This window comes from Psittacula echo (genome assembly GCF_963264785.1).
Source record: "Psittacula echo genome assembly, chromosome: 3".
In the NCBI taxonomy this organism is placed as follows: Eukaryota; Metazoa; Chordata; class Aves; order Psittaciformes; family Psittacidae; genus Psittacula; species Psittacula echo.
The window spans coordinates 17,801,903-17,853,708 of record NC_137736.1 but is presented as its reverse complement, the minus strand read 5'-3'; the positions used below and the strand labels follow the sequence as shown (position 1 = coordinate 17,853,708).

The 51,806-nt window shown below is 42.8% G+C and overlaps 2 protein-coding genes across 2 annotated transcripts; one reads left to right on the top strand and one right to left on the bottom strand.

Annotated features, from left to right (window-relative positions):
- Positions 1-4,551: 4,551 nt before the first annotated feature.
- On the top strand, positions 4,552-32,329 carry LOC308218522 (cell surface glycoprotein CD200 receptor 2-like; the record flags this gene model as incomplete). Its single annotated transcript, XM_080612701.1, has 4 exons — positions 4,552-4,618; positions 5,422-5,730; positions 7,548-7,784; positions 31,980-32,329. The coding sequence occupies 4 exons, from the start codon at positions 4,552-4,554 to the stop codon at positions 32,327-32,329; spliced, it is 963 nt and encodes a 320-aa protein (XP_080468827.1).
- A 7,543-nt stretch (positions 32,330-39,872) lies between these two features.
- HTR1F (5-hydroxytryptamine receptor 1F) lies at positions 39,873-40,973 on the bottom strand (the record flags this gene model as incomplete). Its single annotated transcript, XM_080613834.1, has 1 exon — positions 39,873-40,973. One exon carries the CDS (start codon positions 40,971-40,973, stop codon positions 39,873-39,875), a length of 1,101 nt encoding a protein of 366 aa, XP_080469960.1.
- Positions 40,974-51,806: the final 10,833 nt, after the last annotated feature.

The following is a 51,806-nucleotide window of genomic DNA, read 5'->3' as shown; positions in this document are numbered from 1 at the left end:
GAGCTTGCCATGCTCAATAGGACAGGTAAAAGTGGAGGCTGATGTGGGGATGCTGAAAATATGGTATAACCTGCATCTCTCGCTTCAGAAAACGTGTTGGCTGCCTGCAGGCTTCTGGGTCAGTTGCTGTGTGGTTGGCAAGTATTCAGTGTAAGGGTTCCTGGTCTGCCTGAGATGACAGCAAACCCTGTGTGGGGTGCAAGGACTTGCACCTCCAGAGACCCTGCTTCCTTCTTGAGAGCTCAGTGGTAGAGGAGCGTAGTTTTGAGAAGAGAGGCCTTGCTGATGAGGTGGAAACATTGAATGCCTTGTAGTGGATGCTGCTTCTGCATGAAGGCTTTGGCCATTACAAGCGTGGGTTTGGATTTTAAATAATGTAGCCTTACTTTGCACGGTACTTACCTTATCCTTGTACAAGAAGTGGAAGAGTTGACACAGCCATGGGGAACTGCTTCCTCTTCTTGCAATCCCTTGCAGCCCTCCTCTGCTCAAAGACACCAGGTGTTACAGTGAACAGATTTTAAAGGCAGAGTCTTCTCTACCTTTTAAAATATGCTTCTACTACAAAGCAGAGTCATATTTTGCTGAGTTAATCACAGGAATGGCTATGTGACACATTGGTTATTCTTTAAAAAGTGGTGATGACTGATGCACTGATTGATACCTGGTTCTTCATGATCTGCTCCTTCAAGTCATGTTAATACATATTTTCGTTATGTTGGACTGTGCTTGTATTTATCTGATTTTAAAGTGGTGCTTTGTATAGCTCAAGGCTTGTAGTTTGCATTTGATGTGTAATAGGAGACAACTTCAGGTTGTGGTTTGTTCTTCATCTCAGAAAAGCAGTTTGTTTCCCTTATTTTAACTATGTCACATCCTCTTCAGGGGAGTGCGCAACGACATGGTTTGTTCTCACTTGGCTCTTTCAAGGGGGGTAGAAGCTGTGTCTGTCTTCACATCAAGATCTCAGAAGCATTAATGAAAAGAAATCAATGAAATGTACAGCTGAAAACAGGGACTATCTGGGATGGACCGTCCTGAACTGAGATAGTTCTTACTTCTTTGCAACTATACTCAGGCCCCTCCTGAGGACGCCAGGGGAGCTCTCTGCAGTTCCCTGGTACACAGGAGCTGCCTCATAAGCAGCCACCAGGACCAGCATCCACGTTGGAGCAGCTGCATGTGCTAACATCTCTCCACTCATCCCCAGAACAGCAAGTATCCGAAGACCAGAGCACACTGGCACTGCTGCTGTTCAACTCCCATGGCTGGAGGGCTCCTCTCCAGGCTGACAACCCGGTAACGTTCTTCCATCCCCAGTGTTCACTGGGATGAATCCAAGTGTGAGCAGTACCGTTCCCCAGCTGGAAGGCTGAGGCTAATGGAAGAGTGACGCACGAATTGCATGGTTTTGTGCCAGCCACTGCTGTAAAGGCTGAGTAAAAATTGTAATTTATTTTAATGTAGTTATTGAGGCATTTTAATTCCATCAAAGGAAATAACATGAGACAATCTACAAATATTCATTTGCTACTTTTAAATGGATTTGATTCAGCTGTGCTTCGTTTCTCCTTTACTTTGAGACTTCTTGCTTCCAGTCACAAGTATTCAAGGATTGTGAACCTTAAAAATTGCAGTTTAAATGCTGCATTTCATACATGAATATTTAAACAGAGTGATATACTCTGCTATTTCTGTAAGGCCCCATTTTTAATCGTTAATGCCTGTTCTTTTGAGCGAATAAACCCCATATATATGGGGCTTGTATGCATTTAAAAAAAAGAAGATAGCTCTCTGGGACAAGTTCCAATATGACAATGTTCTGTTTATGAATATTTATAGAGCCATCAAATTTGGTGAATACTGAATTTGCTGATAAATACTGTGGTTTTACTTTTCTTTTGAAAGAGACCAAAAAATTATCTGTAAATTGGGTCAAATTGAGTACAGAATTCTGGTCAAAAAGCATTTATTTCTTTTCGTTGGTTTAAAAAAAAAATCAAACCTTCAAACTTTTTGATTGAAAGCAACTTTTGTGTGCGTCATTCCGCCAAATGACAAAGAAAACCCCAAACCTTTCAACAGTATTGAATAACATAAAACAAAACATCTAATTTGTGGAAAAAAATTTACGTGGATAAAAATTAAACTTAGGAGTTTTTGAACGTTAAGAGCTACATTGCCTGTTGCAAATTAATAGCAGAACACTGATCAATGTGGTTGCTCTGGCATTGATTCAGGTTGTAGTGAAAGCTTTTCGTCCAGATGCATCAGTGTTTTGTTAGAACTGTGAAGAAAACCATCAGGCTGTTGTCTAATGTGCATACACATTGCGTTGTGTTTAAGAAGGTACTATTGCCTCTTGCACTCGGTTCGTGAATGTGGCAGCATTTGTTCTTTATGTACCACAAGTATTCCGGTTTGTCTTCTGTGCATCAGGTGTCCTCACTTGATGTATTTTGCATTTAAAATGAAATGTTTAATGCGGCATCATTGAAGCCTGTTACTTTTACAGCAATTGATAGCAGATCTGTGTGCACAGAACCCTGCCTGCCCTTTCTTCCTCCTTCTAGCACATGCTGAGAAGCATGCCTGTATTTAAACAGGGGTGCGAACAGTACATGATCTAAATAGCTCAGAAGCAAAGTCCTGTTGCAACACATATGATGTTTCTGAATCAATCATTGCACTAAGGTACTTGTTTGTCTGGTGTGTATTGGGTTTTGACTTGAGAATGAAAACAACATATCAGTATTTCCCATGGGATGGAAACACAATTTTCCAGTCATCTCTAACTGCATGTGACTGATTCAAAAAGTAAAAGAGGTACAAATGATGGTATAAAGGAGAGAACGACAAAACACCTACCAAGGAGACAATCTGAGGAAATGCAGAGGCAAGTGATGGAAAATGATACAGCTTTATGGACAGGCTACACAGAAGCTCGAGGCAAAAGCGCAGCCACTGGTTTTTGACAGTAGCATCAGAAACTGCAGTCAGGACATGGCTACTGTAGTGTTGTGGAAATAGGCAGATACTCTGAGACTTCAGCTTTATCCCCCAGCTGGCTGGGGACACAGTGGTGCACTGGTTGTGAACCCTTCTGTGACAGAACCAGCATGAGCATCTACTGCACTAGGGTGCTGGTCCCTGGTATCTGAGCAGAAAAGGCTGGAAGCTGACTGCAGGAATATATATATATATATACATATATATATATATATATAACAATGTATATTGTTCACTATAGTGTAGTGCAAGTTTGCCATGCCAAATTGGGTCATTTACATAGGATATCTGACTGTAGGAAAGTATCAGTGATGTTCTTAGCCAAAGCCATGTTCAAGCAACAGCTGAATGGGTTTACATCAAAATTCTACACTGAGAACCATATATATTTTGATTGGAAAGCTTTTGGTTGTCATGGAGCTCTGACTTTGTGTGAACCAGGAAAAAATGTGTTGGGGTGACAGCAGTGTCTCAATCTTATCAATGAACCCCTGCCGTTTTGCCGAAAAGGAGCTGGAAATTTGTGAGATATGGTTTGTTAAAGAAGTATATATAGTTGTAGAATAGCATAAGTTACCAGATGCCTCTTCAGTTCACTGTGTCTATGAAAGCATGAAACAAACTCACATGTTTTTGATCTCTTGCAATAGGACAGTTGCCCTTTTTTGTTCTGCTACAGAAGTAGTATCCTTCTACTACCCTTCAAGAAATTAAAAGCATGCAAGAGTTAGGAATAATTTCTTTTTCAAATAGTCGATGAAGTCTGGTGAAGTCTAAATCTTCCTATACATGTGGATTATTGATTATTCAGAAAGAGTTGCAGTGTGTGCATGTTTGCCTTAACAAAACCTTTTTTTCATCTTCTGCAGGTAAGACTATGAGGTGGCAGCAAGAGGTCTGTAGCTATCTTTGTGTTAGCCAACTGGGCATGAATAGTGAGCAGCTAGAGATGGCTGTAAATTCCTTCAGATCTCCTGTAGAGATGCCTCTAAAAGGAGGGGGCTGGTCTCTTCTCCCCAGTAACAAGTGATAGGACAAGAGGAAACAGCCTCAAGCTGCAAAAGGGGAGGTTTAGACTGGATATTAAGAAAAAATTCTTCATCAAAAGGGTACTCAGGCATTGGAACAGGCTGCCCAGGGCAGTGGTGAAGTCACTCTCCCTGGAAGTGCTTAAAACCCTTGTACATGAGGCCCTTGGTGACATGGTTTAGTAGTCAACTTGGCAGTCCTGGGGTAATGGTTGGACTTAAAGGTCTTTTCCAACCTAGTTGATTCTATGATTCTATGAAAATGGCATCAGAGATTCTAGATTTTAAAAACTTGCTTGTAAGCAGTAGTGTTTTCTTTTACTTTCAAAACCCTTTTTGTTTTACTTCAGTACAAAAATGGTACTTGACATGGGGTCTTATTTAGAACTTATGTTTTAAAAGGAAACTGAGGTTTTACTACATGTTCTCTTTGAAGGGTTTTGCACAACAATTTGTGACTACATGCCATTTTCTTTGCCTTCACTTTATGCAGTGCTGATTCCTTCTGCTAAAGATGGCTCAGACACAGGCAGTTCTGGCTGCATTACTTCTCTTGCTGATAAATCTGGTTAAAGGGCCAGGTAAGTACGAAAGAGCCAAAACTACGTGCAGAACACTTTGGTACTCAGTATTTCCAGCTTACCAGTACACTGAAACTTCAAAGTTCATCAGGGGGAATTTTTCTTACTGATTAATGTGAATGCAAAGAGTGATGTCACTTTAGCTAGCAAAATAACTGTGCGCCATGCATTGTGGCACAGGATGATATATCTGATAGGAATCTAGCACAGATCATCTGAAGACACATCTCCTGTTCAACTGGGACAATATCAGAGTTATGATTTCTAGTAAAAAAGGGATCTACATATGTCCCTTACTAAATTTGCCTTGTGAACTACTGCCCCAGGTGATCTTGGGTTTTAACCCTGTTACCGTTGTATGTTCCACTGCTATCCCCCTTTTTACTTGCACTTTAACCAAGGTGCCTAATTCGGTAAGACAATAATATTTTTAAAGTAGTTTCCCTTCCCTCAAGGCTGAATCTTGCCTTCCCAATCAGCTTTATGAAGCCCAAGTTAGTGATAGAAATCTGTTGCCTAAAAAAGAGATGGAGGACTTGCAGCTCATCAGCATGCATCACATACCTTCACAGTGTCCATAGTGAAGAGGCACCATCTCCACTGTGTTTCCAGATTTCAGAGTAACAGCTGGAAGCTGGACCTGGAATTTGAATACTACTTATATGTGTCTGCTCAAAGCAATGTGTCCCCAGGGCTGCCAGCACAGTATGGAAGTAGAAATTCCTAAGTGTGATGAAGCCAAGAGTTTCCTGTCTTTGACAATGGCTGTAGCATCATTTTTGATGTCTCTTCTTCTTATGCAGCTTACGACATGGTGAGTGTGGAGGCTGGTCATGAGGCTGTGTTGAGTTGCCCTTATGTCTCCAAAGCATCTTTGCTAATGGTGATATGGAAGATGAAATGCAGCACTTGCTGCTTGTTGGCCTATAGAAGTGATCACAATGAGACAAGGAAGTTAAACTGCAGTGAGAGGATGACGTGGAAATATTCACCTGACAGTGACCCTGATCTTCGTATTTACCCTGTGACCCTTGGAGATGAGGGGAATTACACCTGTGAAATCGTCAGCAGTGTGGGGAATTTCCTTTTTTTCTCCTTTCTGACTGTGATAGGTAAGAAACACCTTTGGGGTGATTTTGGGGGTTTTTTGTGTGTGTATGAAGATAAAAATGAATTTGATTTGGTGATAAAAGACCTAAATTAAAAATAAAAGATGTAAGCTGACTTTGGCTCTATGGAGAAGGGAAAAAAGCTTGAGGAATTACATCATAGGGGTTGGCTGTTCTAAGAAGAATTGATCTGGAGGTTTTGTGTTCCATTTTTTAACTTCTACCTCAGGAAAAGGGAAGGTTTTATAATGCACAAACCCGACAGTCTGCAGAGTTTCTGAGGGGGTTCTTTGGGTGTAACATGGGGTTTGAATGTTGCATGAATGTTCATACAACCAGGAGTATACTTTTGGTTAAGCTAATGCAAACAGAAGATATCAAATCAATACTGCTACAAAAGTTCGGCCCCTCAGTTCAAGAAGGACAGGGACCTGCTGGAGAGAGTCCAGTGCAGGGCAACTAAGATGATTAAGGGAGTGGAGCATCTCTCTTATGAGGAAAGGCTGAGGGAGCTGGGTCTCTATAGTTTGGAGAAGAGGAGACTGAGGAGTGACCTTATTAGTGTATATAAATATATAAAGGAGGAGTGTCACGAGGATGGAGCCAGGCTCTTCTCAGTGGCAAACAATGATAGGACAAGGGGTAATGGGTACAAACTGGAACACAAGAGGTTCCACTTAAACTTGAGAAGAAACTTCTTCTCAGTGAGGGTGACAGAACACTGGAACAGGCTGCCCAGGGAGGTTGTGGAGTCTCCTTCTCTGGAGACATTCAAAACCCGCCTGGACACATTCCTGTGTAACCTTATCTAGGTGTTCCTGCTCTGGCAGGGGGATTGGACTAGATGATCTTTTGAGGTCCCTTCCAATCTCTAACATACTGTGAAATACTGCTGCTATGCGCTGAGCAAGAGGATGCTGAACCAAGACTCTTGTCTGGGTAAGAGCTCAATAGAAAGGAAACAAAAGTTTCAGGACACTATCTGATAATATTTCAGTCTTCCAGAAATACTGAAAGCTGTCTATAAGAATTCATCACTAAAATAAAAATTGAATTAATCTATTTTCAACATAGGCAAGAAAAAAAGAATATTAGGAAACATAATAAATACATCAAATCATATTTTTCAGACAGGCAGGTAAACTGTCTAGGTTTCCATTAATTGAAAAACCCCAAAACAACCAAAACCAACATAGGAGAAGATTTTGTGTCTGGCCACATTAGTTAAGTCTTCTGAATGCAGCTAAGAAATCTGGGAAATCAATTCTGGTACTGTATAATTGCCATTATTAATTTTTTGTCACTTGATTTATGTATCTTTTTGCAGAGCCTTGCCCTTCTGATACTGTCTTAGGTATTGTCCAAGCCTTGTCCTGTTTTGTCAAATGCAGACTATGAGTTATTTGACCCCAGGCAGAACAATTTTGTTCAATTCCTCCTTTATTCCCCTACTATCAAATTCTTGATTCTACTACACAGTCTCCTAAATATCTCAGCTGGAGCTTCAGCAAGATGTGTTTTCTTCATTTAATCCACTTCTCTCTGTCATCCCCATCTTCTTCTGTTACTCCTGTAGTCACCTCTCAGACAACATGGAGAAGCAGTACTATCAGATGGCTAGTTTTGGAGATACCTTGGACTTTTTGCTGTATTTTTTCCCCTGAAGATTGTTGGTGCTAATATTCCAAATTATTTTAAAATCTCTTGAATTGGTCATGCAAAATAATAAGAAAACCCACCTATTTTTCATTTTCTCAGTGGGTGATTTTATACTGAACTAGAAAAAATGGTTGTGGCCTTTTTTTCTCTCTTCTGAATAGTCCCTCCCACAGTGACTCTGAGCTTTGACAAGAGCACAGGGGCAGTCTGTCAAGCATCTGCTGGAAAGCCAGCTGCTGACATCTCCTGGATTCCTCCAAATAACGCCAGCACCAGTGAAGTCCATCACCCCAATGGGACAGTGACGAGAGTGAGCTGGGTCAACACCACACTTTCCACTGTCACCTGCCTGGTTACCCACCCAGCTGCAAACCAGAGTCTGTTCCTAGACTTGCCATGTAAGTCACATTGTTCTGCACCATTATGCTCTTGGGCTTCATTGTGCTGTTCCATGCAGCTGTTCCCACTGAATGCCAGGGCTCTGCAGATTGTTTAGTGGGGTTATAAGCCAAATTCCTACTGCATGTTGACAGAGAAATCAATAGTTTTGAGTGAGTTTCTATCCTTTGCTTGCTTCTTTCCATCCTTGTTATACTTTACAAGAATTCCTTGTTCTGCTTTTGGTGGGTTGACCTTGGCTGGCTGCCTCGGTGAGCTTGGTGCTCACCAAGCTGCTCTATCACTCCCCGTGCTCAACAAGACAAGGGGAGAATAATAAGATGAAAAGCTCATGGGTCAAAATAAGGACACAGATTATTCACCAGTTACTGCCACGGGATAAACAGACTGGACTTAGGGCAATAATTTATTGCCAGTAAAATCAGAGTAGGATTGTGAGAAATAAAAGCAAATCTAAAAGCACCTTCCCCTCACCTCTCCCTTCTTTCTGGGCTCAGCTTCACTCCCAGCTTCTCTGCTCACTCCCCTTGAGTGGTGGTGTAGTTTAAGCCCAGATGGCAACTCAGAATCACGCAGCCGTTACTCACCCCCTTTCTCCCTCCCCCAGGTGGGATGGGGAAGAAAATCGGAAGAAAATTGAAAGAAAATCAATCAACAGGTTGAGATAAGAACAGTTTAATAACTAAAGTAAAATATACTACTACTACTACTACTACTACTAAGGGAAATAGCAACAGAGAGAATATAAAACTAAAAGGGGAAAGGAAAAAACAACAGTAAGCAGCAGTGATGCCCGATACAATTGCTCACCACCCACTGACCAATACCCAGTCCAACCCGAGCAATGATTGGTCCCTTCTGGGTAGCTCCCCCCAGTTTCTAAACTGGGCGTGATGTGCTGTGGTATGGAATACCCCTTTGGCTAGTTTGGGTCAGGTGTCCTGTCTCTGCTTCCTCCTGGCTTCTCGTGCCCCTCCTCACTGGTAGAGCATGAGACTGAAAAGTCCTTGATCAGAGTAAGCGCTACTTGGCAACAACTAAAAACATCGTTGTATTATCAGCACTGTTCCCAGACTGAAGCTAAAACACAGCACTGCACCAGCAACTAAGAAGAAAAATAACCATCTGAAAACAGGACAAGTGGCACATTTTTGCCTGGCTCAGCCTTAGCCAGCAGCAGTTCTGTCTTGGAGCCAGCTGACATTGGCTGTGTTGGACATGGGGGCAGCTTCTGGCGTTTTCTCACAGAAGCCACCCCTTCAGCCTCCCCGCTGCCAAACTCTTGCCTTGCAAATGCAACACATTGCTTTGGTAAACTTTTTAATAACCAATAGCAGAAAAACTGCTTTCAGCACCCACTGTGATACAGCTCACTAATTTTGGTGTGAAGCCTTACACCCTTGAAGTTGAATTTTGTTCAGCTTCCCACAGTGGTGATGGTCTGGAGAAAAATTCTTTGGACAATGTCTGTCTATGACTTTCAAATTATCTTTCCCAGGGCCAAAGGTAGCAAAGGGCAAAATTCTGGCTCCAGCTGGCAGTGCTGGAACTGTTAGAAATCTGTTCCAGTAGGATTTGTAAGAACAGCTAAATAAGTGCTCATATCACCAAAATATCTCAGTAGAGGCATGAAGGACAGAAGTCAGCATAGACCAGCCATTAATAACAGCATTTTGCAGGAGTGGCTTGTCATTTCTATTGTTGCAGGGCTAGTATCATTTGAAGAAAAGGAGACCATGCAGGCAGACGAGTTGAAAATGAAAGTGCGTTTGTTACACACTGGGTTTGTGAGGCAGCTTCTTATTGCTGGTTGGCATCCAGACATCTCATTGGTGTCTCTCAGATCATTTGAGCTGTGGGGGTAGAGGATTAGCTTTCTGCTCTGGGTAAGGAGCTAGTAAGATCATGTAGGCAGTCAATACTGACATTCAGCTTTGTAACTAGTTTTCTTATTTCTCAGATACTTCCCCCAGGCTTGCCTTTTTTCTGCTAGGAGGATTTGCATGTGTTGCTGTTGTCAGTGGTGTGACATTATGCTTGTTTTTTATCTGCAGAGGTAAGTCATTTGGTGACCCTGAAATGTATTACAATTCCTTTGCTGACTACATATGCAGGTACAAGCACATGTACTTCATTGCTGAGAGTGTGGTGGGAAGCGTGGATTGAGGAAAATGTCCACAGATGATGCATTGTCCTTTTGGAAATGTCTGATAAAATAAGGGGTGGAACTCTAAAATGAGTCTGGAGTTTTGTCAGAGTCATAGTTACTATGATGTTAATGCATTATATATATGGCAATGAGCCATCCAGGGTGAAGAAGGATTCTTTCTGAGAGTATGGTAGGTTTTGAGGTTTTAGAATTATTTTGATTGTTCTGCATTTACCGATAAAAAGTTCTATGCATAACAATGACAATTCACAAACTAGTCTAATGACTTGACACAAACAAGCTCTCTGTTTCCATCAGCAATCATAAGTTTTCCCTCGAGCAAGTGTAGTCATCCCTCTGGTACACTCGTGGTTTCTCGACCTATATGGATTTCACAGACACTGGGTCAGGCTCATACTGAGATCTCAGATTTTTTCTACTCTTGGAGTTGTGTAAGACAGCTGTGATGGGGTGTGAATGGAGTAAAAGTCCAAGTGGGGGTTTAAAATGGGAGGAAGTAAGAATAGCAGACTGAAGATGAGTTTTTTCAGAAGAGTAGCACATGGTACACTGGGAGAAGGCAATGTAGAGGTGGATAAACTGTAAATGGAGAATATGTTCTTGGGGCAGGTAAAGAAAGGAGAAGACATGGTCCGACTGGTTCCTTAGCCCAGTGTGTGCCTGCAGAACTGAGGAAAAAATGCACGTGTGTCAATTCAATCATATCTCCCAGGGTGACCAAAAGTTTCAGTGAAGGGAAAAATAAAACAAGAGTGGGACATAAACCAGGATGAGCTTAACTCACAAATGTAACTGTATTTTCCATTCCAAACCATTCTATGATTTTGAAGAAAGTCTTTCAGCAGCAAGAGGAGAGCTCTAAACATCACAGCTGTGCGCCTTGCCCCATGAAACCATTTAAATTTACTTATATCCTATTTTCAGCTCTCCGGTTACACAAATTGGCACACAGGTCGGCAGCACCAGTTGCAGTAAGTGGCCTTTTTTTGTATGTGTTTGTGCTTTGCGTTTTTTTGTGTATTCCTGTCATGGTTTAAGCCCAGGCCGTAAATCAGAACCACGCAGTCCACTTCCCCCCCCACCTTTCTTCCCTCCGCTTCTGGAGGGACGGGGAGGAGAATCAAAAGAATGCAGCTCCCACGGGTTGAGATAAGAACAGTTTAATAACTAAGGTATAACACAAATCACTACTGCTACCACTAATAGTAATAATGATAAAGGAAATAACAAGGAAGAGAATACAACCGCTCACCAACCAGTACCTCACCCCCACCCTGCCATGATCCACCCCTTCCGGGAACTCCCAGTTCTACCTCCTGCGCATGACGTGCTGTGGTATGGAATACCTCTTTGGCTAGTTTGGGTCAGGTGTCCTGTCCCTGCCTCCTCCTGGCTTCTCCTCCTCCCTGGCAGAGCATGAGACTCTCAAAGTCCTTGGTCAGTCTAAACATCGCTGTTATCAGCCCTGTTCCCAGGCGGAAAGTCAAAAACACAGCACTGCACCAGTAGAAAAAATGACTGCTACTGCTGAACCCAGGACAGTATCCACCCCTTATTCCATACCATTCACGTCATGCTCAGATCTCACATTTTCAATATACCCTCACTCTCATCTCAGTGCACTCTTATCATCATGCACAGACCAATCCCTATAAAGCGCTGCGTCCATTCGGTCCATGATGTTGGGCTCCATCTCTTGTAACAGTCTTTCAGAGTAGGAGAGGCCCATTGCAAAGTCCACCCCTCGATCATGAGTCCATCTCTATGTTGCATCTCTGCCCTGATGGCCTGAAGTGCCATGGGCCCATCAGGCTCAAAATAATTCACCTTCCCCTGCAGCAGTCTCTGCAACTTGTCATTAGGGACTCCACACAGCTGCCTTCCATCTCCGACGCTTCCAAAGCACTGGAGGGGCCCAGTGGATTAGATACTCGCCCATGCTGTCCCACACACCGTGACACTCAAGACTGTCCAGCCCTGGGGAAAACCTCTCGGTCCCCCTGTATTGTCTAAACCCAGACAAGACCCAAACCTGACTCTGCTTAACTCTCGGGATCAGACAAAATGGTCGTGGATAGAACACACTCTGTGTGTGTGCCAACATGGTGATCCCCATCACAATCAGCAGGCAGGTCCCAAGGGTACCCAAAGGCCATTCAAAACCTTCAAAACTCTCAAATGCTGCTGCTGTGCCTGAAGGCTCTCTCACCACCAGCTTTGCTTTTTCTGAGTCCAGATCTTCCTCCTCTGCCTTGCTGGAAAGTGCTGCGGGGTCTCTTGCGTCCTCCTGGGGCTCAGGCTCGCGGGGCTCGGCAGACGGCTGCTGGGGAATGCTCTCGGCTGCCGCGGGTCTGGGCTCGGCTGTGGGGCTCGGCTCCTCCGCCGCCTCCTCCTGCTGCTCGGCAGCCGCCTCCTTCCCGGCCTCCGGCCCCGCTCCCGCCGCCGCTTGGTCCCCGGGGCCCCCTCTCCCGGGCCGCTTCGGCCGCCGCCGGCTCCCGGAGCCGCTCCCCCTCAGCTCCCCGCAGCCTCACAAAGACGGACGCGAGGACGAGGGCCAGGACAGTGAAGAGCAGTGGGACGGCCAGGTACAAGTCCACAGCCACGTCCATCCCGCTCTGCTGCCGGAGCCCCCCCCGTATCGCAAGCCATTACCATAAAGTACAATGAAACAAGAACCTTAGCCCAAGGCCCACACTTGATAAACACTAACACAGCAAATACCGGCTCTAAGTAAGCAACGACATACAGAAACTGTGACATCAAAAAGAACAACTTTGAGAGCTCATAAATCAGCATTGTGCCTCAGTCAGATCTGTTGTTATCTCAACCCTTCCTGCCCCACGTTGGGCGCCAAAAAGAACTGTCGTGGTTTAAGCCCAGGCCGTAAATCAGAACCACGCAGTCCACTTCCCCCCCCACCTTTCTTCCCTCCGCTTCTGGAGGGACGGGGAGGAGAATCAAAAGAATGCAGCTCCCACGGGTTGAGATAAGAACAGTTTAATAACTAAGGTATAACACAAATCACTACTGCTACCACTAATAGTAATAATGATAAAGGAAATAACAAGGAAGAGAATACAACCGCTCACCAACCAGTACCTCACCCCCACCCTGCCATGATCCACCCCTTCCGGGAACTCCCAGTTCTACCTCCTGGGCATGATGTGCTGTGGTATGGAATACCTCTTTGGCTAGTTTGGGTCAGGTGTCCTGTCCCTGCCTCCTCCTGGCTTCTCCTCCTCCCTGGCAGAGCATGAGACTCTCAAAGTCCTTGGTCAGTCTAAACATCGCTGTTATCAGCCCTGTTCCCAGGCGGAAAGTCAAAAACACAGCACTGCACCAGTAGAAAAAATGACTGCTACTGCTGAACCCAGGACAATTCCTCACTAAAACATGTAATTTCATTGCAGTGCGTCTGCTCTGACAAAGCTCTCATTTATCTCTGTGTGTGCTTGGAGAGGGAAATGAGGAACAGCGTATCTTCGAGAGTGTCTATTGTTTGGATGGTCCTATTTTTATGTATATTCAGAGTATCCAAGTAGTTGTTTAAGCACTAGATCGAGAGTGGTATAGTGCATTTTCTACCTAAGAAGACTATAAATCACATTTACAATGCTGGTGTTAAAGCTGAATTTTAAGTCTCCCAGAAGTTAATGTTTTCACATTTCAGCTTCTCAAAGTAATCTAAATTCTGATGTTTTGCTGAAGAATGTGTATTGCTGCTGATGGCAAACATTTGCCTGGTTAAAGATCGGATGAAAACAGACATGCATTTTACAATGGTGTATTTCCTTATGCTGTATTAGAGACAAACACAGCTATGAGACTTTTACTTTTTAAGTTGCAGTTCAAACACTTAGAAGCTAGGAAACAGCAGCAGTGATGAATTTGCCACCTCAGCTTTTACTTCCTTTCTTTTTTGTTGTGATACATATTTAGCAGCATGATAATATGCAGCTCTTTCCTCATGACTTCTGCCTCATTTAATGCATACTGAAAGAACAATTATTTCATATTTTGTTTTCTGCTCACAGTTAAATTAATGGCTATGCCTTGTTTGTTGCAAACTAGTCAAGCAGTGCTCTGAAGTTAGAGTGATTAATTTCCTGATATCCCCTTCAGTGGCATTCAGGACAACTTGGCTGATGGGAGTGGGAGTTGCAAAGATCAAAGTCAAAAGCTTCCACTAATTTTAGGTGCCTAAACTTGACTGCTTGTGGCCCACCTGGTCTTTTTCAGAGCAGTTAGGATTGCAGAATCATATTGCTCATTATTATCTATTTTGCTGAAGATACCAACATTTCAAAATCTGCTTTCAATTGCATTAAGAAAAAAAAAAAAAAAAAAAGATTCAAAGTCTGTCCTGTTTAGACTGTGTGAAGATGGTTGCTGCATCCTTCTGTCAGTTTGGGTTTCACCCTTTGTGGCCTATCCCTTTGCTCACAAAGCTTAGAGAAATAACTTCACAGTTCTTTTGCAAAAGTAATGTTACCTACCAGATCTCTCCTGGTCTTATTTTTTGTTTGGACTCTGTAAGTATGATGGTTCCATTAAATTCTACAGTGTAATGCAATGGTACATGTTTTCCTTTATGTTGCAGACTAAGAACTTCAGGTCCACACCATCATGGGCGAAAATGGGAGCAGTCAAGCCTCCTGTCTTATCAGGACATATCTACCAGAATTACAGTTCAAGAACAGTATATATGAACTATTGACAGTGTAGGCACAAGCAGTCTAACACCAGCTCAGCCACTGATGATGCTCAGTTACCTGTACTTCAGCTAACAAATCTCAGACCTTACTGCATTGCACACCAGCAGAACACTCAAAATTGCCCCACAAAAGTAGTTCTTTCCTAACCTGAAGAAAGTGGTTTACCTGTTTTAGTAAACTATTTCTCTCTTTCTCAAAGTATCAATACAGCTCTTGAAACATTTGAAACTTTTAAGGACCAAGTTAGTTTAATACCTATCTAAATGTTGTTTGAAAATGGACTCTGAGGTATGTGCTGTCTTTCCTCAAATTAGTGATTGACATTCTGTGCCAGAGGAACAGACTGCTGGTGAAAATGCAGCACATTTTCCATTTTAGCAAATGGATTCTCTTTGTAGTGTCGTGTTGGAAACCAGGAAGTGACACAGTGGTCCCCAAAAATACAGAAGGTCAAAGAAACACATCCAACAGAAATGGAGAAATAAGAGTGTGTTTTCTTTTTTTCTCCTGGGTATGTAGTGGCAGGGTGACCCATGGCACCTGACATGTGGCAGCTGAAAATCTGGTGTTCATCATCTTATTTTATTTCTATTTTTTTAAATGTATTTCTTTTTCTATTACACTTTCTGTTTTCATTATAATGGAAGAAAAAAAGCCATTTGTATACAGTTCTGGTTTACCCAACATAAGAAGGACATGGAGCTGTTGGAGCAAGTCCAGATGTGGCCACAAGGATGATCAAGAGGCTGGAGCACCTGCCATATGAAGACAGGCTGAGAAAGTTGTGGCTGTTCAGCCTGGAGAAGAGAAGCTGCTTGGAGACCTCAGAGCTGCTTCCAGTATCTGAAGGGGACTTATGGGGATGCTGGACAGGGACTCTTTTGTCTGCTTTTGACAATCATGATGCACATGTGTTGTGAGTTGTAGGATGCAAAGCTTTTCATAATTCCTTTGCCCCAGACGAAATGTTGAAGAGTAAGATCTAATAGAGACAGAGGAAATAGGCAGGGTGATGATGGTGCATGGGGGAAAAGCCTTCTGGAGAAGCATCACTGTGATAATTAGCTCTGGTTGAAAAGCATGGTTTCCATGCTCATGGTTTTATTTTACCCTTTAATTTGTATTTGGTGGAATCAGTCCAGTCACACACAGTGTGTCAGCATTTCCATTAACCTACAAATTCTGAGCAGACTGTGCCTGACGTGCTGAAACAAGGTGCTCAGGCAACGAGATAAGTCCCTTTCATGATGCAGGTACCTGTTAAAACGGGCTTTGCTCGAGGTTCCGCAGCTCTTAACAGCCATGTGGACTATGCTCTGCTAGATTTCTTATTTCTGGGATGGCCCAAGAGCCAGTCCTGCTGCAACCTCTCAGAAAATTAGCTTACAGCATTATAGCATGGCTTTGATCATCACCTGTTTACTGTCAGCAAAAAGCTGTAGTTATCAACTCACAGCTCAAGCGAGCCCACATGTTGCAGGCATTAAAAGGCCTCAGCTGCCTAATTGTTGCATCTTCCTTTTGCAATAAAATCAGCCCTTGTGCTTTTCAAGCTGTTGTGTATGATTAATAAAACTTATTAGGCCAAAGAGAACAATGTGGCTAGTGCGGGTGATTGTAAGGAAGGCTGGGACGTGAATAATGCTTCTCGGCAGAGAGTAATAATTGAACAAGCTCACTTAAATTTCTGCTCATCTTTTGTGTGTGTTATAATACTGGCACAAGTGGAAGACAGTTTCACATAGAGAGTTTGCTTCTTTTTTAACTGTCTGCAATTCACTGGAGCTTTTGACCACAGGAGTATGTATTACATCTGAGCTGCCAAGAGGTGACAACAATTCTAGTGGGCCTCTCAGATCTGCTAATAGCATTGTCTTTGAAAGGCAGAAGATAGGATTAACCAATCAGGAGACCCGTGCATACACTGAGAAAGTAAAGACTTGGTGCTTGCGGTAACACAGGGAGATCTGTGAGTTGAATGATTTTGTATGGAAGCAGATAGGAAAATAGAAAAGACTAGAGAAGGGTGTTGACAGAGCACAACAGTAAGACTAAGAAGGCAAGCATGATGTTGGGTTGTCACAGCTTAATTCTTAATAATGTGATTTATTGCTTTTCCATTCACACTGCCTGTCACTGGGTTACCTTAACTGCAGATCATGACTGTGAAGGACAGGCTGTTGTCATATGGGAAACTCTCAGCATGGGCTTAGATGGATTCCTCTGTCTGCCATCAACAAAGAACAGTGCGTCATGTTTCTTGGTCTTATGAGCTGCACACCAATGGGCTAAAAGCCATGAGACACACACCTGGGGGGCAAGGCGGAAGGAAAGAAAGGCCTGGATGCAGGGGCAGGGTGGGTGCAGGAGCCCTTCCCGTGCTGCCAGAGATGTGTTCTCGTGGGCTGGCTGCTGGGAAAGTGCCCGTCTCCCACCTGGATTTAACTTTGCAGCTGATCTGCTGAGTATTTTGAGAACAAAAAGAAAATCACTTCAGTATTTCCTGTCATGTTGGTTTTGGATGGGATAGGCATCTTGGCGTGATTCAAAGAATAATCCAGATTATGTATTTGGTCTCTTGGAGGAGGTCTAGAAAATAACCAACTTGAGGATTTTTTGGTTGTTTTTTGTTTTGAGTATATTTACCATTCTTTTTATCCTTAATTGCAAAAATGCCCTTGGTGATCTTTCACTGTTATTTGCACTGAAAGCAAATTTAAGCAAGGCAAATGTTTAGACTGCAAATTTCCATATATTCTTCTGTGGCCTTGTCAAAATTGCATGGAAAATACTGTTTATTGAATAATCATTGTGAGAGAGCTACTAAACAGCAATGGGAGTTTGTTATTTGCATATTCTGACAAAAAATACCATAAAATCAAGGCTGGGAGCATGAGGCCCTGCTCCAGGGCTGTTGCAACAGCTCTGCCGTGCCACTGCTGTTTCAGACCGACTAGTCAAATGCTCAGTTGTTTGAATGTCACTTGTGCTTTTTAGCACCTCATGTGGTTACAGATGAAACCACTCCTGTTTATTGTGTGGACTTTCACTCATAATGTTTATAGGGCACTTGGTAACGGTGATGATGTCTGCTTTCTGATTAATCTATGAGCTATTTATATCCTGAAAATAGCAGGTGTTGTGATGCTGCCGAACAGTTCTTCTTTTTCTGAATAGGGAAAAAAAGTCGACTGAAAGTTATGTTCAGAGCCCCACAAATTGGAATGTAACTTCAGATTATGAACAAGATTTGTTTTAAATCCAAATTTTCAACACCAGGAATGAGATGAAGAAGGGAAATAATTTTCTTGTAGACTTTGGAAATGGGTTAAATATCCTAAGGGTATTTGCCAGTTCAGTGAAAAGCTCGGTTTCCTGTATTGGTATTTCTTATTGCTGTATTTTTTGGTCTAGCGTTCTTTGTCATAGCTTTTCTTCTCTGATGAGAAAACAATATTTTCTTTGGTTCTTCACTAACAACTATATGGAATATTCTCCTGCTGCTTTTAATGTCTTTTGGCTTAGTCTTTCTGCCTTTGTGAAGGTTTTTTTTGTTAACGTTATCTTGTCCTCAGCTACTTGACTTGGTGTCCACAATCTGTACATATGTATGCATCTGTTATAGAATCATTACAGAATCATAGAATGTTTTGGGGTGAAGGGACCTTAAAGCTCATCCAGTTCCAACCCCCTGCCACAGGCAGGCAAACCTTCCGCTAGAGCAGGTTGCTCCAAGCTCCGTCCAACCTGGCCTTGAACACTGCCAGCGATGGGGCAGCCACAGCTTCTTTGGGCAACCTGTGTCAGTGCCCGTCATGCTGGAGGCAGTGAAGAGCTCATGATTAAACCAAGAGGGACTTCTGCTCTATTTCCTATCACTTCTCTGTCCTGGAATAGTTTGTGCTCTTAATGGTGCTTCTTTAAGCTGTTGCCTGCTTTTATCTTTCATTTTCTCTGTATTTCCTAAAAGTTATCTCCCCAATCCTCTCATCACTAGTTTTCTCAGTTTGAGTTTTATCTTCTCAAAGTGTTTTATTATCCAATTCTCTTTTCTTCTCTTTTTGACATGAAATTACAATTGCATTCTCCATTCAGTTGTTTTAGTAGGTTCCAGATCCTCTAGATGAAGTATTTCTTCAGAAGAGGTTTTGAGAGGTTTGCTTTTTTTTTTTTTTTTTGGGAGGGGGGATGATGAGGGGGATACCAAAGGTTTCAAAATGTGACTTTTTTTTGGATTTTTTAGTGTTTTTCACTGAACTTCTCCTCAGAGCCATATTTACTCCAGGCCTCCTTGATATTTTTGTTTGCTGTTTTTACCAATACATAATAGAAAATTAATTGTTCTTGACTATAAACTACTCCTGTGCTTCAGCTTCTGCAAATATAAGCTCCCCTACCAAATCCAAATGTGTAATATGCAGCATTTTATTTGTCCTTGGGTGACATTCACCCTGCATTATTACACAAAACACCATAGCCAGTCTTTTTCCTCTATATTTTACATGCTGCCTTGTACCACTCACAGCAGCAAGAAGATCCAGCTCAAAGAAACATTAATCAGTGAGGCTTTTCAGACAGTCTTGGTTATCACTGCTTTTTACTTAGTTTAGACACAATAAAAATATATCTCTGATACAATATCGTGCTTTCTCTAAATGAGACTGTACCTACTCATTGCTAATAGCATTGTACATAACCAAGAAATTGTGGACGAAGCTTCACTGTAGAAAGCAGATGCTGTTTTACCTGATCCATCATAATAAGCAATAATATTTTCAGAGAAAGAGGAGAACCACAAATTCCTTGTTCATTTGTATTTGTAAAACTTCCCCCTAAGAAGAGTAGAAACAAAAAAAATAGGGAGGCTTTTTGATCCACTTTATCCAGGTTCTGTCTCTTGTCATTATCAAGCTATCAATACAAATGCTTCTGGGTTTTTCTAGTGGTTTAGACTATATTATCAAGTCAATTCACACAGAATTTAGCACACAGTACCCAGAGAAGCCTCTTGGATCTGCTTGCTCATGCTGGGGCTAGTCTAAATTGGCTTCTGTTTTGATTCCTGATTCCCAGTCTTTTATTCTTCTGTGAAGGCTTATGGTGTTCTCTAGCACTGATCCTGGCTCTCAGGCCTTGACAATATTTAATCGGATGCCTGGTGTAGAGAACTCTGGAACAGACAGAGATAAGGAATAATCTCTTGCTGCATGAGAAAGAATGCAGTAGATTATTCCTTTCATCAGGATCTCCTTGGAATACCTCACCTGACATTTTGCACTTGCTGCAGTTGGGATTCTTGGTGGTGAAGGACTTCTAAAGCCTGAGCAACTTTTATGGGAGCCTGACTGGTAATTTGCCTTACAGCTGCAGAGATTGTACCCAAACCTCTGCATCTTGCTCCCTGTCTTAACCCAGGAAGCTTCTGCAAGAACTTTTCAAATCTGTTAATTGTTGTATTCCTCCAGGCAAAACTTTCCATCCCTCTGTCTTCTCTTTGAGAAAGAAATGGTACTGAAGCCATCTCTCAAAGCAAAAGCATCTTGCTTGCAGATAAACCTAAGAATTGGAGGACTACCTCGATAGGGTGTACAGTGCTATAGAACAGTCACAGGGCTAGCTCAAATTGGAGTGCAGCTCTTCAGAAGTTGGCTGATCATCCTCTTCTTGAGTTGTCTGGAATTACCAGCCTGCCTTAACTTGGGGATTTGCACTGATACCCACCCTGCAGTTCATGGCAGATTAGGTGCTGGAGCAGGCTCCTGGTGGGAGCTGCAACGCTGGAGAGGAGCCACACTGGAGCAGTCTGTTCCTGAAGGGCTGCACCCCATGGAAGGGACTCAGACTGGAGCAGTTCATGAAGGACTGTATCCCATGAGAAGGACCTACACTGGAGCTCAGGAACAGTGTGAACAGTGTAAGGAGCAAGTGGCAGAGATGAATGTTATGAATTGGCTCCAACCCCCATTTCTCATCCCTCTGCACTGCTGGGGGTGGGGAGTGAAAAGTAAATCTGGGAAGAAGATTGGTTAGGGGAGAAGGTGGTTTTAATTTTATTTCTCACTATCCTACTGGTATCAATTATCAATTTGAAATTAACAAGTAAATTTCAAGTCTGCTTTGCTCATGATCATAGAATCATAGAATCATAGAATAGTTTGGGTTGGAAAGGACCTTAAGATCATCTAGTTCCAACCCCCCTGCCATGGGCAGGGACACCCCCAACTAAACCATGTCACCCAAGGCCTCATCCAACCTGGCCTTGAACACTGCCAAGGATGGAGCATTCACAGCCTTCCTGGGCAACCCATTCCAGTGTCTCACCACCCTCTCAGTAAAGAATTTCTTCCTTATATCCAATCTAAACTTCCCCTATTTAAGTTTGAACCCGTTACCCCTTGTCCTGTCACTACAGTCCCTGATGAATAGTCCATCCCCAGCATCCTTGTAGGCCTCCTTCAGATACTGGAAGGCTGCTATGAGGTTTCCACGCAGCTTTCTCTTCTCCAGGCTGAATAGCCCCAACTTTCTCAGCCTGTCTTCATACAGGAGGTGCTCCAGTCCCCTGATCATCCTCATGGCCCTTCTCTGGACTTGTTCCAACAGTTCCATGTCCTTTTTATGTTGAGGACACCAGAACTGCACACAATACTCCAAGTGAGGTCCCACGAGAGCAGAGTAGAGGGGCAGGATCACCTCCTTCGACCTGCTGGTCATGCTCCTTTTGATACCAACTAGTGAGTGATTTCCCTGCCCTTATCTTGACCCATGAGTCTTTTCATCATATTTTCTCCCCCTGTCGTGCTAAGGAAGGGGGAATGAGAGAGTGTCTGGGCTGGCAACTGGTGGCAGATTGGCCAGACCCACCTTGGTCAACCCACCATGCAAGGCTTATTCACTGATAGAGCTATAATATGAAATAGGATGCTGTAAACGTAAGACTTTATACTAAAAAGGCATTTTGTGCTGATGATACATCTCTGGATGTTCTGACTTTAGTCTTAGCACTCTGTACTGAGCTCTGAAAATTCTGTTTACTCATTCTATTCTCTCAGCGGCTCTCTGCTCATTCTCACTGCTGACCAAACAAAGGTAAGTGCTTTTCAGATTGATTTTTTCTGACTGCTGCCACAGTCTAACAGAGCTTCTATTGCCACAGTGTAGAGTTCATGTCTAGCAGTGTTTATATTTTGGATTTCTATGTGTACATATGAAAAAGAAATCTCAGACAACCCCCCTGAAATGCTTTTTGAGTTAGATTTCTCTCTAAAGTATACAATCCCCTCTTCTGTGCAAAACAAGCAGCAACATGCAGAATGTGCTTAGTACAGAAATGTCTTGTACTCTCTTCATCTCTTTTGTGAGAGGAATATTATCTAAAACAAACCTGGGTGAGCCAGCTACTGAAAAGCTCTGGCCTGACTGCTTGCCTTTATCTCCAACCTGCCCAAAATAGTCAAATTGGGAAGGTTAGAATCAAACAACACCAGTTAGTGTAATAATAGGGCTGCCTCCTTAATCAGGCTGCTTAGTGCCTGCAGAGCTATGAGACCTTCATGAACACTGCCTGTCTCCAGGTCTGAATGTCTACTAGCTGTGCTTACTATCACATTCTTTATCATTGCCATTCTTGTGTAATCAGCAGTGGTTGCCTATCTCATAGTGATACATACGGCAAAAATAACAATGTATGCATATATGCAGACATCTTTATGCATGCATACATTTCTCTCTGTGTGAAGCTGTGACTATATACAGAAAAAGTTATGGTTCTTCCCTGAGAAATTAATTTCTTAATTTCCCATCAAAAGAACATCTCATTATATATAAATGTTGTGAAAGACACTATTAGACAGACAGATACATGAGCGATAAAATTAAAAGTTGCTGTGGAAACCATAACCTGAAATAAGTCTTTCTCTTCTGCACTCAAAGTCCCAGTCTTTGTCTTCTATTAGAATACTGTTTGCATGTAATTTCTTGCTTTAGGAAAAGGAATCTGAATTGCTGATACACAAATGGAAATGCCATCTGACTGTGACTGTAAAGTGTATCAGGCTAATGGATTTCCCCTCCCCCCCCCAATTTTTTCATTTCCAGAGAGGATTTTAAGCCCTTCGCTTGTCCTGGTACCAGTCTGGTGTAAGGGAGAAAAGATTTTAATCCCTGTTGGTCATTCCTGCCTATCTATAACGTGCTGCAGAAGTTTGTTGGAACTGTTGATATTATTGCCTTCACTGCAGTTAATTTTGATTAGGAAACAGCTTGGGGTAGGGTATAGAGGAGGGAAGAAGGAAGAGTAAAGAAAGATATTAAGGCCCAGAGGAAATGTTTTGCTGAAAAAGAGCATTCTTCAGCGCCCAGTGGTAGCTGTTATCATCCCTCCATAGCACGTGCTTAGAAAATCACATTGCAAATGTGTCTTGTCAAATAAGCAAAAAGTGACTTGAGCTCTGCATGTACCAACTGCTTTGGTACTGGAGGCTTGATCATGCTAAAGCTGGCGTCCGTGTTCTATCCTTGAGATTCTTCTGTAGCTGTTATTTTCTGTACTCGTCTGTTGGCAAATGCATTCACATAGTGTTAGCCTGGGTCAGGAATGCGCTTTTGAGAAGAAATTCCCGATGGTCTGTGCTTACTCTGCTGGGATCATACCATCAAGCAGCCTTGGAGCACACAGCAAACATGGCATCTTTTCTGATGGAGCTAAAACAGAACAGGCACCCCAAGAATGGGCACCTAGCCACCACTGGGTGTTCAGTTCACAGGATCAGACTAGGACCAGCCCAAAATAAAATTCCCCCAACCCATGCTCTTCTCTGTCAAATCACTCCTGCTAAGCCACACAGCTGATGAGATAAACATAGCTTTTGTTAAACAAGCTCTTCTTGCAGTGTGATTTTTTTTTAATCTGCTTTATATGCAAGAAATAACTCGAGCATCGGCTCCAAGAAGGCACTGAAAAATACGGATCTGCAGTGCTCATGTATTGAAGATCTCTTTTGATGATTACACAAAGGATGTGCATGGAAAGGATGGGCCAAATAGCAAATATGCTCCTGTTATGAGATTTTCTGTTTAGGAAAAAGCTTTTTTTTTTTTTTTTTTACATCCAGATACTTCTGGTGACCTGCTAACCCTGGATTGCTCAGCAAGAAAACATAAGACCTGTGGTTGCATGCAGACATTGTTGCCAGCTAAGCCTCACAAATTTTGTTTACAAATGCTGAAATACCACAAAGGATGATACAATATCAATCTATTTGTGCAGTTCCCTGCAAATGCATGAGCCCCATTTGGTTTGTTCAGTAATACAGGGGAAAAAAAAACCCAAACCAAAACTGGCACAGAATTTTTAGTGTTATCACACAACAGCTTGCATTTAAAAAGCCATTGTGCTTAAGTGCAAATTGAGAATTAGCATATCCACATCTACTAGATCCAATGTTAAGACCAGTCCCAGCTCTCGAGTTCACCCTCAAAACACATTTTATGTACACATGCTCTCTGATTTTTTTTGTCCTTCCATTTCTAGTGCCATCAATGCAGAGCTCAGACCTGGCGGAAACTGAATTTACTCTGAAGCAGTATTTGGCTCCTTTATACTATCTTATAATTTGAATGAGGAGTTGGCTGTGAAAGAAGCTAGCCCAGACATTGTCAAATCCCTCTCTCCTTTAGGAATACAGAAATGACATCCTGGAGGTTGTTCTAGGCTATTCTAACTTTGTATATGGCTGTACATGGGTGGTATGTAATACCTCTTTGGCCAGTTTGGGTTGGGTGTCCTGTCTGCTTCCTCCTGACTTCCCATGCCCCTCCTCACTGGCAGAGCATGAGACTGAAGAAGTCCTTGATCAGAGTAAACATTACTTAGCAACAACTAAAACCAGCGGTGTTACCGGTGTTGTTCTCAGGCTAAAGTCAAAAACACAGCACTGCACCAGCTACTAAGAAGGAGAAAAATGACTGCTACTGCTGAACTCAGGACACATGGCTAGAAAATATGTGGTCAGCAGGAGACAACAGACATGCCACATGCCTATGTATTTACACCAGGCAAGCATATTTCAGGTGATGTGCAGAGCATGAAACTGATGATGACATCAACTGCATCAAGGTGGAATAGAAGCAGTGATTATTACATGACAAGGAGCAATCATGTTGGAAATGTACTGTACAAAATGGTAGAAAAACTGTTTAAAGGTAGTGGAAGAGTATCCACTAGGAGAATCATATTTTAAAGATGTTAAGAAATTATTAAAAAACTGATAATGTGGATAAAGTAGATTAGTTGTGATCAAAATAATTTTAGGAAAGGATGTCAAAGGAGGCTCTTCTGGGATAGACTGGGGAGTTGAATTTGAGTATGAACAAAGAATTATTTAATGCTATTAGAAAGAGAAATACTCCTGAGATCTGTACCACAGGAAATGTTAATTTCTTATTCATCAAGACTGAAAACCATTGGCAATCATACACCCTGGGGCTGACAATCAAAAGACCTGTTTAACTGAGCAGTTGGTGAATCAATAGAGGAGAATACTACTTAAAATTTTGTTTCTCTGACTAACATTAGCAACTGAAAGGAGATGGCTGTAGGAAAAAGCCTTGAGTGAGCAAGTGAGGTTGACACCAATCTGGAACGTGGATCTGTGACTCTCATTTTAAAAAGGGAAACTCATGTGCAACTGGAGGGAAATAAATGGCGAAGAATGAACCAAGATACTCCAGATTTCATTTTAAATGAAGCCTGGCATTTCTTTATGTAAAAGATGTAAAGCTGTTGGGGTCTTCTCTTCTAATGCAAACAAAAAAAAAAAAAGCCCCACCAGCTCTGGAAATAAGGGCAAATTCACTTAAAATGGGCATTAGCAACACAGAGAGAGGTACAAGGGCCATTTTTCCCCATCAGTTTGCCCTGCAGAGAGACCTGTCTTCAAGAAGCTCAGGGAGAAAGTGGGAATTGCCAGCAGCTGTGCTAAGGCTGGTCTTGCAAAATACCTTCAAATGCTAAGCAGTGGGCTTCTTCAGGCTGTGTGCAAGGAGAAGAATTGTGGTGTGAACAGCTCTCAGCTTCAAAGTCCTTATTGTTTGGGAGAGCCAGGGGATCCTGGGGGGCTTGCATTTGTAACTGGAGTTACATGCAGTGCTCTGTAAGTAGAAAGGCATGGTGGGGGGGGTGGGGTGGGGTTTAGGGAAGGGTATGTGGGACAACAACCATAGAGAAACATTTGGATTTTTTTCTGTAACAAGTAACATTTTGGTCCAAGCTTGCTTTCAGTAACTGGCAAGGTGGGCCAAGTCAGGTACGCATGTTGGCCCAGGCACCCTTTTGGCCTGAGGCAGCAGTATGTGGTGGAAGAGGTCAGCCTCAGCAGTGAAAAGCTTAGAGAAGTAATGCCAACAAAGTCTTTCAGTGTAAAGTGTTAGGAAATTTTAATTGTCAGCTTCATCACTGCTTGATGTGCAACTTCACATCAGAGGATTCAGCAGGTGGGTGGGCAGAGATGGAAATTAACAAATCTGTCTTGATGCAAGGCAAGCATACAAGATGATTCCTATTAAACTTTTGTGTCTGTTCCTTAGGAATAGGGATAAATGCCTCACCTGCCTAGGGAGGATGTACTTCTCCTCAACTCTTGTGGTGGCTGTATCTGGATCAGAAAACAGTTGGCTGTGATGATTATGGTAAGAGCTGATGTGGGTGGCTTTGCTTGACTCATGTCTGTTAGATCACACCCCTTTCTCAGTATACCAAGTGACAGTCAGTGTTATCTTAGCCTACTGTTGGATGGACAGAGTGAAAATTTGACTCTGGACTTCCAAAGAAATATGCTTAACACTTTTCCTACTGGCTTCATACAAAATTCCTTCCCATGAATCAATTCTCATTTCCTGGTATCTCTGACAAAACAAGCTGAGTACAGCATTGCTCATTCTCACTGATTACTTAGCCTCTGATCAGTTTGTGTTTTGTTTTACCTTAAATTCCACCGGTTTGTGTCCTAGTTTTTGTGTCTGGTTTACTCTGTGACTGTAAAAGCAATCTGATGTTCCTGGGTCTTAGAATAATTGAAAACTCAGTGGGCCTGGACACCACAGCTGTCAATGGCAAGTTAAAAGATTCCCAATTGTACTACTTTCTGGAGCCTTAACCATGATTTTGAACAGTTGGGGTTAACAATAAAGATACTAGCTAAAAATAATAAATACCTGTATACTCGTTTAGAAAATCTCTACTCTAGACGCTGCACTTCTATGCCAAAGGAGCTCCCATGCTTGTTTCCCGAGCTTAACATTTTTCAGACTTTTAAAAATGCTACAATGAAGCCTAAGAAGAGATAAAATAATGTTATGGTAAGTGAGGAGACTCAGGTTTAATTCTTTGTTGCTGTTTTCTTTTGTGATCTCAGGCAAGTAATTTCTCTCTATTTGATTCTTCATCTGTAACTGAGTACAATAGCACTTCTTTGTTTCTCTTGGAGCTGCATTATTTTAATCACTGTAAAAGACAGTGAAGAGCTTAGACATTACAGCAAGGTGGACTGTGTTAAATACAACAGCTCAACAAAAGTAGAAAAAACCCACTCTGAGGCTCCTGATATTTAAGGCTCGACTGTTTAAATATTTCTATCAGTTTGTCGTGCCCTCTGTGAACATGAGAGGTGAAGATATCAAGCACTCTGCATCTCAGTGGGTTAAAGATCTGAACCCTGCTGCTGAATCTAACTTTGGTCTTACTAATACAAATATCTTTTTGACATTTAATCTTAGATGTTGAAAGGGACTATAAAAAACCTACCCAGCTGTGAAATGGAAGAGTGGGCTGAACTTGCCTTTTGTGTTTGTTTGTGTAAAATAGGAAATAAGGTACTTAATTAATTGCTCTTGTTCTACTTGAGTTTTGTGGCTAGATTGTTACAGCTTAGGCCTAGTAATATATTCAACCAACTTAGAAAACTTAGAGATTAGTAGATCAACAAGAAAATTGCACAGCACATTGGTCCTCCATAGCTATAAAGGCGGTCCACAAAAGATGCTGGCTAACACCTTTGGATATGACGAACTTCAGGCAGAAGCAGCCTGGAAGAAAGAAATTGCCCTGCTATCTCTGGACAAAACAGTGCCCTGACACAGAAAAATGCTGACTGACAGCACTGTCATTTAGATAAATGTCTGGTTTATCCACAGTTTATTTTTCTTTAATCCCCATTCTCTTTGGGAGCACTCTTAAGTCTTTTAGGGACAGTGTAATATATGTATTTCTGTACTTTGCTAGTTTATGCTTGAAAAAACTGTAGGTGCTCGACTTTGCTCTCTTGGCACACTTGCAAATGTGGAAAACATGAATTTGTGGGCAGTGACACTGCAAGTAGGAGCTATGTATCAGATTCTGACTGTCTTGTGGTCTGTGAAGCTTCTCTGGGCAAAGCAGTGGGCCACCTGTGAAAGAAGTGGGTGGTATCAACATGAGATGAGACAGAAGAGAAATAGTGGGGCTGGAGCAAGGAAACCACTACAATGTGGGGGGGACATGGTATGAAAGGAGGAAATAGAAATACACCTCTTAAAGAGCAGGGGAGAAATGGTAGCACAAATGACAGGCTTCTGCCTGATTATTTTGTATTTGCGTTTCAGGTAACTTAGAAATACTTTAAATGCATATACAGCCAGACCAGAAAATGTATTCCTGAGGGAAGTGATACTTGTCATGCCTCTTCCTGGCAACAAGTTACAGAGTCATCCAGATCATATTCATGCTGGCCTGCTCTGCATTATTCCCACAGCATGACGCTAAGCAAATGGCAAGCTGTACTAATTGGTCAGCAGGGGATTTCCTTGCACAAAAAAAAGGCCCTCAAAAGGCTCAGAAATGCCCATACTTTAACACAGCTTAATGACAGCAGGCTCTACAGGAGCTGGTGCTTGTATTTAAGTGGAGGAGGTACTATAAGGATACAGGTCTGGCAGCTTCCTTGGCCGTGTGTGTGGGCTGGCCTTTCTGTGTGATCTTAGCCATGGGGACTTGAGAGCCAGCATGTTACTGCAGCAGCAGACCGGGGAGACCAGCTCAGCTGAACAGAGACAGAACTGTTGGCAAGGTGCTCTCCCTAGCTTCTGGATTGTGGGTTTCACTCTTTCTGGTTGTGGTTCCAGACACATTCAGCAGTCTGGCTCTCCATCAGTCTTCATTTCCTTTTTTGGGGGCTTAGGGAAACTGTTGTCCTTACCTCTTTTAGATCATTAACTTAGCTTCATTTTACCTTGGGGTCTGTGACAGATATCTTCCATAATGTAGAGAAGATAGCTCAGTTTTTATCTGTGATCTCCTGCAATGCTGACATTATTGTTTGAACTTCTTGCCCACTTTGGCAAGGAAGCTCTGGGAGATGCATTTGAGCAAGGAGCCCTCCTGTGCTAGAATGTTTGTCTGGGTATGTCATATAGTGACAGAAAGAAATACACTGGGATAGGGGAACAAGAGAAGGAGTTTACTTCATATTTTCTGATTATATGGTGGAATGTTACAGGTAGAAAAGAGTCTCTGTGCTATTTTTGCACCAAACAAATGTGAAGTGCAAAAAGTCCTACCCATGCCTTCCTGGGCTACTGAACAGGGGATGTGGTTTACATCACCTCATGACCACACTGAATGTAAAGGTACTGTTTGTACAGCTCCATAAACAACCTGAAAATATGAGCTCTCTGGTATGTAAGACTAGTTTTTCTTTAGGGCATCTGAATAATTGTAATTACCCAAGTCCTACTTCCTTTACAGGAATATATCCTGCAGCAGAAGGGAATGAGATGGGATCATACTGTCACTGTGTATTTCCTTGACAAATGCAGCACAGATATTTCTAAATGGCCTCACAATTCTTATGAAAGATTAGCAGTAGTCTTTAGTTTGATTGTTTTGTTGTGTTGTTTTTTGTTTGTTTTTTTTTTTTTTTTCTTCGCTTAGAATTCAACAAAACTTGGAAAAGCAAAGAAATTTCCAGGTCTGGTGATGTTTTGTCTGTATGACAGTGAAAGAGAGTATGTGTTACAGAAAAAAATGAGAAGAGATGTTGACAGAGGCACAGGAGTCAGGAAATGTGTGATAATTTTCCTTTATGCTCCCTAAGCTGCTGAAGTGGCCCCTGCGCTGCCTACATTAAAAATAAATATAAATTAAAATCAAGCTGCAAGTGAATTGCATAAGCAGTTCTAGATTCACTTTTCCAGTAACAGGAATGGAACTAGACAGCTGACAGAGGCCAACTGAGGCACTTGGGTATAAATCAGTGATTAGGCAATGCAAGAGAAAAAATTCCTTAGCATGAAAAATGCTGGGGAATAAGAGTCCTTTCAGCTCCTGAGTCCTCCTTTTGCTCAGAAAAGGTCTGCCATCACATACTCCCTTATATCATAATTTCTGCCTCTGGAAAGGATTCTTTATGACTTTTCACTCTATGTTTTTGTATGTACATTTATGTGGCCTATGCGTATTTCTTTTTTTACCTTTCCCAGTCTCAGTTGAGACGTTAAAGCTTCTCTACTCAGTACCTGCAGTTTTCACTGATACTACTTCCAAATCACACCTCAGCTCCTCCCAAAGATTTTTCTTTCAATTGTTATAATCCTCTTTTTCAAAGCTGGCTAGAGGACCCTCAACCAGGACTTCCTGCAAGTGCTTGGCTTTGTCACATAGCAAAATCTTCATGTCCATTTTCCTCTCCCCTTCCCTAGTGTGATCTGGCAAGAACATAGCAAGGACATTTATTAATTTTAACACTTTCTCCTTCCTGCCTCTATGTTCTTACTGTGTTTTAATGCATTTCTTCTCTATATTTCCATTCTGCTCCATTTGCTTCCCTCTCCGTTGAGACCAGTCATAAAAAGCCGAAAACTATGTCATGATTGTGTTGCTGTCTGAGTTTCAGGCAGTTAGACAATATTTATTGATGGGAGTACATATCCTGGGCTGTAATCCCACATCCACTGATGTAGTCAGCTCAGAACAGGGTATTCCAGACGCAGGCCATCAAAGAGGGAAGACAAGAGTAAAATCACTTTACTAAGAGGGAAGACTCCTGGGCTGCTGATCTTGCAAATTTGTCTGTCTTACATGCTTACTACTCTGCAAACCTGGGTGATTTTTAATCTGCTGCCCAGTATCCCACCAAACCCAGGGACCCTGTCAGTAACATTTAACAGGACATATACGGATGTTGTAAAACTTAAGTGATGTTGACGTGTGAATAATTTTTCTTTCTTAGAATGAGACTTTGGTCACTGACCAGTATAAAGTTTCAGAGCATAATTCTCCACTGTCCTGTGCGTGCTTTGTTCTCTATACCAGTGCAGCATGAGAGGGGTTACAGCTTTAGGAAATGAGGCCGTTGTGACCACTTTACACAGTACTGTGCAATAGCAAGAGCTGGTGAAGAGCAGCTGTGAATGAAACCTCTAGTCTGATAATCACAAACAAGTCCAAATCAGAAACAGTTACTATAAATGATATAATTTACATTGAGAGGTGAGTTGCTGTTTCTTACACGCTTGATATTGCTCATGACTCCTTGAATTTAATCCTGAAATAAACCCAGTAACATACCACAAAAAAAGTGCCAGCTTTTCCAGAAACCATATTAGAAACTTTTAACCTGCTGCTGATGCCTGTACTGTTAGATGTTTATAAGGGAACCTGATCCCTGGTGATCTGTAATTTCTCCTCCTGCCATATGTGATATTTCTGCACACCATTTCAAATGCCAGTCGTTCCTGACCTTTGCTTGGGAGGTCTTACAGACATTGCTGAACTCTCCAGATTTGTCAACTTTACCTGAAATGCGCTAGTCTCATTCAGCTTACACAATGTTAGAGACATAAACTACACACACCTTGAAGCAGCACTAAGAGGAAGCAAATGTCATGTCCCCTTCTCCTTCACAAGAAACCTCTGTTGCCGCTGGTTGTCCCAGGAGCCTCATGCAGCAGAAGTGAGCATTAACCCAGAGAAAAGCTGTGCCACAACTTCGTTCCCTTCTCCCACCTACCCAGCTTTCAACCTGTTGGGCGCTCTGTGCCTTCTCTTGGGTTATCGTCCCTTACGTTCTGTGTATGTTCATCAACCTTCCACTGAAACGCTTCTTCCTGTTGTGTGTGTGTGTCCGTGCGTACCTAGGTGAAGTAAGTCTCTAAATTTATTAACGATCAAGCCCTAACGATGGGGAGTGCAGGCAGATATATGGCGTCTGAGAACCTCGCCAGGAAGTGATCCCATTCTGATGTTTACTAACTTGTTGGTCCCCTGTTGCTACCAGGCGCTAAACCCCCACCCAAGGGTGCTCCCACAGAGCCGTGGCCGCCACAGGGTATGCCTGCAGAGCTGTGCTGGGTGATCTCCTGGTCAGTATGGGCAGCACGGAGAGTTGCTTTTCAGCCAGGTGGGCCCGCTCTGTCCGCGGAGCGGACCCTGCGGGCGCGGGAGGAAAGCGGCTCAGTCGCAGCCGACGAGGCAGCTGCACCTGGGGGACGAGACCCTGACGTGATGGGGCCGTTGGACCCTCTGGCTGCCGGTGGAAAAGGGCAAGGGCGCGGCAGCGCCTGCGCCGTAAAGTGGCGGCGCGGCGGAGGCGGCCGGGCGGGTAGGCCGCGCAACTGGGACCGCTAGGGGGCCCCGCCCGCACGGAAAACGGCCGCCCGCCGCCCTGCTGGGCCTGGCGGCTGTGGTACAGCGGGGATCGGGGCTTCGGTTCCTAGTGAGGGCGTGAGGACATGGCTTTGGGCTTGCTCCCGCATGGGTGCTGCAGCAGCCCGCACCCAGCAGAGCGACTGCTTGGGCTGTTGGCTGCACCCTTCACAAAGCATCTGGTAGCTGAGGCAAAGCTGCTCTGCCCCTTGAGAGCTTCCCTCTGAACAGAGGCCAAATCCAGCTCTTGGTGAAAGCCTACTCTGGCTTTTATCCTTCTCTCTGATGCTTCTTTCACTTGTGCTGTATTTCCTTATCTGCATGTTAGTCTGTAATGCATCACTTCTCCTTTGGTTTTCCTCGTACAGCTAAGGATGAGAAAAGGCAGGAAAAGTTATTGTTTCATAGCCTTCCTCATCCCCCTGAAGGACCTTTAAATCAGCTCTGTGGTCCAGTAGCACAAAATAAGCCAAACTTTCTACTCTTACCCTTCATTCACGGTGTGCATTGTGGTGTGGGTAAGAACAGGTCATGGAGTGGGCTGAGTAGAAGTGGTGGTTCAGAGCAACGCTACTTGATTTATTCTCTATTGAATGTAGACTGCTTTGTTTATTTTTTATTTTTTGTTTGATGCTTTGCTCGTTTTCTTGTTTGCAGGTTTGGAGCTGGGAGGGTGTTTCATTTGTTTATTGTTCAGCAGTCAAAGAAGAAAGAGAAGCGGTGGAGTAAATTGGTTGTGAAGTGCTTTAACACTATGTTCAGAGAGCTGGAGACACAGTTGAAGGCCAGGCAGCAGGGGCTGGAGAGGATTGGCATATACCAGGGTATTCAACAAGGAGAAACAGGAAACATGGTAACGGTTTGACTTTGTGTAACTTGTATTTGTGGAACATAAAGCAAGCTGAGGATATATACCTGGCCATATCTAAAGCAAGGGAAGAGTCTCCATTCAACGCTCTTCCTGAGTTCAAGGTAGCTTTTGAGAGAGCAGTGTTGAAATGTGGGTAAGATTTGAAAATATGTGCTTTGATACTACTCCAGTTTTCCCTGTTGTTTGTAGCCTTTAAATCTCGGTACTTGTAATTCACCAGTCTCACTGGCTGTGCGTGCCTGGTCTGAACAGTATTGTCGCAGTAGTCTTCAAGAATGATCATGTGCACCCAGATGTGGTGTGCTGTACTGAGCTTCTGTGGGATGGAGATGGCAAACCAACTTTCTCTCACTTTCTCAACTCCTAGGGGGTGCCAGGCAGCTTCCAAGTGGAGTAGTGCTTCTGTTAGTTGGATCTGAGCTGTGATGAGTTCAAGCAAGTTTATTTCAAGTCTGCCTGGCTCTGTAAGGAGAAAACTGCCCAGTCTTTTACTTTCCCTGTTCTCCCCCTTCTTCCCCATTTCTGATTGATATTTATGTATGTGAAAAAAAAGGTCATGCTTACCTGTAATAGATATATTTTGCTTGGAAAACTGTTTTGGGTTCAAAATGACTACCGTTTACTTGCTGTCAAAGTAAATGTGGATGAAAGAAACACAACCTGAAAACCAGCTCAGAGCTGAGCTTTATGATGACAGAGCATGCAAACCCTGTACTGACCCAACACAGACCTGATCAGGTAGTTCAACATCGTCTTGCTAGACATGCTGGAAGGGCTGAAAGAGCCCAGATCAGTTAGCTGCAGGACAGTAAGCTGCAGGCACTGATATTAAGGGACTGTTAATATGTGGTTAAACTCCCCTTGCTAGGGAAGGTGGACCAGACATTGGATTGCTCTTTGTTTTGGTAATGGTTAGCACTAAGTTTGCTAAGTCTCCTTGAAGAGATCTTTTTTTTGCATCTGGCTGGGGAGCAGTGCTGGTCTGTGTTGAGCCCACCTGGCCACGGGTCAGTTCAGGCTGTCTCCTGGCTACTTCCAGAATAGTAGATGGATGTGAAATAGATGGATGTTGGTTACTTTTGCTGTGGATAAAGAAACTGCTTTGCTCCTTCTGGTTAACTGTGTGTGTGTGTGTGTGGAGCAACTATCTTTTGGTGTTTGCCAGACTAGAAACAACTGGAGTGCAAACTGCCTGATTTCTTATTTCATGGCTGTGGACTGTTTTATGCAGCTTTGTACTGTGAAATATGGGAAACCAGGCTTAGCCAAAAGTGAGTTGCCTAGCAGACGCTTGCTGTCATACAAATTAGCCACAGCTTTTGCATCTTGGAGTGCTGCCAGCAGAGCTAGCTATTGCATTAAATGTCTACTACCAGTCATGATCTAAACTGAAAGCGAGAAGATTAATTGCTCTTCTAGTATTATCTTAGCAGTTAGCACTTTTTGTGGTGTTAAACATGTTTTTCGTCTTTAAACCCAAACCGTAAAATCCTGTTCTCAGTTTCAAACCGGTGAGTGTATGGGAAGAACAGTAAAAAAAGCAATTAAGTGTAAGTATCATACATGTATAAGAACTATCTTTCGTTAAAGTGGAAAGGGCAGCTAATTGTTTTAGTGCTGCCCATCTGCTATGTAACAACAAATACCTTCAAAACTATAGTTTCAGTAAATATATGCCTTAAAGAGTGGATACAATTTACTCGAGCTACTAGTGGGTACTAGTACTAGTGGATACAACACAATAGCTTTCAGTATTTTCTTTGACTTTACTCTGCCTCAACCAAGTACATTAATAAGTAATTGTACTAATGTAGTTTGACTAAAGAAACACAGTACTTTTTCCTTGCCTAGAAATATTTCCCTCTAAAATTTTCCTGAGTTGCAAAGTTCTTAAGAAGTAACTCACTTGAACAAGAAATAAACAATGTTGGAATTTTGGACACTCATACTTCAATAAGTTGCTGAGGATATAAGGTTGTTTTCAGTAACTAATGTCTGTTGTAAGTGAAGAATTTGATACCAGAAAGGCTAGTTTGACTTCAGTTGGTAACCTTGACTGTTCATGCCAATGCTGCTGACTTCTGTTTGTTCTGCTCTCTGTAAAATTTCTTCTTAGCCAAGCCCTGTATCACCAAGGCTTTCATTTCTTCAGTTACTAAATGACAGATAGAAACACTAGATCAAAGAAATGTTTATGTTTCTTCTAGAGATTTAGCTTTCCTCGTTGAGGAGGAAAAAGAGAAATTCAACCCAGGCTCCCCCGAGACAAATGAAAAATCCTAGAAAAAAACTCCAAACCCCAATCTGTTGAATTCATTTCAGAATTCTGCAGTGGAGGAGACAGCATCATCTTGCTGTAATTTTTAGCAGTCCTGCTATTGGTAGTACTGTCCCTGTAGTGCAGCATTGCTTTTTTGAGGAAGAATATGAGAGCCCCCAGCAGATGCCATTTAGCCTTTGCTAAATTTGTGTGGGAGTGTTTGTAAGTTCCTGCTATGACCCAGTGACTGCTGACCCATTAGTTCTCTGCCTGAGAACAGGTGCCCATGCACTGGCGCAGCTCTTGTTTTTACATGAGACATGGTGTTTGGTTTATCCTTAATCCTTACAGGGCTACTACAAGAGTTTCCTGTCACTTTTGTTGCAGCATTTACTCTTTAGTCTGTAGAGTTCAGAAAAGCCTGTTTCTTTTCTGCAAGGGAGTCTGAAATGTAAAGGCCAAATGGTAATGTGTACTTGCCTAGAAATAATGTGCTGAGTTTGTAACTGCTGGAGAAAATAATTTGGCACATAGTTATTTCTGTATACCTCCCTAGCACCAAGAACAATTAGGCACCAGCTGAAGACAGTGACTGCCAAATCCACATTTGGATGAGGTGGGTGTTTCTGGGTGGTGCAGTCATGCGTTAACAAGTGTGACTGCATCACTAAAACAAAAGTATATTTGTATCCCCAAGACCTTTGTAGGGATATACCACCCTCAAGAGGAAAGAAAACTGATAAAGCATCTGGTGGTGAGGAAAGGTAAAGAAATGAGCACAGGATAATGAGGTGTATTTAACTGCTTGCTGTTAGCAAAATCCATCCACCTGAACTGGATATAATGTTCACAGCTGCTTCAGGAATTCTCTGTGAAAGCTGAAGTGGGAACTGCTGACCTGCTCCCAAGTCAGCTCTCTGGGTTTTAGAAGGAATCTAAACTGATGGGCAGATGGGTGGGCAGCAACCAGCAACAGGGAGAGCAGCTGAAGCAGGAGCAGGGATAGAGATCTAGGAAGCTTTGTGCAAACCCCAGAGCAACTGTAAGCGCCTTCCCTGCAATGCATACACAGTGTCTTCTGAGAGAGACAGGAAAAGGGCCATAGTTTGGTTTCTTTCTATTTGCTGAGTTATGGCACAGAGCTACTTGCAAAAAATCTTAGCTCCAGTGCATAAAATCTTGCTTTCTCTTGCTCCTTGAATCCAGTGCTAAGCTCCGTTGGATACCTGTGTGCTTAATGGAGAGGGAAAAGCAGAATCCCTTTATGCATTTTGAAAGAGGAGCTCACTTTTTCTCTTAACACATCACATACATGGCTAAATACTAGAGATTAAATGATCCTGTGTAGGGTTGTGTTGTAGTGTTTGGCACAGTGGAGTCTGCTAGAGAATGAGTGATGAGTTGCAGTCAGACACCAAGAAATGATGGTCCACAAGCTGCAAGTGCTTTTAATGGGATAACTACCTGCTCATATGCTTGGATTTCTTGTGGTTGCATCTTCCATCACTGGGGTGTTGGAGGGTGAGCAGATACAGCTCACTGCAAATGGTATAAAAGAAACCACCCTGCATCTTGACAAATGTTTAGCAGCTCAATTAGATTCAGAGTATAATACTGTTAACAGTGCATAAATGACAGCTGTTTTCTGTTTATCTACATATTGTTCCATTCTTGGACCTTTATCCATTATTATTTAAATAGGAGTATTTTAAGTATCATTTCTCTTCAAAAGCAACCCATTTTTTCTTCCGATTTGATTTTACATGACATTGTCAGACTTCTTACATGTAACAGGATAAACAATATACTCTACCCTTCTGCAGTCATAAATGGAGAAGCAGGGGAGAGGAAGTCCTGCCCCTAGATATCCAGTGTTATGACTGAGTTACTTGGGAAACATGAGAAACAGGTCTTCAATCTTAGATATTTCAGTGGGGTTTTCTTTGCTGCTTTCTGCTACTCTGCTAATCCTTTTAGAAAGCTGAATTCCATGGCTCTTCCTGGAGACAGCAGAACACAGCTGATGTTTAAAGCAGTATTTAATTTCAGCATAATGCAGCCATTGCCAAGGTCACAGGGGCTGCAGAGGCTGTGCTCTGACTGCAATGGTAGGAAAGTGGGCTAGCTTGCACTGAGCATCCGCCAAATTCCATCCTGTCGCATCCTAATATCTTAAAAAATTTAGCTGTGCTACTGCTGTGCTAGAGCTACACGGCATGACAAGTGAGCTTTCCATTAGGTTCCTGGCTGGGTTAAAATCAATAATAAAGCAAATGCACTGTTTCTACTACTTGTGAATAGCATCTCATTCAGACCTTGATATGAAAGCACAATACAGTAAGTTGCAAGTGACAGAAACAAATTAGTTCAATATTTCAGGTTTCAAACCTTGTCATCTTGCAAGAAACACCTCTGACAGCTGTTGTGTCAGCTGGTAGCTAGTGGGCAAAATATGAAGATTATTTAACTGCAGAGTTTGTAATACAGGGAAGGGAGAGGGGAAGAGAGAAATGACACTGATGGTTTCTTTCTGTGTTTTCTTGTCTAATGCAAGATACTGAAAGTCTTGGAAGAAGAACTGCAAAGACCAGTGGGTGATACCTTTCCAAAACTAAGGTGTGCATAGTGGTCTTCTGTCTCAGCTTCTTTGAGATGTCCTTAAGCTGCTGGCCCCCAGTGCCAAATCAGGAGACTGCTGCTGCTAACAGTAGGGTTTGCAGTTCCTGTAAGGAGTTTCAAGTCCCTATTTCTGCTAGAAAGCACTGAATGGCTGGCAATAAATTCAGAGCCAGTCTGTTTGTCCTGAAAAGTGCAAAATCCATCCTTGGGTTCTGGTGTAGCTTTTAGCAGCTCGCCTGCACTTAGGGTAAATGCCCACTTCCCTGTTAGTACCCTTAGCTGGTGGTAAACTTGCTCTGCTGGTTTTGAGGTGAGGGCTGTTCTTGCACTCAAAAGTGCTGTGGCCTGTCATTTAGGGCATGTGACTCAAAGCTGACCACAGTGCCATTTTTGAGGCCTTAGAAGGCAGCCCACAGAGAGATTTGTTCATTGTGGTTACCTTTGACTGAACCAAGCTGGTGAGGGTTGGCAAGGTCCTTTTAGCTCTGCTGGGACTGGGGACATGGACTAGATGCTCTGAGGGAAGGAGGTGCCAGCCAGTGAGTATCCCACAGGATCCCCTGCCTAGGTGGGCACTGCATACTGAAGTCACTTCCCCTGCCCTTACTGCAGAAGCTGCTGCACAACCTTTTCCAGGGACCCATGCTGCCAGCACCATGGTCGGTATCTGCTTTCTCACAGGCTTGGAAAGAGGGTGCACAGCCCTACTGCTTGAGGCAGCTCAGTAAAGAATTGGGGAACACCAGACTTCTGGGCCAATGGAGGGCTGAATATGCTGAGCCAGAGCTGTTAGCCCAAGTCCTTCATCAGGTGGCACTCAACCAAACCTCACTAAGCCACCCAGTGACAGCAATGCTCTATGGGCTCCTGCACAAACTGTGTGGCTGGGTTTGGTGCTGAAAGTCCCAGGAGCCATGGCTCATAAGGTGAGTGAGGCAGGGGTGAGGACATGAAGAAAGGAGTCTCATGCTTCTCACATCTCCATTAGGAGGACCAGGTGCTCTTTATGAGCTTACCCTCCCTACACCCTACTGCACTGGTTTCTCAGAGCACAAGGCATTATGTGTACCCAGCTCACTGGTGGTGCCCCAACCGTCTGGCTGTTTGCCTTGGGGCTGTGCCCACATCTCTTGTGGGTGCACAGTGGCAGAGGGCTCATAACACTGGCTTGCTATGAAACTGGTAACCCATGAAAGCACCTCACCTGCTGCTGGGGTGCTGTGAGGGCAAAACACAGGCAAGTCCTTCATCTGCGGGAGAAAGCAGAGCTGCAGCTGCACTCAGCTAATCAACACAGGATGATGTTAGATATGTTTAAGTTACTACCCTTCCCTGGGAAAGGTTTGGCTCTGTGCTGCAGGCCTGTGCCAAACTAATAAAATCATGTCTTAATTCCAGGGTGTATTTTCTGTCTTATTTGTGATTAGAGTGTGTTTTCTTTTTTTAAATTTTGTTACTTTGTCTACTTCAAGTGTATATTTCCTTCACATTTAAGGTAATACCTTAGGCTTCGAGATAGGCAGTTGTGCAAATCCCAACTGAATTAGAGCCAAAATATGCTACCTCTTTTTCCAGAGCAAAACTGATTGCAGATGATCCATCTCTTTAAAACTTGGGCAATTTATGCTCCCAGTGCTACTGATACAAAAAAAGTCATCATGTAAATGAAGAGTCTCGGTGCTTTTCCTTAAACACAACAAATGTCATCTCAGTGATATAAATTTATACAGGTTAAAAACCCAATGAGTATGTCCTCCTTATATGAACAAAAGCTCTTAAAGATATTGCCTACACCGCACAAGCTTTTGGAAGGCTTTCTTGAAATCTTCATTAAAGATTGTGTAGATTAGAGGGTTAATAAGGGAATTTATGTATCCCAGCCATGCTAGGAAATTAGACATGTCTTCTGAGATGTGACACCTTTCACAGGTATTAACAACTACTTCTTTTACAAAGAAAGGGAGCCAGCAGATCACAAATGCCCCCAAGATCAGACCCAGTGTCGTTGCTGCCTTTCGCTCTCTTGTGCTAGAGATTCTCTGTTTTTTCCAGGACTTCTCATGCTTAGATTCAGACCTGGGGCTTCGTATGGTGATATTGATTTTATCACAGTTCACCACAGGATCTGATGTTTTCTCTGCTGTGCTGGGCATTGAAACTGATTTGGTGCTTCTTTCACCTGCGTCCAAGAGCACTTGTCCATTTACCTCCTCCCTTACGATCCGGCTGACGCTTCTTCTGTGAAATGTCTTTGCTGCCTTGTATATCTTATAATAAAGGATCAGAATCAAGGCCAGTGGGATATAGAAGGCACCAAATGTAGAGTAAATGGTGGAAACAATGTGGTCGTGTTTGATGATGCATTCGTCATCCCTGCTGGTTGTCTGGTGCCGCCAAAACAAAGGTGGCATGGAGATAAAAATGGATATGATCCATACCACTGTGATCATGATGCACGCGTGCTTAGGTGTCCTTTTCCGTGCATATTCCACAGCATCCGTGATTGCTCTGTACCGATCCAAAGCAATGGCAGAGAGATGCAAGATGGAACATGTGCAGCACGTAATGTCCACGCTCAGCCAGATGTCACACACCACTTGCCCCATGATCCAGGTCTCCTTTACAATGTAGACAATACTGAAGGGCATTACTAGGACTGCCACAAGGAAATCAGTCACTGCAAGTGAGCAGATTAGATAGTTGGCAGGGTGGTGGAGCTTTCTTGTTACAATTATTGCAGTCATCACAAGAGAATTGATGGCTGTTGTCATTAGTGCAAGCACAGATAGGGTAATGGAAATGAGAATCTTGGATGTCGCCCATTTAAATAGTTCTTCTGATGTACCATTTTGTTCAGTTGAGTTTATTAAATCCATGTTCTTTTTTAAAGGTGATCTTTATCAGTAGCAGTTACCTGTTGGAAAAGTAAAAACATTCAGAAAGTACATCATAGAATCACAGAATCATAGAAGAGTTAGGGTTGGAAAGGACCTTAAGATCATCTAGTTCCAACCCCCCTGACATGGGCAGGGTCACCTCACATCCTTAGTCTCCAATTTGAATCTCTTGATTTTTGTCATCTTAAAAGACTATGGACCCCAAAATCACAAGACTTGTCACCTGAAATGGTTTTGGATCCAGACAGATTTTCCTGGCTAGCACTATGTGGGGTGCTCTGCCTCCAGAATAGGGGCCTCCTTTTTCTCCTTGATCATGCTGTTGGGAAGCGCACGTTTGCATGCCAGTGGAGATGAGCATCCTGTATTGCCTGAGGTGGCACTGCCCTGTGGGGTGCTGCATGTTGCTGCACAGGGAACCAGACTTGTTCCTCAAGCAGGGCAACAGCATCAGTGCAGAACCTGGGCTGTAGAGCCAGCCCTCCTGCTAAATACTTACTCTGAATGGATTACAGTCAAGTTTTGAAACTGGGTAAACTCACCCTGAAGTAAGTACTAATACTGCATTTAGGCACTCTCTACTCCACTAAGTAATGTAATGGCTGTTGAAAACTTTAATCCACAGGAAGCAGGCATAATGCTTCTTTTCTTCTCTATAAACTCTCCCCATCAGTATATGAGTCCTCCCTTGTGTATAGATAAGCATGGGCTTTCTAAACGGGGATATAGTTTTCAAGAGAAAACAGAATCTTGAAACATTGCAGTACAAACAGGAGAAGAAACAATTCCATGTGGAAAGGTTTATTTTAGGCAGCTCTAAAATGAAACAGCTGGATATATTTTAAAGCTTCAAATGGTTGACTTATTGTCTAACTTAAATATTATACATAGAACCATAGAATCATAGACTGGTTTGGGTTGGAAAGCACCTTAGACATCATCAAGCACCAACCATCCTCCACAGGTAGGGACACCCCCTGCCAGACCAGGTTGCTCCAAAGCTCCGTCCAACCTGGCCTTGAACACTGGCAGGGATGGGGCAGCCACACCTTCTCTGGGCAACCTATGCCAGTGTCCCACCACCCTCACAGGGAAGAAAGTCTTCCTAATGTCTAATCTGAATCTCCCCAGAGGCCCCTGAGTAGAAGACAATGTGTGTGGTATCATGGAAGTCTTCTGTGTTCATCCAGTTGAGCTGTGTTTCCACATCTTTAGCAGTAGCAAGGCTGGAAGCCTCAGTTTGAAGCAAGACATGCTTCTCCACCAAATGGTTGCAAATCTTTCTGAGGTGAGCAATACCTGTTCAGTTCCCTGTGGATTTGTTTTTATTTCCTTGTACTCACTTTTAGAAATGCCTGAGCTCTTCCCCATGGGAAAACTTACTGAGACACAAGAGCCTAAGAATAGTACTGCATCAGAGAGAAGGTCTCCAAAGAGGCCAAGCATCAGTGTCTAAAGGAAAGCATATGAGCAAAGCAGGTCTACTTCTGCCAGGGTCCTGGGGGTGCTCAAAGGCCTCAGGGGCTGGGACCCATCTCCGCTGGGACCTTCACCCCACTGCCTCCTCCCAAGTGCCCAGGGAACATAGCTCAGCTTGGCGCCTTCAGTCCCTGCATGAGTCATGTAGCTGAGCCTGTCTCTGTCTCCTGGATGGGTCTGGGACCTTCACTGCAGACAGCTACTCTCCTGGGTGGACACCTTATACTTAGGGCATCGCTTGTCATGCAGAGCTGTTGGCATCACACAGCATAACCCATTCCAAGTCTAGTATAGTCTAGTGTAGTACGTTCCATTCTATCCCATTCCATTCTGCTCCATTCCATTCTGCTCCATTCCATTCCTTTCCACTGGAGTCAGGAGGAGATTGTGATGCCCCTTAAGAGCCTGTGCCTTCCTTGTCTCCTGCCCGCACTCACTGCTTGACGACTCCTCTCTTCTCTTGGGTGACCCATGAGAAGGGTGTCACGCTTAAAGAACAGCAGCTCCTACACAAAAGCAGGTGAATTGCAGGTCTCAGTCTGCACAGTTCAACCCCACACTTACTTTCTAAGCTTTCCCGCTGCTCCAGGTAAACGTGGGCTGGGTCTGCAGCCAAAGCAGCTGCAGAAACACCTTCCTGTCTAGCTCCACACTCAGCTCCCTCCCCATTAAAGTCATGTCCCAGTTCTGGTTTGCATCAAGAAGGCCTTGTAATGGTGCTGAAGGGATCTTGGAGCAAGTGTCAGTGCTGGTTAGGAGGGACAGAAAAAAGTGCTGTTTCATCTGCAATGGCATCTTCTGTGCCACGCTGCAGGGACACATTCCATTTTTCCAGCAAGCATTTCCATGCACTGGCTGTCAGCATGTCTGGATGCCTTCAACAGAACCTCCACAGCACTACAGCTTTTCCTCTGGAGGATCTCTCCTGCCTTACATGCTTGGTGTCCCCATCTTTATTTCCATCACCATGGCATTTGTTTTAACATATAAAGTGGTTAGGCCTCTGCCTGGTAGGAAGCAGTACAAAAGCAGCAGAAGTGCTGAGCTGTTTTACATAGCAAGGCAGACCGATAGGAAGAAAAGCTGCCAAACATTAAAATGGTAATAAAAGATGTGCATCGGCAACTGGGGATAAAACTCATCTTTTCATCTCTGGCTGGCAGTGTAGATTTGCCCCAGCTTGAGGGTGTTGTTTCCTGACAAACTCATGCCTGCACAGTGGCCAGCTGCTGACTGGAGAAGAAAAGGCTCTGGGGTGTCCTCAGAGCAGCTTCCAGTACCTAAAGGGGACCTACAAGAAATCTGGAGAGTCATCAGATTGCTGTGCTGGCACAACAGGTTAAAACTGCCTGACTGCCTCCCTCTGCTCAGAACTGGGAGGAAACAAACCCAAATGGGGCTTCAAGGCATAGATTAGATTATTACTTTTCCTTAAGTTTTGCTATTCTGTGGTTGCTGCTGAGGAAAACTGAAGAAAACTTAGATGCTGATTGTTCTGCTAATGACTCTACAGGAACAGTGTAACCCCTCTGATGGCTCTGCAGGAAGCAGAAAGCATGGAAATACTGAATGAATAAATTCTCAGTTATGTTCTGGGGATGTGCACCTTGCTTCCTTATCAAGAAGGGTTTCTGATCACTCTATGGACTGCAGCTTGAGCTTCCAGCTTTTTAGACTAAAGCTTGTAACACGCAGTAAGAGGATCAGTTTCCATCCTCTTGCGTGTTTTGACCTGCAGTTTGTCATGTGTGTAAGATCTACCTGATGAACCTTTAAGTGTGGTTTTAACTGACAAATTTTAGACTGCAATGAGTGGGTTGCACTTGTGTGCATTGGATGCCACATGTAGAGTAAAATGGGAAATAACTGAATGATTTTTCATAGGAAAAATGTGTGTCATTAAAATAGCTAAAGCTTTTTGGTATTATGTTGCAGTGGCTGAAGAAGAATCTCATATACTGTTAATAACCTTGGACCCAGCTCACTAATTTGGTTTGATATTGTAACCTGGGACAATATTTAATATGCTATTGACCTACTCAGAAAGTTTTTTAGCACTGCTTGACCAACACTTAATTGTTTGGAAGACAAGGAATGGAAATGTATTTGACATGGTGATATTTACAAATGCTGAGCAGAATCTTGTCCTGTATGTGAGCTCATTACGGCACGTGAGTGCTCTCTTTCTCTCTGTGTCCCTCCTTCTGAACTTGAAATACACTTCACACACATAAAAATAGATCTTTCATCATGTCAGTGTCACCTTAAAACCTTCCGAGTCAACAGTAATTGCTAGTTTGCAGATATTTTTGTCTACAGTTAGCTACTTTCCAGAGAAGGAATAGGCACATATGGTATTATCTGGTGAAAGTTCAACCTCAGCAAAATAAATCTTAATTTTTAAGCTTGTATAAATACATGGAGGAAAAAAAGTTTACCGGGAAAAACTATGACTTCTGTTGATACTCAGCAGTTGATCATATTTTAGAAGCGTTACTCATTATGGTTAATTACCTTATAAATTTCTAACTCTTTGGATATTAGTCCTTAATTGCAAGCAAGCAAAAAGCAATTTAGAGCTAATGAAAGCTGATTAATAGCTTTTGAAAGATTATTCAGTGTGAGATGTGGAGTAAGGATTATATAGCATGGGTGTGTTCACCAAACTGGTGTGTAGATTACACAAGTTACTTTAGTGCTGCAGTGATTTGGAGGCTCTTTGTAAGAAGCACAGAAAATGTGCTTACTTGCCATGTGTAGTGATTATGCTTCTGTGTGGTTTTAAGATTATCAGCTGGTATGCTTAGATTTCATTCAGGCTGCTAGCCTGGAAATACGGCAGTACTGAAGACTACCACATTGAGTTTTAGTGTACTGCTGTTACATTATTGTGCTGCAGTCTGCTGTTCATGGGGCATAACCTGTTCTCTAACGGTACCCATCTGGATATATGCCCTCCTGTTCCTACATCAAAGTTGCCTTTACAGTGCTGGCAGCGGGTGTCCACTGTGGTCCCTGTGGGCTGCTGTGAACACCAGATTGTGGCTCCATCCAAGACAGACAGCAGAACGGTGATAGGATCTGCCCTCCAAGGTGGTGGCTCCCTTTGAGGTTACAGTGGGATGTGCTGCTTAGGACTGCCAGGCACAAAGTTTGGTGGCTTTCCTGTCTGAGTGGTATGAGGATCCTCTGCTAACTGTGGTGAGAATTCACACAAGGTTTTTGGGTGGTCATTAGCTAAAAAGATTGGTTTATAACCATGTCGAGTTGGAACACTGGCAGTGTTTAAGGACTGACGCTTCTCTCTCTTTTGATGACTTCTACAACGAAATAATTCTGAATTTTCTCTTACTAAGTTGAACTCAGTTCAGTCAGTGGCCGTCAAAGGCCTCTGTCCTCAGCAAGCAACTGAACCACTACAACCAAGTATGAAGGATGGTTCTGTAAACAGTGCACTGGATTAGGATGCAGGAGAGCTGGCTTCTGCCCCTCTGCTGTAGCCTTTTTGTGTCAATTTTAGAGCAAATTCATTAAAGTGCTTCAGTTAATTCTCTGTAAAATAGCTAATTTGCATATTCATATTGCCTTCTCTTAGTAGCATGAATAATCTCTTGTATACATTTACTGCAGGGAAGATCTAATCTCAAGTGATATGCACAGGTTCTGTGGGCACACTGACATAACTACACACTGTACTTCCAGCTCAAACTTTAACATAAGACTTCAAAATGATTCATGGAAGACTTGAAGCTCTCTTCTTTGAGTTGTGAGTTTACTTTTTTGTGTGAAAACAAACTTGCAGCTGTGCTAAACTGAACGTAAATCTGTATTTCAACAATTATAGGATGAGTTCAGCAGTGACATGTAGCTATTTTCAAAGAAATTATTACAGTCCAGATGTTTTTTAGGCTACTTTCGTGGAACTAGCAACTTGGTGCCCCTCTTGAACTAAGCTGAATCTATCAGCTTATCACTGATAGCACAAATTCTATGGAAGTTGCTCTTGCTGCAGCTGGAAGCATTGTCTTTTATCATTACCTTTTCAGTATGCAGCTCTTGTTGGAGAAGTTTGGAAAGACTTGAAACTTTAATTGCATTACATTGTCCTGAACTGATGATTGCTGAAAGTGATGTCTTGTACTTTATCTTCATGATAGGTCTTAACAGACTAAATTAATCTATAACTTCTATTAAAATACAAGTATGGTATTTCAGCTGCCCCATTAAAGTATTAGCCTTTGATTGCTGAACAAGAGCCCTGTAAACCATAGAATCTGCTGTTCACCTAAGATAGCATGTCTGTTATCTTGGTACTTGAACATTATTATTTTTGAGGAACTAGCCACTTCTACAGATCTTTTTCCTTCCCTTCCAGATATGGCACATTAAACTGACCAGAATATGAGTACTTCCTTGTCTCTAAAAGCCCATATATCATCCTACTGATCTTGTTTAGAAGGCATGGGGGGGAAAGTCTGTGCAGCCTTATCACAAAAGTAAACACTGAATTTGTCTAGTGGCCACTGAAAGAAAAGGGAATGTTGTTGGTGCTTCTCAGTTTTGCAGGAGCATGGGTATATGTTATTAAGCCCATAACCGTCCATTTATGTCTGAGATTTACAAAACAATAATAAGATCGCTCTTGTTCAATAGCATTAGTCTGTCCTTCCAGGTTTGGAAAACAGCACTCCTCCGCCTTTGAGTAAACTTAGAAAATAATAGGAAACACTGACTTCTGGAAAAATATGTTTGGGAAGGGCATCATGAGCTTACTGTTTGGGGTTCTGAATTTAGACTGAACTGTTAGAAATGCACAGCTCTTGATTTTGGGGCCTGGTTTGTCTTACATTGCTTTAAGTACTGGCAGTGAGAAAAACTTGCTGATTAGAGTAAGTACTGCTTTTGGAAACAAGCTTTCTGATTGTACTGAGGTTGCTTGACTTTTTCCATGTGGGTTCCTTAGCAAAATGTGGGTTTAATTTGAAAACATTAACAGTGCTCGGAAAGCAAAACGAGCAGCTGATTGAACTAAGGGTATTTAAATTGCTACAGCCAGCAGTGTGTGCATTAAGTAAACACAAAGTTGTGCCAGTGGCATAGATAGGTCCTACCCATTTCTCGTATGCAAACAGGCTTCAGCTGGTTTTGAAATGCTTAAGTGTTTCACTTGCCAGCAGGATCTCTTGCCCTATTGGCCAAACTGATCTGTAAGCCAGTTAGAAAGGCCTAGCTTTCTTGCTCTCGTGGTAACTGATCCTACAAACTTAGTTTCCTGATGAAAAGGAAGACTATACTTGTTTTCAGCTAGCCTGTTTTTATCAGCTGGTCCTGTATAGGCTACCCAGATGCTTACTGAAGGTAAGACTAGGATAATCATAGAAGGATAAAGTAGTTGTAAGTACAGCCTTGCTTGGGAGCTAAAGTTTCTTTTGAAACCAGTATTTATGAGTTTGTAAAAATCCTTTCTGATGTGGCAGTGTGTCTTTAGATACCAACCATGTGGTGTACTAATGACAGCTTAGTAATGATCTGTTATATTAAATATGAGTAGAAGGAAATAATACTCTTTTGAATTAAACAAATCCATTTAAAGAGTGAACTTGTATCTGTGAGGGGGTATGTACTTTATTGAGCCTGAGTCCTAGTGCCCCAACAGATAAGAAAGAGGAGACAGGCACTTTTACTTGATTTAGTGTCCTACCTTTAGATTCTTTCCTCCTAGTAACTTTTTCTAAGGCTTCTAAAGTATCCCCTTGGACAAGGCAGAGATAACTGGCAAGTTTCTAAGAGAAGTTAACCTGAAGGCAGCTGCTGCAAACCTGCCATTCATGGAATGCAAAGTAGATGGCTATCAGCATTATTGAAGCAGAAATCCCAAGGTTTTTGGGTGCCAGCTTTTCTTACCCTGTATGCATCTCTGCATGCTTAAAATCTAACACTCACCTCCCTACTTCCCTCTCCCCACCATTTTTTTCTTTTGTATCTGCTACTTAACTAGGAGGTACAGTTATTCCCAGTTCTTAATCTGTCAGCAAACGTTTGTATAAGCATGCTGATGTAATGCTTTGGATTCCCTGTTTTGGGTGGTACTGCCTCAGTCTATGGGACTGAGCACATTCTCGACCTGAAATGTACTGGTAAGCTGGAGTAATATCTCAAAAGCTCTTTAGGTTTTGCTGTTTGAGTCTATAAGTAACTGGAGTTATTTATCATTTCGACTTGTAGAAGGTCACAACAGACCCATTTCTAGAAACAGATCACAAATGACTGTAAAATCACAGATAAATCAATAATACTAATATCGGCTAAAGATAATGCAGAATTCTGCCTCCCAAGCACCCTTCAGGAGAAGCATGCATAAATAGATGGGCTTTGCAGTGTGCCCTAAATATCAGTATAGCACATGAAGGAAACAAATCTGGGAGTCCTGGAGAATAGGCACCTCTGCCTTAGAGATGCACAAATCCATTTATAGCCTGAGTACAGGTGCTATGGTTTCTTACAGAATGGCAAAGAAAAATCCATTTATGTGCCTTGAATTCAAGGCACAGAAGTTGCATAGTAAACCTGCATGTGATGCTTTTCTTAGCCTTGTCACAGTCTAAGTCTCTGCATTGGCAAAATGTTACATTGCAGTATGTTTTTTGTCAGGCATAACAAAGATGATGCTTGCTTTAATTTTCAGGATGGTTCTTTAAATTTTTTCAGCTAACAGAAAATAATTCCAATTCGCTAAAATGACAAAGTCTGACAGACTTAGCCCTGAAAATTACTGTCCCATATGTCTGCTTTGTCATGTTACTGCTTTTGGTGCAAATTCAACAGGAGGGGCGTAGTGCTTCCACTGAAGCAGCTGAAATGCAAAGTCTAAGGCCTTGCTCAAGATGCCAGGGAACGTGAACCGTCCCTCTGCCACTGGATGTTGACAAGAGAGATACAAACTCCGTCGGGACCAGAACAAAGGCAGTAATCTCTGGCAAAGGGACAGAATGAAGCACTGACATAGCTTCTGTCCTCATCTCCCTGGTGTAATTAACTTGCATTCATATTTCCTATTGAGGCTGTATAAATGGCAGTGTGCTGGCTGTGACTTCTCTGGCACGTCTTCCTCCAGGAGGCTTTGGTCCTTGCTTCGTTACTTCATGAGCGTTACCAAGTGCTGTGTTTTCCAGTCTGCAAAATACCAGACTCTTCAGGTCCAACCAAATGTGACAGCCACAGGGATTCCCAAACCTCTCTCACAGGGGGCAGCTCCATGCCTTCTGCATTTCAAAGGTGTCACTGCAGTCTCTGCGGAGGCACCACCTGAGCCATCTTTAAACTCAACCAGGTAACTATGAGCAGAGGACCCAGCAAAACATGCTTAGGTGGCAGGGTTGCTACATAGGTGGGGCTAGTCTGTAATGCATTCCTTGATTGCCTTTGTCATGTTCTGTATTTGCATCTGTTGGACTGCATCTGTGCTGCTTGTCAAGCTTGCCTGGAGGATACCTCCCCTGCTTATTGTTATCATATCTGTAGCAACTGCTGCATTAGCTTATATGAAAGAATGATGTTCAGAAAGTAATTATGCATTCCTTGCTGCTTCCAGTGTTGAAGTTGAGGGTTTGTTTTTTGTCTCCTTTTGGAAAATCAGTCACTCATCTGTGTTTGCTCTTTATTTTGTGTCCCTCTGCCATCTGTTTTAATCTAGCTGAGGGGGATGAGGGAGGAGGCAAGCCAGCTTCTCAGCCAGCCCTCTGAATGAGGGGAAGGAGAAGCAGCAAGAATGGCATTGTCCACAGGATGACAGACTTGCTTACATAAAACAGTAGTCATGCCTCTCAAATGCAGCTTTAGTTTTTGGGTGACAGGAGAGTGAACCTGTTACGAACTTGATAATTTTGGCTCGAGAAAGGGAAAATTTCAGACTCGTATTCATAGTTCTCTAGAGGGGATGGCAATGATCTATTTCTATAATTCATTAGATGAGGCAATTCAGTTTCCTCGCTTATTTGAGGCTTGTCTGAATCCCTAATCCAGACCTATGTGTGAGAAATGAAGGGGTGTCTGGGCACCCCTGTGTGAGCAAAATGGTACTTTCATGATTGCAAGTATTCTACACAGACAAAGTACCATGTAACTATGTGGTCACCATCCTGTCCTTAGACAGACATGTGCCCTTGGTGGTCGAGATCTGAACATGGACCCTCCATATTATGAGTGGACCACTGACTTCCTATCCCCACTCTTTGGCACCCATCCTTAATTTAGGCTGCAGCTAACAGCCTGAAATGTTCCATTCAATGAAAAATCCTTTGTATTAGGAAAATACGTTAAAAATCGAATTTTAGTTCTGTTGAAGAACTAAACGTTCTGTTGAACACAATGCATGCGTTTGTTTTTGTTTCAAGTTTTTCTTTGGACTGGCAGTGAATCAAAGAAGTGACTATTCGCCCATCTCTATATGTAATTTGTACAACTAGTTTCATACTGTGCAGGAATGGTTTGCTTTCATGATTACCAACTAAATTTTTACAGTGAGGTGAAAATGCAGAACAGTTTTGCTTGTGTTTCAAAACACTGCTTTTCAGGTAAGGGCTTGAAACCTCTAGGAATCACAAAGGAGTGTTGGAATAAGGAGGCTGAGAGGCAGTTTTACTTCCTTTGAACAGTGATAAAATGCAGCCTTGTTTCTCTCACTTCCCACTCATCCTTATGCTTTGGGGCCATGTGTTCTTCGTCAGCCCTCTGTAAACGCATGCACAGTTGTAAGTCACAAACCCTTTTCACTGATGCACCTACCCCTGAACTCTATTACTAGGAAGAGTTCAACTTTTAAAAAGAAAAGAAAAAATTGTTTTCTAGTTAATTAGTTTTTGGTGGAATAGCTCCGGTATCACCTGACTTCTAAGGTAACGTGGGCACCTTATGTCTTAGTTCCTTGCAAATTTTATCAAATCTCTTTTTTATTACATAATAACTGTAAGACCTTTTATTCAATTGGAAGAAAGAACCTTGTTCACTCCTGCCTGAACAGTGAGAAAACAATATTTTCACACATGTGTTTAGAAAAGATCTCTGTTTCAATCTACAATATAAAACCCCATAATTTTCAAACTATCACCTGGGCCACCAGCAGGATGTTTAATTATCTGCTGGGTGCTCGACAGGACAGCTTTGAGGGAGAACTGGTCTCAGAAGGGTTTGTTGGAAGAGGAGCAAAGGCAACATGTCTGTATGCTCCTCTGCTGCAAGGGTTCAGCTTGGCACAAGAACAGTACAAGTGTGTGGTTAATTACTTATAATTTGGAGAGATTGCAAAATTCACATAATGTGCAATCTCATCTCTGC